Raw genomic sequence first — 72,089 nt, 5'->3', positions numbered from 1 at the left:
TCCTAGCCACCGTGCTTCTTCACCTGCATTGCTTGCTGTTTGGGGTTTTAGGCTGGGTTTCTGTACAGCACTTTGAGATATCAGCTGATGTACGAAGGGCTATATAAAATAAATTTGATTGATTGATTGATCAGAGATGCAGCCAAGAGGCCCATGATCACTCTGGATGAACTGCAGAGATCTACAGCTGAGGTGGGAGACTCTGTCCATAGGACAACAATCAGTCGTATATTGCACAAATCTGGCCTTTATGGAAGAGTGGCAAGAAGAAAGCCATTTCTTAAAGATATCCATAAAAAGTGTCGTTTAAAGTTTGCCACAAGCCACCTGGGAGACACACCAAACATGTGGAAGAAGGTGCTCTGGTCAGATGAAACCAAAATTGAACTTTTTGGCAACAATGCAAAACGTTATGTTTAGCGTAAAAGCAACACAGCTGAACACACCATCCCCACTGTCAAACATGGTGGTGGCAGCATCATGGTTTGGGCCTGCTTTTCTTCAGCAGGGACAGGGAAGATGGTTAAAATTGATGGGAAGATGGATGGAGCCAAATACAGGACCATTCTGGAAGAAAACCTGATGGAGTCTGCAAAAGACCTGAGACTGGGACGGAGATTTGTCTTCCAACAAGACAATGATCCAAAACATAAAGCAAAATCTACAATGGAATGGTCATAAAATAAACATATCCAGGTGTTAGAATGGCCAAGTCAAAGTCCAGACCTGAATCCAATCGAGAATCTGTGGAAAGAACTGAAAACTGCTGTTCACAAATGCTCTCCATCCAACCTCACTGAGCTCGAGCTGTTTTGCAAGGAGGAATGGGAAAAAATGTCAGTCTCTCGATGTGCAAAACTGATAGAGACATACCCCAAGCGACTTACAGCTGTAATCGCAGCAAAAGGTGGCGCTACAAAGTATTAACTTAAGGGGGCTCAGTCATGAGTGAACAGGGGGTACAGGAGGGGGCTGAGCACCACCCCTGAGGGGCCCCCGTGTTGAGGATCAGCATGGCGGATGTGTTGTTACCTACTCTTACCACCTAGGGGCAGCCCGTCAAGAAGTCCAGGATCCAGTTGCAGGGGGAGGCGTTTAATCCCAGGATCCTTAGCTTTGTGATGAGCTTGGAGCTATGGTGTTGAACGCTGAGCTGTAGTTAATGAATAGCATTCTCACATAGGTGTTCCTTTTGTCCAGGTGTGAAAGGGCAGTGTGGAGTGCAATAGAGAATGTATCATCTGTAGATCTGTTGGTGCGGTATGTAAATTGGAGTGGGTCTAGAGTTTCTGGGATAATGGTGTTGATCTGAGCCATGACCAGCCTTCCAAAGCATTTCATGGTTATAGACATGAGTGCTAAATGTAGGTAGTCATTTAGGCAGGTTAGTCTTTGGTATAGCGACTATGGTGGTCTGCTTGAAACATGTTGGTATTACAGACTCAGACAATGAGAGATTGAAAATGTCAGTGAAGACACTTGCCAGTTGGTCAGTGCATGCTCGGAGTACACATCCTGGTAATCCGTCTGGCCCTGTGGACTTGTGAATGTTGACCTGTTTAAAGTTCTTACTCACTGTTGCTGCGGAGAGTGTGATCACACAGTCGTCCGGAACAGCTGATGCTCTCATGCATGTTTCAGTGTTACCTGCCTCGAATAGAGCATAGAAGTTATTTAGCTAGTATTGTAGGCTCATGTCACTGGGCAGCTCTCGGCTGTGCTTAAGTTTTAGTCCAGTATTTACGCTTTGCCTGTTTGATGGTTCGTCGGAGGGCATAGCCATTACTTAGAAATCGCCATTGGATGCTATCTATACCTGTATCCAGAATACGATTATGGACACCAATCCTGTATGCACTCTCTGCCCCAGTAAATGTCTTGTATTGTGCCATCTCTCCAGGCATGGTTTTCTACTTTCGAGCCCTTTTTGTTGGCAGAGTGGTCTCTAGCTCCAGCTCTGTTTCCTCTACCTGTTCCTGTAACTTCCTGGTGGCCCACTGATCAAATGTGTCTACAGCTGCCTTGACTTTTCAAAATCTCTTGCCATTCAGTTCAGCTGCTCCTCTGTAGACACAACCATACGATGTGCAGACAGAATGTCCATTCCACTTGTTTGAAGATATTTTGTGACTGCTGAGGTTACCTGAAAATATTCAGAGGAATATCTGAGCTGTAAGTATTGTTTCATACATCAGCAACCCCTCAATGTATCTTTGTGCCTTGACCTGTACAGTAGTGTTGATGTTTTTCTGATCTTCTATGGTTGAAAGAGTGAGAAGGACATCAACATACAGACCCTCATCTGGATTTCTATAAGCTCCAAAGACCTTCTTTAAGGCACTGTCTTTAGCCCACCAGCGTGTCTCTCCGTGTCTCACCAGCGTCTGTGTCTTGGGTCCTTGCTCTCCTTCTCCGGTACGGAAGAACACAGCTATGTTGTGTCTGCCAAAACAAGGATAGAAATGTGTGCATAGCACCACACATGCACTTTATCTGTGGACTTTACAGAGAGCAGGGAAGAGAAGACTTTACAGTGGCTTGCGAAAGTATTCACCCACCTTGGAATTTTTCCTAATTTGTTGCCTTACAACCTGGAATTAAAATATATTTTTTTGGGTGGGGGTTGTATCATTTGATTTAATAAACAACATGCCTACCACTTTGAAGATACAAACAAGAAATAGAAAACAGAAAACTTGAGCGTGCATAACTATTCACCCCCCAAAGTCAATACTTTTGCAGCAATTACAGCCGCAAGTCTCTTGGGGTATGTCGCTATAAGCTTGGCACATCTAGCCACTGGGTGTACAGCAATCTTTAAGTCATTCCACTGTCGTGTCATCATTAAATTGAAGACTTATTTTATCAAATCAATTCTCTGTAATTATTATTACGTGATTAAACAAATTATGTAAATGTAATTAACTAGGAAGTTGGGGCACCAAGGAACATTTTCAGATTACAAAGTTATCATTTTCCTAATATAACTCTTCAGATATTTTAGTTTCTGATCAATTAGTCTTCTAATTTATGAATGATTCTTTACCTCACGTTAGTCTCATTCCAAACGTCATAAATTGTTGGTTATCTGCATGAACCTAGACTTTACGATGAATCATCCATACACCAATTGTCTTAATCATTTATTTACTAACTATATAATCAGAGAAATGCACAAACAAACAAACAGTAGATATGGTTACAAGGAAATGATAGGGGAGGTTCCCTAGTGGACTAAGCCGTGGCCGTATTGTCTTTCATGAGGTCACAAACATGAAACCAAACGGACCGGGTCGTTGCTGGCTTCTCCACCCACCGTTTACACATGGATATTGTTCCGTTCTCAAGTTCTGTGATATAGAATACGTTCCTTTGTTCTTTCTATGTGTATCTTTCTGCATGGCCAGGAGGAGAGTCTCCTTCAAGAATTTATGACCTGAGATAACAGAACCTGGGTGTTGGAGGGAGAGAGGGGGAAGCCACCCAAAAAGGGCCACGTCATGACACCACAGATTCTCAATTGGATTGAGGTCTGGGCTTTGACTAGGCCATTCCAAGACATTTAAATGTTTCCCCTTAAAACCTCTTATGGATAGGCGAGACGCTAACGTCTCAATTGGCCAATTGCTGGAGGAAATGCAGAGCGCCAGATTCAAATAAAATGCTATAAAATTCAAACTTTCATTAAATCACACATGTAAGATAATCAATTAAAGCTACACTTGTTGTGAATCCAGCCAACATGTCAGATTTTTAAAATGCTTTTCGGCGAAAGCATAAGGAGCTATTATCTGATAGCCTGCACCATCTGCACCAGCAGTAAACAAAGAAGCTAGCATAGCAGGCGCTACACAAAACGCTGAAATAAAATATAAAACATGCATTACCTTTGACGAGCTTCTTTTGTTGGCACTCCAATATGTCCCATAAACATCACAATTGGTCCTTTTGTTCGATTTATTCTGTCCCTATATATCGACAGCTTACAAAAACGCAACCTCACTACAAACTATTTCAAAAGTTGCCTATAAACTTTGCCAAAATATTTCAAACTACTTTTGTAATACAACGTTAGGTATTTTTAAACGTTAATAATCGATCAAATTGTAGACGGGGAAATCTGTATTCAATACAGGAAAGAAAAGAAACCTGCGCTGCTTTTCACATCTTGAGCAACTCACAAAAGTGTCCCCAGTTCCGAGTTGGCCTACTTCTTCATAGCGCAAAGGAATAACCTCAAACGTATTCCAAAGACTGGCGACATCCAGTGGAAGCGGTAGGAACTGAAAATAGGTTCCTATTAAACATCCAATTGCAAAGACAATATAGGGAACAGAGAGGGGGGGGGGGAAATCTAGTTAGTCCTCTGGATTTTGCCTGCTACACAAGTTCTGTTATACTCACAGACATGATTCAAACAGTTTTAGAAACTTCAGAGTGTTTTATATCCAAATAATTAATTCCACCATAATTTGCAAATAAATTAATAAAAAATCATACAATGTGATTTTCTGGATTTTTTTTCTCATTTTGTCTGTCATAGTTGAAGTGTACCTTTGAGGAAAATTACAGGCCTCTCTCATATTTTTAAGTGGGAGAACTTGCACAATTGGTGGCTGACTAAATACTTTTTTGCCCCACTGTAGCATATTCCTTGATGGCCAAAAAGCTACATTTTAGTCTCATCTGACCAGAGTACCTCCTTCCATATGTTTAGGGAGTCTCCCATGTGCCACTTGGTGAGCACCAAACGTGTTTTCTTATTTTTCTCTTGAAGAAATTGCTTTTTTTCTGGCCACTTTTCCGTAAAGCCTAGCTCTGTGGAGTGTACAGCTTTAAGTGGTCCTATGGACAGATTGGCCAATCTCTGCTGTGGAGCTTGGCAGCTCCTTCAGGCTTATCTTTGGTCTCTTTGTTTCCTCTCTGATTAATGCCCTCCTTGTCTGGTCTGTGAGTTTTGGTGGGAGGTTTGTTTTGGTGCCATATTCTTTCAATTTTTTAATAATGGATTATATGGTTCTCTGTGGGATGTTCAAAGTTTCTGATATTTTTTTATAACCCAACCCTGATCTGTACTTCTCTACAACTTTGTCCCTGACCTGTTTGGAGAGCTCCTTGGTCTTCATGGTGCCGCTTGCTTGGTGGTGCCCCTTGCTTAGTGATGTTGCAGACTCTGGGACCTTTCAGAACAGGTGTATATATACTGAGATCAGTTGACATATCATGTGACACTTAAATTGCACACAGGTGGACTTTAACTAATTATGTGACTTCTGAAGGTAATTGGTTGGGGCTGAGGCGGGGTGAATACATATGCACGCACCACTTTTACGTTTATTTAATTTCTTTAAACATTTTTTTTTTTTCATTTCACTTCACCAATTTGGACTATTATGTGTATGTACATTACATGAAATCCAAATCCAAAATCGATTTAAATTGCAGGTTGTAATGCAACAAAATAGGAAAAATGCCAAGAGGGATGAATACTTTTGCAAGGCACTGTATATCTTCATGTTTAAACTTTTGAGTAGTGTCATGTTTACTTCATTAGAAAACTTTGAAAGCTTTCCAAAGCATAATGACTTTGGATCCCTCTCCCCTGTGTCCTCCATGTGTGTTTTTGCCACTCCCTGGGTGGATTGATCCTCTTTAAAATCTGCTCCACTAAATTCTACCGCAGGGCTTGGATTGGGTCCACAACTTAACAAGTTATGGACGGATTGCATTGTGGAGACTGCTTTGTTTGAAGAATCAAATACATTTGGATTTTTGTACTGTTGTACTGTTTTCAAATGAACTAATTTGTATTTGTAGCTATAGGAATATAGTGATTTAATTTTTATGACTCACAAGGGTTGATGCTTGAAGATGTTTTTTAGTGAACTTCTAGTGAATTTCACGGGGAAAAATGTGGAGGAGTTTACCATCACAGGCTTCGACCACCTCTCTCACCAGAAGCTCCTGGGCTTCCTCATCTTCATCACCTATTTCCTTGTGATTCTGGGAAGCGGCACCAACATCTGCATAATTTTGACGGACAGACGGCTGCACACGCCCATGTACCTCCTCATCTGTAACCTGGCCGTGGTGGACATCATGTTCACCTCCAGCACCAGCACCACCATGATCTCTGTCCTGCTGGGCGAGGTCAAAACCATCTCCTACTACTCCTGCATATCACGCATGTACATCTACCACCTGGGTGACATCACAGAGTGTCTGGCCCTGTCCCTGATGGCTTTGGACCGAACCATCGCTATCAGAACCCCTCTTAGGTACCACAGCATACTGACTAACCCACGGCTCTTTCTATTGATCACAGCTACCTGGCTGTTAGGGTTAGGGGTCATGGGGGTATTAACAGCTCAGGCAGACAGCCTTCCATACTGCCAGCCCATTATTAGATATGTGTTCTGTGACTATCCTGCTATGGTCAGAGCCGCCTGTGTCAACCCTGAACCCTATTGGATGTTTCCCACCATCCTGGGTCTGTGGTTGATTGGTGCACAGTTCACATTCATTCTGCTGTCATACGTGAATCTGATCTACACAGTAGTGAGACTGCCTAACAACGAGAGCAGAGTGCAGGTGTTTAATACCTGTATTTGTCACATCATTGTGGTGTCCTGTTACTTTGCCCCCAAGTTAGTTTCTGTGTTGTTGACGAGGATAGGGGTGATGCTGAATCTGACGGAGCGTAATGCTTTACTGATTATGGCCACGCTGTTACCTTCTCTGATCAATCCTACAGTCTACTGTCTGAAGACCAAGGAGATTAGAAAGAGATTGGTTCAGATAATGTATAGAAAAAGAACTGCAGTGATGAAATGAGGCTGAGAAAAGTTTCATTTTTGTGACTTGGATTCAATCAGAAACTGAACTGATGTGTGTTTAAAGATTTTAAAGATAATTTCCAATTCAGCTCACATCAGCAGCGTTTACGTTGCCTTTAAGAGTTGCTTTGTCTTCAAGAAAGATCATTTTGGATTTCTGTTGAATAACCACAGTCCAATAGTTTCAGCTTCTTCTGTTAGCACTTTACATTATTACACCTGTATATTGTCCTGTATCTATTGTATCTAAATGGTTACTATTGTTGTTGCAATGTTGAGAGTTATACCTGCAAGTTAGATTTAATTTGTGCGGTGTACCTTTGCAAATGAAAAATAAACTAGATTTGATTATATGACCACATATATATATATATATATATATATATATATATATATATATATATATATATGTGTATATATATATATGTATATATATATATATATATATATATATATATATATATATATATATTTTTTTTTTAAATGTATTTAACTAAGCAAGTCAGTTAAGAACAAATTCTTATTTACTTTGCCGGCCTACAACGCACAAACCCGGACAACGCTGGGCCAATTGTGCGCCACCCTATGGGACTTCCAATCATGTCCGGATGTGATACAGCCTGGAATCAAACCAGGGACTGTAGTGATGCCTCTTGCAGTGAGATGCAGTGCCTTAGAACACTTTATTTAACTAGGCAATAACCCCTATATATTGTGATAAACATAGGGGGATAAAGCGTTGCCTTTCTCCTAGACTGCAAACTCAGGACCCAATAACAAACACACATTTGTTTTTCTGTCTGATATTTTTATGTGTAAATACAGCCACCTGATACACACCACAATACAGATACAAAACACAACAACAATACGCACCTCAACAATGATACACACCACAACAACGATACACACCACAACAACGATAAACAACACAACACCGATACACACCACAACACCGATACACACCACAACCACCCCGATACACACCACAACAAACACCCAATTGAACAAACACCTAATTGTCTAAACACTGATAAAGATTGGACGAGGATGAAAATTGGACAACGATGAAGCCCTCTCGGAGTACATTTGACTTTTCCTTATTTCACGGCAAAGATTGATCTGGATCTTGTTCTTTCTTATGCCTACTAGGCCAGGATCATAGCCCCAAGCACACCATGAATATATTGTCAATAGTACTAGTGTAGCCATGGTATTCAGTTTAGTCATCAGAACTGCTGTATGTAAGGTCTATCAAGACTTTCATTATGTCATTGTCATATAGAATTTATGTCTGGGTTTTATTCTGAAAGTACCCTCCCATACTCATCTGCGAGTGAGAAGAGTTTCACGTGAGAGATGTGTGAATGACAGAAAGGGAAGTGATGGAGATAACATGTTGTTGTGCAACTAAAGTTGGTGCTGCTGCTAGTTGGGAAGGATTCATCTATAGAAAGGAGCTTGATTGTAACCTGACTCTTTATCAATGAATCCACAGGCCCTCTGCATAAAGTGATATAATAATGAAGTCAAGAAATTATAGCTATAATATGCTACACAGTTTTAGTAGGTCTATCCCCACCAGCGTAGTAGTTCATGTTTATTCCCATTGTGTCATCGTTGTCATGACTTTGGCCTGGGGGATAGGTTTATGACAGTCATAAATACCTCTTTCCCCCTTTTTCCTCTCTCTACCCTACTGATGTTACATTTGCAAAACCCTTGGTTAACATAGATTCTGGGAACATCAGAAGGTGAGGGGAAATTAAGTATATTCTGGTAATCCGACGAACTGAACATATGCGGTGGTACTTAATGAATATGATGTCAGTTCGGTTGTCATCTGAGGCATTGTCATCAATGATAAGATGACAAACTCTACAGTGGAAAGTCTACACATCAGAGTTATCGGATTCAAATGGAATTGTTGTTCAATTTAAATGATTGAATATGAAATTATTTGTGATGGGATGAAATGTGATTTTAGCTTCTAAAATGTGATATTTGGGTTTTCATGAGATAGGGCTCTGCTCAATCAGTGGCCCGCCCCTGTGAAGGGACATGGGCTATACAACTTTTCAAACACGCCCTCCTCTCCCTTCCTATATAAAGCCTTGACGACAATGTAACCTCCTGTTCCGAGGATGACGGTCCTATGTCAGAATGGTTCAGATAATAACTACAGAATGAAGTCAACATCAGCGTGAGCTTTGGTTGCGAATGGTATGAACTTTGAACTCTTATTCACTACAGAAGTGATACCTCCTAGCCGTTGCGTTAGCAACAGCAGCTGCAAACGCAGGTTAGGAAGGAACAGACAGAGTATCCCGTCTATCGCACAACAACGTTACTACAACGTATCCAATTGACAACCAGAGATATTCTTCAAAGGACTCAGTTGAGCAACATGGCCTTCCATCTACCACCAACCTACCGAAGCGCAGCTCAGAGTAAATATTTATTTCATTTTCCTTTTCCAAATGGGCGGTAATTTAGAATGCATAATATACTGTATTTACGATAGCACAGCTTCTTCCCTTTGTTCCTCAGTCTTCCCGCTCTTTCACTTTTGGTAACAAGCTGTCATATCTGGTCTGCCCGCTAGGGACGTTTTCCTTTATGACGTAATTTGTAATCAAGTTATGATTTAATTATGTGTATGTGTAATTCTGTGTGATTAGTTAGGCATTTAGTAAATAAATAATTAAACCCAATTTTGTATTGATGATTCAAATTGTTAGCCAGGGTTCGTGCAGATAACCAAGAATTTACAACTTTCAGATGAGACTGAATTAAGATGATGATTAATATTGACTGCTATTGATGTAAAATATTAAACTAGGTCTTTAAGAGTTTATTCGGAAGATAACAGCTCTATAAATATTATTTTGTGGTGCCCGACTATCTAGTTAATTACATTTACATGATTACCTCAATCAGGTGATATTAATGATGAGAAATAATTTTTTAGAATAGCATGTCATATCACTTAATCCGGCATAGCCAAAGACCCAACATAATTGGTGCCCCCTGTGAGGAATCTAAAATAGAATTACGCTTTCATTTTGATTCAGCCTGTATAAAATTGAAAAACAGATTACATAATATACCAAGTTATTGTCAGCACCCGGGTACGAACAAGGGTCTCCGGTGTGAGAAACAGTCCCTTAGCAAACTGAGCCACGAATAGTCGGCAGAACCCAGAAGATGAGGCAGACACAGCATTACTTGAGACGGTGTTTTAATAAAGTAAAAGGATTTTCATTCATTTTCAGGCACAAAGGAGGGTTTAGCTTGCATGCTAAAGCTAACAAAGGAAAATAGCCATTTTGTTTTCTTGTGCTACGTTGAAATTCCTCCGCCTTGCGGAACGGATGTCCCGCTCCAGATAGTTCCGTTTGATTTCAGCGTGTGAAATTATTGACCGATGACGTGTGCCCAGAATATCCGTTCATGAAGAATTATTCAGGTCACACTCAAGTCATTACTTATGATATCCAGACGGATATCAATGTCTTATCCAATTGAACTAATAAGTGTAAATCTGTCAATTTACATTCTGAAATAGATATTTTAAATAATATCCAAAGTGATGAGTTTTCTAAATTAGACATTGTAAACTTTTTCCAAACTAACCTAGATGAAGCAACTTCTCAGGTTAATTCAAGTTTAATTCCCAAATAGCCTATACAAGTCTGATTTATCAATAAATTGATCAATCAGTAAAATTTAGTTTTTGCAAAACCATTCAGTAATCCAGTACTGACAGAAGCCCAGCCCCAGCGAGAATCCCACGTGGCTTCGGTCTTAGGGAGAAGTGCACCACAGTGTTGAATGTTCCCAACATTTGATCTACTGTTTACACTTATGATATCCAATCAATGAAGATTGTATGGATTATCGTCTCATTCAATTTAACCTCTTGAAACTAGGGGGCACTATTTTCATTTTTGGAAAAATAACGTTCCCAAAGTAAACAGGCTATTTTTCAGGACCAGATAATAGAATATGCATAGAATTGCAAATAATTGACAGCTTAGGATAGAAAACACTAAAATATTGTCTGTGAGTATAACAGAACTGATATTGCAGGCGAAAGCCTGAGAAAAATCCAATCAGGAAGTGACTCTTATTTAGAAACCTCTGCATTCCTATGCGTCCCTATTGAGCAGTGAAAGGGATATCAACCAGATTCCTTTTTCTATGGCTTCCCTAATGTGTCTAGTGTCACAGGATAGTTTCAGGCTTTTATTTTGAAAAATGAGCGTGAGCGACAACATTGCATCAGTGGTCACCTGGTGGCTCTCAGAGTGATGTGTATATAATAGACAAATGCGGCCATTGTTTCTCTCGCTCCACTAAGAAGCCAACTGATCCGGTTGATATATTATCGAACAGATAATAAAAAGCCCAGGGCTTTTATAGACTCTGATACAAAGGTTGCGAAGAAAAAGGTGAAAGGCTTCGTTAAAGCCAAGCGAAACGACCATACCTGGAAACGGTCCTGGAGGACTGCTTAAGTCATGCGCTAATTGATTTGGGTGCAGCAATATCACTCATCTCTCAAACACGGTAAAGTTCCCAAATGTACAAAGAGAAACACATTTTAATTAGCTCAGATAAGTGTGGTGTAACTGTTGCCATATTATAATGTTAACCTCTATGGGATCGGTGTCCCATAGACCAGGACGGTTGTTTTGAACATGCTCTAATGTGACTAGAATGACGTTGTAAGTAACAGCCCACTTTCCAGGACATAGACATGTCTGATATGGGCATAAAGCATTAATTCTTGTTAATCTGCACTGTCCAATTTACAGTAGCTATTACAGTGCAAAAAAGACCAAAAAAGACCATGCTATTGTTTGAGGAGAGTGCACAGCAACAAAAACGTTTATCATGGCAACTGGTTTGATACATTCACCTCTGAAAGAAAATAATGTACTTACATTCAGTAATCTTGCTCTGATTTGTCATCCTGAGTGTCCCAGAGATAAAATCTAGCATAGTTATGTTTTATGCATTTATATTCAAATGTAGGAACTGGGATCTACAGTCAAAAACGTTGCACACACACTACTTCTATCTGTTGGCCAAAATCTAAATTGTGCCTAAACTCCTTTGTGACTTCATGGCCTTTCTCTTGCCTTACAAAGATGATGGATCAAATAATATATAGTAAATGCATGTTTTTTTGTTTGTATTATCTTTTACCAGATCTAATGTTTTACATTTTCCTACATTAATTTCACATTTCCACAAACTTCCATGATTTTCCTTTCAAATGGTATAAAGAATTTGCATATCCTTGCCTCAGGTCCTGAGCTATAGGCACTTAGATTGGGGTATGTAATTTTAGGCAAACATTTTTAAAAAAGGGTCCGACCTTTTAACACATGTGACAGTAGGGTGACTCCCCTAGAGCGTCGCGAACCCAGTTCACCAGCACCAATGATCATTCATACCACTGTTCCAATAAGGCATATCTCTAGGGCATGTGGTTATTAGGCCAATATATTTAGGTCCTGTCCAGAAGAATCCCTAACCCCTCCTCACTAGGCACTCTGAAACAACTTGATAGGTGGATGCAATAGGGTGAACGCACATTGAAGTAAATCCCAGCTTTCAAGAATTTAAGTTTTCTGCCAATATCAGATATGTCTTTGTCCTGGGAAATTCTGTTGTTACTTACAACCTCATGCTAATCGCATTAGCCTACGTTAGCTCAACCGTTCCGCAGGGGACAAACCAATCTAGAAGAAGTTTGGAATGCAGTGAAGTAGAAATAAAAGTAGTTAAAAATATAAATAATAAAGTAAAGTACAAATATCCTCAAAAACGACTTAGGGAGCTGTAACGATCGTCGTTGGAATGAGGTGAGGACCACAGCGCAGCGTGATAAGTGTTCATCATATATTTATTAAACCGAGAACACTAAACAAAATAACAAAGGAGAAACGAAACAGTTCTGAGAGGTGACATACACATAACAGAAAATAATCACCCACAACTCAAAGTTGAAAACCAGGCTACCTAAGTATGGTTCTCAATCAGGGACAACGATTGACAGCTCCCTCTGATTGAGAACCATACCAGGCCAAACACAGAAATCCCAAATCATAGAAAAAAGAACATAGACAACCCACCCAACTCACACCCTGACCATACTAAAACAAAGACATAACAAAAGAACTAAGGTCAGAACGTGACAGGAGCACCGTAAAGTTAAGTACACCACTGTCATAAAGTAAATTCATCAGCTCAACTGGATGAGAGTGTCTGCTAAATTATTCAAATTTCTACAATTATGGTACCTATTTGGTCAACTCTCTTCTCTTTCACTCTCATTTCTCCTCTCTTTCTCTCTACTTTCTCCTATTTCTCTCTCCTCATTCCCCTCTCTTTCCTCATCTTTCTATCAGCTCCCTCCTCTCTCTTATCAGCCTGTGTGGATGGTAGTTCCAGAAAGGTATTGAGATGTGTCCTATGACAACCACACAACAACAACAACAGCAAGGGTATTCATCTTTGACACATCTACTTCACTCAGTCTAGGCATGTCATACACAAGTACGGTGGTCCACAGGGGACACCCTACTACAGATTCACCATGGGGCTGCAGGTATAACAGTGGAGGTGGACTCAGAGCCAGCACCACAAATTGGTCTTCAGTCCAACACACATCACCAGACTACTGAAGAGAGACATTTGGATCAAGTCTGTGGTACGACCAGGTAAGACTTAGTTTCTGCAGTATGTAGTTGTACCATGTTAGACTATACAGTATGAGGGTTCAGCAGGTAAGAGTTATTCTAATGGAGGGAACGTGAAACCAATATCACCTTTCCAGTGCTATTCCCTGGATTATTCATTAGAATTGTTTAACTGTATCTGAGGTAAAAGTCAAATGGATTCTATTTTGTACTTTGTTGTCAGATAAAATAATTGTATTCTTCTTTTTTTGGTTTTAAATATGATAACAAAAAAAAATAGACAAATGAACTTGGATATGTGCCTTTCTATTGATGATGTTTCACCCATTGCAATGTCTCAACAGGCAAATTAAAAAACAGTAATGCATTTATTTTATATTTCCACAGATTATTACGAGCCAGGAGGAATCACTGATAACACCACCAGTCAGGATGAGTTACCTGACCTCTGACCCTAACCAGACAGAGAACACTGACCCCATTATCCGACCCCCTTACTTCTTCATCAGTGGTTTCATCGACATCCCCCACATGGAGTACTATTACATCTTCCTCTGCTTCGTATACATCATCTCTCTGGTTAGTCCATAGCTCAGGTCTACGCTGTTACAAAATAGCTCTGGTCTACGCTGTTAAAAACTAGCTCTGGTCCAGGCTGTTACTAAATAGCTGTGGTCCAGGCTGTTACTAAATAGCTCTGTTACAGTCTGTTACTAACTAGCTCCAGTCTAGGGTGTTACGTACGGCCAGGGCCAGCTAGTTGAGCCTGTAAGTAAACATTTCATTGTAAGGTCTACACATGTTGTATTCAAGGAATGTGACAAATTAACTTTGATTTGATTTTATCCACTTTATTTACAAAAGTTTTCACTTTCCAATTGAAAGCACACATTTTGATTTACTTAAGAAAACCTGATATGGTGCAGTAACATTTCAGCTGGGGGTCACCCATAGTCAACAGGTGAAAAATGAAAAGTGAAAAATGAATTTACCTCTATTTACATTGTGGTTCATGTTTTCTCCTGTGTGCGTGTGTGTGTGTGTGTGTATTGGGTCTAGGTGGGCAACACCTTCGTCATGATGGTTATCTACATGGACAACAGTCTCCACAGGTAATCAGTCCTCTTTTATCTCAGTGGTAATAATACAGCATAATTCTACCTTTATTGGACTGTATTTTTGCAGTTCCAGAACCCAACCAGATGAACCACAACACACACAACACAAGCTGAAGCAGCACAGGGGCTCTGGCTGCTAGTTCACTCCTTTTAGATTCCCCCCATCAGCTCGGGATTTCAACTGTATCCCTGGTTACCGGCCTGCCTCTCAATAAGGCATCTGAATGAAAACCTCCATTAAGTCAGCTGGATGGTCTATAGTTGATTCTGAATGAAAACCACCATTAGGTTCAGCTGGATGGTCTATAGTTGATTCTGAATGAAAACCACCATTAGGTTCAGCTGGATGGTCTATAGTTGATTCTGAATGAAAACCACCATTAGGTCAGCTGGATGGTCTATAGTTGATTCTGAATGAAAACCACCATTAGGTTCAGCTGGATGGTCTATAGTTGATTCTGAATGAAAACCACCATTAGGTCAGCTGGATGGTCTATAGTTGATTCTGAATGAAAACCACCATTAGGTTCAGCTGGATGGTCTATAGTTGATTCTGAATGAAAACCACCATTAGGTTCAGCTGGATGGTCTATAGTTGATTCTGAATGAAAACCACCATTAGGTCAGCTGGATGGTCTATAGTTGATTCTAAATGAAAACCTCCATTAAGTCAGCTGGATGGTCTATAGTTGATTCTGAATGAAAACCACCATTAGGTTCAGCTGGATGGTCTATAGTTGATTCTGAATGAAAACCACCATTAGGTTCAGCTGGATGGTCTATAGTTGATTCTGAATGAAAACCACCATTAGGTCAGCTGGATGGTCTATAGTTGATAACTTACACATTGCTGATGACAGGATAAAGATGTTTAGGATCTCCACTTTTTGTCTACTTCTTCACTGATTGATTGTATTTACCTTCTCTGTAATTGTCTATGTCCTGTGTCTAGTGCACAAACAAACATTTCCCCATGGAGATAATCAAGTCAGGATCTTACCCTTACAGCCCCAAGTACATTGCTGTGTTCAACCTGGCCTTCACAGACGTGTGTGGGAGCACTGCCATGGTCCCCAAGCTACTGGATACGTTCCTGTTCAGCAGACAGCTCATCTCCTACAACCAGTGCCTCACTAGCCTCTTCTTCATCTTCCTCTTCCTCAACATGCAGTCCTTCAACCTCACCATCCTCTCTTACGACAGACTGGTGGCCATCTGCTGCCCACTCAGGTCTCAGATAATACATCAAATCTAATAATTCAAAAAATACAATTCAAAAGGCCTTCATAATTGCCCCTTGTGTGATAATAATGTTTCTGCTTTCACTGACAATTCAACCTGATATATGAATACACTGCATCTAAAATCCCTGATAACAGCTTCTTTCCACTGTCCACACAGGTACCATATGATGGTGACTCACAGGTCCATGTTCCAGCTGACAGGTGCTGCCTGGGCGTTGGCTGTGTTCCTGGTGTTGCTGGCTGTGGGCCTCATCACCCGACTCTCCTTCTGCCGGTAGGTGGCTGAGGAGGTGAACCTGTTGCCAAAAGGTTACCGGTTTCAATCCCGGGCCGGGTGCTGTAAAAATAAATGATCAGTTGATCACAGTAACATGTGGACAATGAAGATGTATTGTATTGTAGGTCTCTGGTGATCAACAGCTACTTCTGTGACCACGGTCCCCTGTTCCGTCTGGCGGCCCCCTGTTCTGATGTGGTCCCTAACATAGTAATATCTTATCTCAACCCCTGTTTAATGCTCTATTTCCCCATGGTCTTCATCATATCATCATACATCTGTATCACACACGCCCTGGTCACCATCACACTGCCCCAGGACAGGTGAGAAGTCATACTGATCAGAGTCAGAGATTTAGCCAGAGATTTAGTTTATATACCTAAACATATAGCTCTGATACTGATTGTTGTGCTGTCTCAGATATACACTACAGGACCAAAAGTATGTGGACACCTGCTCATCAGACATCTCATTCCAAAATCATGGGTATTAATATGGAGTTGGTCCCCCATTTGCTGCTATAACAGCCTCCACTATTCTCGTAAGGCTTTCCACTAGATAAATATAAATATATATTTTGATTATAAATATAAATATATATTTTGATTATAAATATAAATATAATTATATATTTTGATTATAAATATAAATATATATTTTGATTATAAATATATATTTTGATTATAAATATAAATATAAATATATATTTTGATTATAAATATAAATATAAATATATATTTTGATAATAAATATAAATTTTGATTATAAATATAAATATATATTTTGATTATAAATATAAAGATATATTTTGATTATAAATATAAATATAAATATATATTTTGATTATAAATATTAATATATTTTGATTATAAATATAAATATAAATGTATATTTTGATTATAAATATAAATATATATTTTGATTATAAATATAAAGATATATTTTGATTATAAATATAAATATAAATATATATTTTGATTATAAATATTAATATATTTTGATTATAAATATAAATATAAATATATATTTTGATTATAAATATAAATATATTTTGATTCTAAATATAAATATATATTTTGATTATAAATATACATATATTTTGATTATAAATATAAATATATATTTTGATTATAAATATACATATATTTTGATTATAAATATAAATATATATTTTGATTATAAATATAAATATAAATATATATTTTGATTATAAATATAAATATATTTTGATTATAAATATAAATATATATTTTGATTATAAATATACATATATTTGGATTATAAATATAAATATATATTTTGATTATAAATATACATATATTTTGATTATAAATATAAATATATATTTTGATTATAAATATAAATATAAATATATATTTTGATTATAAATATAAATATATATTTTGATTATAAATATAAATATAAATATATATTTTGAATATAAATATAAAGATATATTTTGATTATAAATATAAGTATATATTTTGATTATAAATATAAATATATTTTGATTATAAATATAAATATATATTTTGATTATAAATATACATATATTTTGATTATAAATATAAATATATATTTTGATAATAAATATAAATATATAGCTCTTGTTGTGCTGCCTCAGACCTACACCTTATGACCAAAAGTATGTGGACACACATACTGCTCGTCAGACATCTCATTCCAAAATCATGGCCATTAATTTGGAGTTGGTCCCCCCGTTGCTGTTATAACACTCTCCATCCACTCTTATGTGAAGGCTTTCCGCTAGATGTTGGAACAGTGCTGCAGGGACTTGCTTCCATTCAGCCACAAGAGCATTAGTGAGGTCGGGGACTGATGTGGGGCGATTAGTCATTGAATGCTGTAGAGTTAAGATGTCCCTTTACTGGATCTAAGGGGCCTAGCCCGAACCATTAAAAAACAGCTCCAGGCCACTATTCCTCCTTCACCAAACTTTACAGTTGGCACTATGCATTGGGGCAGGTAGCGTTCTCCTGGCATCTGCTAAACCCAGATTAATCCGTCGGACTGCCGGTTTCCATTGTTCCAATGAGTCCAATGGCGGAAAGCTTTACACCACTCTAGCTGACGCGTGGCATTGCGCATGGTGATCTTTGGCTTGTGTGCGGATACTCCATTGTGTTGAAATCCATTTCATGAAGCTCCTGACAGACAGTTATTGCACTGACGTTGCTTCCAGAGGCAGTTTGAAACTAGGTAGCGTGTGCAACTGAGGACAGACAATTTTTACGCTCTACATGCTTCAGCATTCGTCGGTCCCATTCTGTGACATTGTGTGGCCTACCACTTCGCGGCTGAGTCATTGTTGCTCCTAGTGTCACGTCCTGACCTTAGATATCTCTGTTTTTCTATATATGTTGGTTAGGTCAGGGTGTGACTAGGGTGGGTACTCTAGTTTTTGTATGTCATGGGTTTTTGTATGTCTAGGGGTTTTTGTATGTCTATGTTGGCCTGATATGGTTCCCAATCAAAGACAGCTGTTAATCGTTGTCTCTGATTGGGGATCATATTTAGGTAGCCATTTTCCTAATTTGTGTTGTGGGATCTTGACTATGTTTAGTTGCCTGTCTGCACTAAGTTGTATAGCTTCACATGTCGTTTGTTGGTTTTGTTAAGTGTTTCATTCATTCATTCATTCATTCATTACTACGCTGGGCCTTGGTCTCACTCATACGACGATCGTGACACCTAGACGTTTCCACTTCACATTAACAGCACTTACAGTTCAGCTGGGTGGCTCAAGCAGGTCAGACATGTGATGAACTGACTTGTTGGGGAAGTGGCATCCTATGGCAGTACTATGTTGGAAGTCACTGATCTCCTCAGTAAGGCCATTCTACTGCTGCCACTGCATGTTAATGGAGATTGCATGGCTGTGTGCTCTGTTTTATACACCTGTCAGCAACGTGAGAGGTGAGGCTGAAATAGCTGAATCCACTCATTTGAATGGGTGTCCACATTCTTTTGTATAGACTGTACAGTGTGTGTATGTTAGAGTGATGGACTTGTTATGGTGAGAAAGGCTGGTAAAGATTGAGAATGCCATTGAACTGGATAGGTTATGACTCACTGTACTGACACTTCTCCTCTCCTTCTCTCTCTCTCCCTCTCTCCATCTGCCATTCTCTCTCCCTCTCTCTCTCCTTCTCTCAGAGTCAGAGGCTTGAAGACGTGTACCTCACACCTGATACTCGTAGCCATATTCTACCTGCCTATTAATATAACCTACCTCCTTCACCCAATCATACCAACCAACGCTCGGATATTCAACCTCTCCCTGACTTTGGTGCTGCCGCCCATGCTCAACCCCTTCGTATATGTTCTAAAGACAGAGGAGTTTAAGGAATCGGCCAAGAAGCTGCTTCGTAAAAGAAGAGCACAGAGAGCTGTGGTGCCGATCCAATCAACATGAAGTGTTACTATTTATTTATATCTCTATTTGACTTGTTTTTGATTGAAATGCTGTGTAAGATATACTGTATCTGCCATAGTGAATAATTGTTTCAATTAAATGTAAAATTGTTTTTCTTCTAAATTAAATATTTATATTATTTTGGCAATATTCCTTTAAAGCCATATAGAAAATTACACAATAAAAAATCTGGATAGAACCCTAATACAAATCAAATCTATTTACAAAACCCTTTCTACATCTCAGTTTTACAAAGTGCTCAGCAAGCAGAATTAGAAGCAATACATTAGAACCAGTAAAAACACCCTAGAAGGATTAACACCCTATAAGGAAAAACACCATAGAAGGATGAACACCCTAGAAGGAAAAACACCCTATAAGGATTAACACCCTAGAAGGAAAAACACCCCAGAAGGAAAAACACCCTAGAAGGATTAACACCCTAGAAGGAAAAACACCCTAGAAGGAAAAACACCCTAGAAGGAAAAACACCCTAGAAGGATGAACACCCTAGAAGGATGAACACCCTAGAAGGAAAAACATCCCAGAAGGAAAAACACCCCAGAAGGAAAAACACCCTAGAAGGAAAAACACCCCAGAAGGAAAAACAACCTAGAGAGAAACCAGGCTCGGATGGGAATCCTTGGGTAGTTATTAGGGGGATGCATTCTACTATAATATCTCTTACAGTATAAGGGTTGACCTGTGTGACCTGTTGACACCCAGGGGAGTGTTTGGCCCAGGTGAGTGTCCATCCCTGTTGGCTAGAGAAGCTACCATATAGATAGATACCTGTATGTCAGCCAACCCCTGCATGATGACCTCACCATTGACATCCTATAACCAGGGCCCCCCTAGATTCCTGGAACATGGCTTACGAGCAGTCAGTCCAATTCTCTTACAGTGCTACTCAAAACGCCAGTGATATTTCTACATCAACAGTTTCCATCAAATACTATCATGTGTTTTGGTGTCTGGTCTTTGCCGTGACGGTCATGGCTAACTCCATCATGGCTGTTATCTACCTGGCCAGGAACCTCCACACGGCCAAGTATGTTGTTAGCTCCAGTAATACAAGTATTCTAATGTCACATAACTCTTTGCATAAATGTGGTATAATTTCTTAACAAGCAGCCTGGATATGTTATTTTAGTTAAAGCGCTGGTCCTATGAATCTGTTCACTTTCAACAGTTTTCTCACCGACGTTGTTATAAACTCTGCTATCTTCAATTTAGGGACGTCGTAGTCTTCAACCTGACAGACCTGTGTGTCTCATCCCTAATCTCATAGAGACCTTTCTGTTTGAGAAGCAGTACATCTCCAACCAGGTCTGTCTCAGTAGCATGTTCTTTGTCTATTTCTTCAAGACTCTCCAGTCTGACTCTACACAACATCACACCCACAAGATATGCTAACCTCTCACCATTACAATCAGTGAGCCTATAACCTTCTCAGTCATCATAATTCACGGTTAATTCAGTATTATACATAATCATGGAAGCATCCATTCATGTAGACGGGTTGAGAAACATATTCTATTCTTATTTACAATAAAAGTGTCCCCAAAAAAAGGGTTGTATTAGATTGTGTAGAAATGCAGGAAATTAGCTTTAGATGCCAAAGAATACTGAGGGAGGAAGCCCCAGAGCCCCCACCAGGTTATGTCCCCCCACCTCTAAAGCAAAAGTTTCGCCCCTGGTTTCGGAGGTACTGGAACCTGCACGCCTGGCACAGAAGATCATACCACGCTCAAAGGTGCTTAGGTTACTCGTTCTGCCCATTCTAACGCTCAATCGAATGGAAACTGAATGTCTCAATGTCTGTCTGCCTGCTTTATATAGCAAGCCACGGCCATGACTCACTTGTTTAGGAGCAAACAATTTTAGCGAACGGGATGGTGTTTTAGTGAACAGGGTGGTGTTCCTAAAAGCAATAGGCCAATGAGATTATATGTAATATTCATATACTCACTAAAGACAGAGGAAGACAGAGGAATTCTTGGAGTCTATAAAATGAACACAGCTTGTTCAGGGGCAGAACAATAGATTTTTACCTTGTCAGCTCAGGGATTCAATCTTGCAACCTCTCAGTTACTAGACCAACTCTCTAACCACCAGGCTACCTGCCGCCCCAAATAGGAAGGGATAGGATAGGAAACAACACACACCCATCCACAACCAAAGATGATAAAAAGTAACAGATATGTCTTGTATCAACTTAATACTGAGGGAAACGTCCCTCCTAGTTCAGACAGCAGAGGACTCCATTTCAAAAGCATCTCTTCAGTCCTCCATCTGTTGACATTTGGAACAACACAAATAAATAATCAAAACATTAAAAACGATATAAATATAAATATATATACAAAAATAAGACTCATAAATATCAAAAATAAGACTCATATATATACAAAAGAAGTAACAAAGACAAACAGAAACAAATTGTATTATATAAATACAAATGTTAAAGAGTATCGAATTATTACACTATTACCCTATTGCTAACAAAAAACACACAAATATAACTAAATTGCAAAAATCCTGTATCACACAAATACACAAATAGATAACACACTTATAAAGAAGAGTATTACACTATTGCACTTCAAACAAGAAACACACAAACTAAATTACACAACTAATTGCATTAGTACTGAGCAAAGTTTGAGGTGCTCTATTTGATAGATTCCCCTACCTCGGGCTTCCAGTGACCTAAGGTCAACCTAACCCCGCCCACTCCATATCTCATACTTCTGAGTGGGAGACCTTCCCAGGCAGAGGCCGGCTTAGCTCACAAACTAGAATCAGGACGCCCACTCCGACAAGTTTAATTGACCCACAGTCCCACACGGTGACATGATATCATTGACGTGACGTGCAAATGAGCGATAGAAAACCGATCGCGCATATGTCACCATTCGGGATAATATTTGTATATATATAAATATCTCATTATTTAATTTATTTTAGCAGGCATCACATGCTGCCATGTCGCCTTTGCCTAAATCCGCCAATGGACATGTGCCAGCATGGCACTGACTGGATGGGATCACTCACTCATTACTCTGAAATTGGAATGTTGTCTGACCACTGCCTGAGCCTTCTGGAACAGCTCCTGATATGTTCTCAATGGCCTGAATGTCCTTCTGTTTCACTTCCCTTATGTTGTCATTGGCCTGGATGTCCTTCTGTTTCACTTCCCTTATGTTGTCATTGGCCTGGATGTCCTTCCGTTTCAGTCCCCTTATCTTATCATTGACCTGGACTGAGATGACCAGTGGCTTTTCACAATAGTGAATAAAAGGGGCGAGAAGGGATAACCTTGTCTAGTTCTACATTTTCAGTAGTTTATTTTCAAGTGATTTGCAGTAGACAGCATGCAAGGTAGTAACAAAAGTGCTGACTTGAATTTACCTTGTTCTGTAGCCCTTTGACCCTAAACGTCCTAACTCTCCCAGCCCAAGTTGTCTACCTGTAAACACTCTTCTCAGGTGTATCAACATTATAATTGTCTCTCTGATGACTGCCTATTTGTTAACTCTGTACAGAGTGACATCAGATCCTATGAGAAGGTTGATGTCACAGTGTTGAACATATTACCAACCCACTAACTGTTGGGTGTTTTAGGGACAATGTAGAGAGATGGATAAACAGTCTTTTGGCAAGATTCAGCAAATTTACATTTAGCAGTAATATTTACTTAGCTTGCCTAAACCCATTGCTTTGGCCTGTTGCTTACACATGAGTTAGTCTCTCTCTCACTCGCTCTCTCTCTCTCTCTCTCTCTCTCGCTCTCTCTGGCTCTCTCTCTCCTAATAAGTGTACAGTAACAAGCTGTATGACAGCAAAGCAGTAATCCCACTAGGTCTAGTGTCCCTGTCACTCTCCTCAGACTCAACAAACAGGTGGTCATCAGAGACCTAATTAGAGTGTTGGTAGACCTGGGACCCTGAGTCATCACCTCACCTGTTTACAGGTAGCCATGCAGGTGATGATGGAACTGTTGTTAGCTACACCATGCTTCAGATGAAGTGGGGGCCTATGTCTTTAGGCCACAATGTTAGGCCAAAATGTACAGTTGAAGTCGGAAGTTCACATACACTTAGGTTGGCGTCATTAAAACTAATTTTCAACCACTCCACAATTTTCTTGTTAAACAAACTATAGTTTTGGCAAGTCGGTTAGGACATCAACTTTATGCATGACACAAGTATTTTTTCCAACAATTGTTTACATACAGACTATTTCACTGATAATTCACTGTATCACAATTCCAGTTGGTCACAAGTTAACATACACTAAGTTGACTGTGCCTTTAAACAGCTTGGAAAATTCCAGAAAATGATGTCATGGCTTTAGAAGCTTCTTACAGGCTAATTTATATACTTTGAGTTAATTGGAGGTGTACCTGTGGATGTATTTCAAGGCCTACCTTCAAACTCAGTGCCTCTTTGCTTGACATCATGGAAAAATCAAAAGAAATCAGCCAAGACCTCAGAAAAACAATTGTAGACATCCACAAGTGTGGTTCATCCTTGGGAGCAATTTCCAAACGCCTGAAGGTACCATGTTCATCTGTACAAACAATAGTACGCAAGTATAAACACCATGGGAACACGTAGCCATCATACCGCTCCGGAATGAGATGCGTTCTGTCTCCTAGAGATGAATGTACTTTGCTGCGAAAATTGCAAATCAATCCCAGAACAACATCAAAGGACCTTGTGAAGATGCTGGAGGAAAGAGTTGCAAAAGTATCTATATCCACAGTAAATTGAGTCCTATATCAACATAACCTGAAAGGTCACTCAGCAAGGAAGACGCCACTGATCCAAAACCTCCATAATTAAGACAGACTACTGTTTGCAACTGCACATGGGTACAAAGATCATACTTTTTGTAGAAATGTCCTCTGGTCTGATGAAACAAAAATACAACTGTTTGGCCATAATGACCATCGTTATGTTTCTAGGGTAAAAGTGGGAGGCTTTGCAAGCCGAAGAACACCAACTGTGAAGAACAGGGGAGTCAGCATCATGTTGTGGGGGTGCTGTTCTGCAGGATGGGTCTGGTGCATGTCACAAAATAGATGGCAATATGAGGTAGGAAAATTGTGTGGATATATTGAAGCAACATCTCAAGACATCAGTCAAGAAGTTAAAGCTTGGTCGCAAATGGGTCTTCCAAATGGAAAATTTGTGGGCAGAACTGGAAAAGCGTGTGCGAGCAAGGAGACCTACAAACCTGACTCAGTTACACCACTTCTGTCAGGTGGAATGGGCCAAAATTCACCTTATTTTGGGAAGCTTGTGGAAGGCTACCCAAATCTTTTGACCCAAGTTAAACAATTTAAAGGCAATGCTACCAATTACTAATTGAGCGTATGTAAACTTCTGAGCCACTGGGAATGTGATGAAAGAAACAAAAGCTAAAATAAATCATTCTCTCTAATATTTCAGATTCTTCTTTCAGAAGAATATAAAAGATGTGATCCTAACTGACCTACGACAGGAAATCTTTACTAGGATTAAATGTCAGTAATTGTGAAAAACAGAGGTTAAATGTATTTAGCTAAGGTGTATTTAAACTTTCTGACTTCAACTGTATGTTTTCACTTTTACCACTACCTTGAAATACATTACAATCTGATAGTCATAGTTTCTTCTTGCAGTACGAAGCAGGTGGGGCCATCGAAGTTGTACCTTCTTGTGTGAATTGCCTGTGTATATCTAGAGATAGAGTATACATAGCATATCATCTACTGTATCTTTGTCCACATGGAGCCAGTTGGGATGGATCAGTGGGACTATCAATTCAATGAGGAAGTGGTAATACTGCTCCTTGATGATGTTTATTAACCTTAATAAGACAGGGAAACCATTAGTCTAATGATTAGACCTCTGGACCTGGGGACTGTAGGTGTTGATCCCCAGAGAAAGTGTAGCATAGCATAGCATAGCACAGCATCTACTAATTAAACCTGTGGTCTGAAGGTGTTTACACCCCAGAGATACGATACCACTCACTAAAGGAGATGTATTCATATCTAGGAGTCTAGATCCACAGTACTGCTGGCCTTTTTTCTTAGTGGTAATTCACTGATGGGTATTCAACAGTCATTCCCTGATTAGAGAGGAGAGATGAAAGCCAGTAGTGTTGCAATCTGTGGTTGTCACAATTGTAATCCTCTTCTGACGAAGAGGAGTAGTAGGAAGGATTGGAGGAGCAATGCGCAGCGTGCTAAGTGTCCATTTTAATATATAAAACTGAACACTACAAAAATACAAAATAACAACGTGAATGAACAAACGAAAATCGAAACAGACACAGGAAACAATCACCCACAACTCAAAAGTGAAACCAGGCTACCTAAGTATGGTTCTCAATCAGGGACAACGAATGACAGCTGTCTCTGATTGAGAACCATACCAGGCCTAACACAGACACAGGAAACAATCACCCACAACTCAAAAGTGAAACCAGGCTACCTAAGTATGGTTCTCAATCAGGGACAACGAATGACAGCTGTCTCTGATTGAGAACCATACCAGGCCTAACACAGACACAGGAAACAATCACCCACAACTCAAAAGTGAAACCAGGCTACCTAAGTATGGTTCTCAATCAGGGACAACGATTGACAGCTCCCTCTGATTGAGAACCATACCAGGCCAAACTCAGAAATCCCAAATCATAGAAAAGGGGACGTAGACAACCCACCCAACTCACACCCTGACCATACTAAAACAAAGACATCACAAATGAACTAAGATCAGAACATGACAGTGGTATTATTGGTTGATGACTTTTTGATCAGGGCATTGACTATAAAGTGTGATGGTTTTGTTCAAGTATTCTTATGGCAAACTATATAGGTTTCCAAATAATGATATCTAAGACCAAAACTTAGGCCATGATTCAAAACCAATTGTCTGTCTCCTCCCAGTGGGTCCTGACCTATAATTGGGGAAACAACCCCCCCTCCTTTTCACCACGTGGGTTGGTCACCTAATGTATAAGTGCCGACAGCTTCACAGTGTCGCAGTACACAGCCTAGGGGTTGTAGAGTTCTGTCTACTCAGCTAGTTTCAATAGAGGGATTTGATCGTACGACTTGTGTCACCACTTGTTAGTGTCTTAGTTTAACTATAGAGTTGTTGTGTTTATATATCATCTTTATGTCTGTGTAGGCTGATGCTTGTGTAGGATGTCTTCAGTGAATTTCACTGGGAAGAATGTGGAGGAGTTTACCATCACAGGCTTCGACCACCTCTCTCACCAGAAGCTCCTGGGCTTCCTCATTTTCATCACCTATTTCCTTGTGCTTCTGGGAAGCAGCACCAACATCTGCATCATTTTGACGGACAGACGGCTGCACACGCCCATGTACCTCCTCATCTGTAACCTGGCCGTGGTGGACATCATGTTCACCTCCAGCACCAGCACCACCATGATCTCTGTCCTGCTGGGCGAGGTCAAAACCATCTCTTACTACTCCTGCATATCAAGCATGTCCATCTACCACCTGGGTGACATCGAAGAGTGTCTGGCCCTGTCCCTGATGGCTTTGGACCGAACCATCGCTATCAGCACTCCTCTTAGGTACCACAGCATACTGACTAACCCAAGGCTCTTCCTGTTGATCACAGCTACCTGGCTGATAGGGTTAGGGGTCATGGGGGTAGTAGCAGCTCAGGCAGACAGCCTTCCATACTGCCAGCCCATCATTAGATATATGTTCTGTGACTATCCTGCTATGGTCAGAGCTGCCTGTGTCAACCCTGAACCCTATTGGATGCTTCCCACCATCCTGGGTCTGTGGTTGGTTGGGGCACAGCTCACATTCATTCTGCTGTCATACGTGAATCTGATCTACACAGTACTGAGACTGCCTAACAACGAGAGCAGAGTGCAGGTGTTTAATACCTGTATGTGTCACATCATTGTGGTGTTCTGTTACTACGTTCCCAAGTTAGTCTCTGTGTTGTTGACGAGGATAGGGGTGAGGCTGAATCTGACGGAGCGTAATGCTTTACTGATTATAGCTACGCTGTTACCTTCTCTGATCAACCCAGTAGTCTACTGTCTGAAGACCAAGGAGATTAGAAAGAGATTGGTTCAGATACTGTCTAGGAAAAGAACGGCAGTGATGAAATGAGGTAGTGAAAAGTATTATTTTGTGACTTCAAATCAGTGTGTTTAAAGGTTTTAAAGATAATTTCCAATTCAGCTCACATCAGCAGCGTTTACTTTGCCTTTAAGAGTTGCTTTGTCTTCAAGAAAGATCAGATTGAATTTCTGTTGAATAACCACAATCCAAGGTTTAAATATTTCCAGCTTCTTCTGTCAGCACGTTACATTACACCTGAAAATATCTAAATGGTTTTATTTTATTACACTGAATATTCAACATACTTTTTTTTATTGTTGTTACAATGTCGAGAGATATACATGCAAGTTAGAATTTCAATGTACGTTATAGTGTACATAACGTATGTCCTGTGAAAATCACAAATAAACTTGATTTGATAACCCCTATTTATATATATTTATTTAACTTGAAAAGTCAGTTAAGAAGAGATTATTTTTTTACTATGACGGCCTACATCGGACAAACCCGTGACTTCCAATCATGTCCGGATGTGACACAGCCTGGAATCGAACCAGGGACTGTAGTGACGCCTCTTGCAGTGAGATGCAGTGCCTTAGAGCGCTGTGCCACTTGACCTTATATTGTGATGAACAATATGAATAGTGTTGACTCTCTTCCAGGCAGCTCCTTACTACTGACCGAATATCAAACTTTCTGTCTGTGTATAGATACAACCACCCGACTCACACCACAACGCTGATACGCACCACAACCACCTAAAACACACCTCAACGCTGATACACACCACAACGCTGATACACACCACAACCACCTGAAACACACCACAACGCTGATACGCACCACAACCACCTGAAACACACCACAACCAACCAATACACACCACAACAACAATACACACCAACAACCACCCGATACACACCACAACAAACAGACAATTGAACAAACACCCAATTGTCTAAACACTGATAAAGATTGGACGAGGATGAAAATTGGACAAGGATGAAGCCCTCTCGGAGTACATTTGACTTTTCCTTATTTCACGGCAAAGATTGATCTGGATCTTGTTCTTTCTTATGCCTACTAGGCCAGGACCATAGCCCCAAGCACACCATGAAGAGACTGTCAATAGTACTAGTGGAGCCATGGTATTCAGTTTAGTCATCAGAACTGCTGTATGTAAGGTCTATCAAGACTTTCATTATGTCATTGTCATATAGAATTTATGTCTGGGTTTTATTCTGAAAGTACCCTCCCATACTCATCTGCGAGTGAGAAGAGTTTCACGTGAGAGATGTGTGAATGACAGAGAAGTGAAGTGATGGAGATAACATGTTGTTGTGCAACTGAAGTTGGTGCTGCTGCTAGTTGGGAAGGATTCATCTATAGAAAGGAGCTTGATTGTAACCTGACTCTTTATCAATGAATCCACAGGCCCTCTGCATAAAGTGATATAATAATGAAGTCAAGAAATTATAGCTATACTATGCTACACAGCTTTAGTAGGTCACAATCCCCACCAGCGTAGTAGTTAATGTCTATTCCATTGTGTAATCATCATCACCCATAAGAACCATTAATAATGATTGGTTGCATTCATTGAATCAGGACCTGGTTATTGAGGCCTACGGAGATGCAGTGGAGAAGCTGGAAGACAAGAGGAGACTGGGCATCTGTCCCAAATGGCACCCTATTCCCTTTATAGTGCACTACTTTAGGCCAGGACCCGAAGGTAGTACACTATGTAGGGAATAGGGTACCATTTGGGATGCATCCTGGGAGGTCTGTCTGAGCCACACAGGACCAAAGAGTTTGGTCTCATTTAAAGGATTATTTTACAAAATACATTTAAAGTTACAGAAACAAAGAAATATAAAATATGGGTAATGTTTATATGAGAGAAGACCACTATGTCACTGTGCATTGCTGTTAATGAAATAGCTATATTTATTTTGTGTACACTTTAAAAAGTGTTTATCGACTGTTTGCTCATTAGAGTTGAGCTCACCTCACTCTGGCTAACATTGGCTAGTTGTTGATGTACATAGACAACTGAGGGAGAGAGAGCCTACCTCTTCGTGGTTGTTTGATATTGGACTGTAAAGTTTTCAAATGTAAAATGGGAAACTGCATTTCATTAACTGAGAAAAGTGTGTTTTAACTGCTGCCAAATAATGAATATGGCTGGTCTCAAACCCAGGCCACCAGCACCAATGATCGCTCTAACCACTGTCCCAATAAGGAATATCTCTAGCGTATGTGGTTATTAGGCCAGTATATTTAGGTCCTGTCCAGAAGAATCCCTAACCCCTCCTCACTAGGCACTCTGAAACAACTTGATAGGTGGAAGCAATAGGGTGAACGCACATTGAAGTAAATCCCAGTTCTGTTAAAAGTACAGTGGGGCAAAAAAGTATTTAGTCAGCCACCAATTGTGCAAGTTCTCCCACTTAAAAAGATTGGAGAGGCCTGTAATGTTCATCATAGGTACACTTCAACTATGACAGACAAAATGAGAGACAAAATCCAGAAAATCACATTGTATGATTTTTAATGAATTTATTTGCAAATTATGGTGAAAAATAAGTATTTGGTCACCGACAAACAAGCCAGATTTCTGGCTCTCACAAGACCTGTAACTTCTTCTTTAAGAGGCTCATCTGTCCTCCACTCTTTACCTGTATTAATGGCACCTGTTTGAACTTGTTATCAGTATAAAAGACACCTGTCCACAACCTCAAACAGTCACACTACAAGCTCCACTATGGCCAAGACCAAAGAGCTGTCAAAGGACACCAGAAACAAAATTGTAGACCTGCACCAAAAATCGCAGAACCACACAAGGGGACCTAGTGAATGACCTGCAGAGAGCTGGGACCAAAGTAACAAAGCCTACCATCAGTAACACACTACGCCGCCAGGGACTCAAATCCTGCAGTGCCAGACGTGTCCCCCTGCTTAAGCCAGTACATGTCCAGGCCCATCTGAAGTTTGCTAGAGAGCATTTGGATGATCCAGCAGAAGATTGGGAGAATGTCATATGGTCAGATGAAACCAAAATATAACTTTTTGGTAAAAACTCAACTCGTTGTGTTTGGAGGACAAAGAATGCTGAGTTGCATCCAAAGAACACCATACCTACTGTGAAGCATGGGGGTGGAAACATCATGCTTTGGGGCTGTTTTTCTGCAAAGGGACCAGGACGACTGATCCGTGTAAAGGAAAGAATGAATGGGGCCATGTATCGTGATATTTTGAGTGAAAACCTCCTTCCATCAGCAAGGGCATTGAAGATGAAACGTGGCTGGGTCTTTCAGCATGACAATGATCCCAAACACTCTCCCCAGGCAACGAAGGAGTGGCTTCGTAAGAAGCATTTCAAGGTCCTGGAGTGGCCTAGCCAGTCTCCAGATCTCAACCCCATAGAAAATCTTTGGAGGGAGTTGAAAGTCTGTGTTGCCCAGCAACAGCCCCAAAACATCACTGCTCTAGAGGAGATCTGCATGGAGGAATGGGCCAAAATATCAGTAACAGTGTGTGAAAACCTTGTGAAGACTTACAGAAAACATTTGACCTCTGTCATTGCCAACAAAGGGTATATAACAAAGTATTGAGATAAACAGAAATCTGGCTTGTTTGTCGGTGACCAAATACTTATTTTCCACCATAATTTGCAAATAAATTCATAAAAAATCCTACAATGTGATTTTCTGGATTTTTTTTTCTCATTTTGTCTGTCATAGTTGAATTGTACCTATGATGAAAATTACAGGCCTCTCTCATCTTTTTAACTGGGAGAACTTGCACAATTGGTGGCTGACTAAATACTTTTTTTGCCCCACTGTATAATCAAGAAAATATTTTATTGATCATAGAGATTCGGGAGTATCATTAAAACAGGTTCAGATGCCCCACCAACATTTGCTGAAATAGTATTTTAAATGACACATCTGAGCGATCTTTGTTGCAGGTACATGGTAACAGTTGAATAAGATGAGAAAAAAGAAGAACGCCAAATTAAAAAGCACTTTCTGACAAAGGCCTTGCCGATACGTAAAGCTGAATAAATAGCAGTGATACTATCAAGAGCAGTGATACTATCAAGAGCAGTGATACTATCAAGAGCAGTGATACTATCAAGAGCAGTGATACTATCAAGAGCAGTGATACTATCAAGAGCAGTGATACTATCAAGAGCAGTGATACTATCAAGAGCAGTGTGGGGGTTTCTTCTTCTTTCTGAAATAAGTCAATAAAATCAATCATGAGAGAATAGTCCGAATAACTTAAATGGATGGAGAGAACTTAAATGGAACTTAAATGGAACCAAGAGATTTTGAGTTCATAAACGCACGTGAGGATTTGTTGAATAACAACGACTGATTAATTGAACATGCACAATGTAATCATGTGTGCCAAATATATAAGTTGAAAACACTATCTTAAAAGCACTGTGTGGCTATCCATAACTTTGTCAACAGACAAAGAGCAGTGAATGGATCAGTAGTTCAACAATCAGGGCCTTAATTGGCTCAGCAACAGTAACGAGATATGATGTGTAATGTTATTTTTTTTAATTTTTTACAAAGTATTTGAAACGTTCTCATGAGACTTTTCCAGAATATTCATATCATGTTCTGGGTAAGTTCTATTTGACATTAAGGGATTGGATTCTTGAAAAAATTCCATGCACATCACGGGAACATTCCTATGAAATTGTTAGTTAATGACTGTAATGAGACTCCTAAGGGAACATTCTCTAAAGATGTGGGAACATTTGTTGTTAGCTGGGTTTGGACTGTTGCTTACACAGGAGTTGCTCTCTCTCTCCTTCTATATATCTCCCTCTCTCATCTGCAGAGAGTGTTTCTAAGCTATGTGGACAAGCCGGTCCTCATTAGTTATCTCATTAGACTGACAGTGTACTCATAAGGATACTCATGTGTTCACAGATAGATAGAGGTCTGGTAATCATCCTCTGTAATACTGCAGATAGATAGAGGTCTGGTAATCATCCTCTATAATTCTACAGATAGATAGAGGTCTGGTAATCATCCTCTATAATACTACAGATAGATAGAGGTCTGGTAATCATCCTCTATAATACTACAGATAGATAGAGGTCTGGTAATCATCCTCTATAATACTACAGATCGATATAGGTCTAGTAATCATCCTCTATAATACTACAGATAGTTAGAGGTCTGGTAATCATCCTCTGTGATACTACAGATAGATAGAGGTCTGGTAATCATCCTCTATAATACTACAGATAGATAGAGGTCTAGTAATCATCCTCTATAATACTACAGATAGATAGAGGTCTGGTAATCATCCTCTATAATACTATAGATAGATAGATGTTTTTAAATCATCCTATATGTGTCACGCGGGACTAGGTGTGTGTGCAGGAATCAGACGCAGAGAGAGAGTAACGAGTAAAGTGCTTTACTATTGCACACCAAACTGATAAGCCCAATACAATACAGGGCGCAGGACACTATACCAGACAACACTATACCAGACAACCCAAAACCACAGGGTGTCCAGTATAGAAAATAAAATACACCACGGCCCAATATGTACACACGTAACAAAAGACAATCCCGCACAAAACAAGGGCGGGTCAAACTACTACATATAGGGAAGCTAATTAAACCAAAATACACACAGGTGAAACTAATAAGACAAAACCAACAGACAAACGAAAAAGGGATCGGTAGCGGCTAGTAGGACGGTGACGACGACCGCCGAGCACCGCCCGAACAGGCAGGGGAGCCAACTTCGGCGGAAGTCGTGACAATATGAAACTACAGATAGATAGAGGTCTAGTAATCATCCTCTATAATGCTACAGATATATAGAGTTCTGGTAATCATCCTCTATGATACTACAGATAGATAGAGGTCTGGTAATCATCCTCTATGATACTACAGATAGATAGAGGTCTGGTAATCATCCTCTATAATACTGCAGATAGATAGAGGTCTAGTAATCATCCTCTATAATACTACAGATAGATAGAGGTCTGGTAATCATCCTCTATAATACTACAGATAGATAGAGGTTGGGTAATCATCCTCTATAATACTACAGATAGATAGAGGTCTGGTAATCATCCTCTATAATACTGCAGATAGATAGAGGTCTAGTAATCATCCTCTATAATACTACAGATAGATAGAGGTCTGGTAATCATCCTCTATAATACTACAAATAGATAGAGGTCCATTAATCATCCTCTATAATACTACAGATAGATAGAGGTCTGGTAATCATCCTCTATAATACTACAGATAGATAGAGGTCTAGTAATCATCCTCTATAATACTACAGATAGATAGAGGTTTAGAAATCATCCTCTATGATACTACAGATAGATAGAGGTCTCGTAATCATCCTCTATAATACTACAGATAGATAGAGGTCTGGTAATCATCCTCTATAATACTACAGATAGATAGAGGTCTGGTAATCATCCTCTATAATACTACAGATGGATAGAGGTCTAGTAATCATCCTCTATAATACTACAGATAGATAGAGGTCTGGTTATCATCCTCTATGATACTACAGATAGATAAAGGTCTAGTAATCATCCTCTATAATACTACAGATAGGTAGAGGTCTAGTAATCATCCTCTATAATACTACAGATAGATAGAGGTCTGGTAATCATCCTCTATAATACTACAAATAGATAGAGGTCTGGTAATCATCCTCTATGGTACTACAGATAGATAGAGGTCCATTAATCATCCTCTATAATACTACAGATAGATAGAGGTCTGGTAATCATCCTCTATAATACTACAGATAGATAGAGGTCTAGTAATCATCCTCTATAATACTACAGATAGATAGAGGTTTAGAAATCATCCTCTATGATACTACAGATAGATAGAGGTCTAGTAATCATCCTCTGTGATATTACAGATAGATAGAGGTCTAATTATCATCCTCTATGATACTACAGATAGATAGAGGTCTAGTAATCATCCTCTGTGATATTACAGATAGATAGATGTTTAGAAATCATCCTATATTAAACTACAGATAGATAGAGGTCTGGTAATCATCCTGGAGTAAAAAGTACAATATTTTCTTAAGGAATGTAGTGAAGTAAAAGTCAAAGTAGTCAAAAATATAAATATTAAAGGAAAGTACAGATTCACCCCAAAAAACTACTTAATTAGCACCTTAAAGTAGTTTCACTTAAGTACTTTACACCTCTCATTAGCTCAAATGGATGAGAGTGTCTGCTAAATTATTAAAATTACCACAGTAACCAAAACATAAAAAATGTAACTTTGATGAGATCTGAATGGTCAACTCTCTACTCTTTCGCTCTAATTTATCCTCTCTTTCTCCCTCCTTTCTTTCTCTCCTTCTCTCTGCTTTCTCCTCTTTCTCTCTCCTCCTTCCTCTCTCTTTCCTCATCTTTCTACCAGCTCCCTCCTCTCTCTTCTCAGCCTGTGTGGTTGGTAGTTCCAGAAGGGCATTGAGATGTGTCCTATGACAACCACACAACAACAACAACAACAACAACAACAGCAAGGGTATTCATCTCCGACATGTCTTCTTCACTCAATCTAGGCATGTCATACACAAGTACGGTGGCCCACAGGGGACATCCTATTCCAAATTCACCATGGGGCTGCAGGTATAACAGTGGAGGTGGACTCAGAGCCAGCACCACAAATTGGCCTTCAGTCCAACACACATCACCAGACTACTGAAGAGAGACATTTGGATCCAGTCTGTGGTAAGACGAGGTAAGACTTAGTTTCTGCAGTATGTAGTTGTACCATGTTAGACTATACAGTATGAGGGTTCAACAGGTAAGAGTTATTCTAATGGAGGGAACGTGAAACCAATATCACCTTTCCAGTGCTATTCCTTGGATTATTCATTAGAATTGTTTAACTGTATCTGAGGTAAAAAGTCAAATGGATTCTATTTTGTACTCTGTTGTCAGTTAAATTAATTGTATTCTTAGTTTTTTAAATATAATTACATAAAAAATAGACAATTGAACTTGGATATTTGCCTTTGTATTGATGATGTTTCACCCATTGCAATGTCTCAACAGGTGAATTAAAAAACAGTAATGTATTTATTTTATATTTCCACAGATTATTACGAGCCAGGAGGAATCACTGATAACACCACCAGTCAGGATGAGTAACCTGACCTCTGACCCTAACCAGACAGAGAACACTGACCCCATTATCCGACCCCCTTACTTCTTCATCAGTGGTTTCATCGACATCCCCCACATGGAGTACTATTACATCTTCCTCTGCTTCGTATACATCATCTCTCTGGTTAGTCCATATTGCTTGTCTACGCTGTTACAAACTAGCTCTGGTCTACGCTGTTACAAACTATGTGTGATCCAGGCTGTTACTAACTAGCTCTGGTCCAGTCTGTTACAAACTAGCTGTAGTCCAGGCTGTTACAAACTAGCTCTGGTCCAGGCTGTTACAAACTAGCTCTGGTCCAGGCTGTTACAAACTAGCTTTGGTCCATGCTGTTACAAACTAGCTTAGGTCCAGGTTGTTACAAACTAGCTCTGGTCCAGGGCGCTAATAACTAGCTGACGTCCACAATGATTTGATTTTATCCACTTGATTAACTAGAAAAGGTTTCACTTACCTATCGAAAGCACATCTTTTTTTGAACTTAAGAAAACCTGATATTGTGCAGATTAATTTCAGCTGGGGTCCTAGAGCACCACATATAGTCAACGGCCAAATGAATTTACCTGTATATACATTGTGGGTCATGGTTCCTCCTGTGTGTGTGTGTGTGTGTGTGTGTGTGTGTGTGTGTGTGTGTGTGTGTGTGTGTGTGTGTATTGGGTCTAGGTGGGCAACACCTTCGTCATGATGGTTATCTACATGGACAACAGTCTCCACAGGTAATCAGTCCTCTTTTATCTCAGTGGTAATAATACAGCATAATTCTACCTTTATTGGACTGTATTTTTGCAGTTCCAGAACCCAACCAGATGAACCACAACACACACAACACAAGCTGAAGCAGCACAGGGGCTCTGGCTGCTAGTTCACTCCTTTTAGATTCCCCCCATCAGCTCGGGATTTTAACTGTATCCCTGGTTACCGGCCTGCCTCTCAATAAGGAATCTGAATGAAAACCTCCAATAAGTCAGCTGGATGGTCTATAGTTGATTCTGATTGAAAACCACCATTAGGTTCAGCTGGATGGTCTATAGTTGATTCTGATTGAAAACCACCATTAGGTTCAGCTGGATGGTCTATAGTTGATTCTGAATGAAAACCACCATTAGGTTCAGCTGGATGGTCTATAGTTGATTCTGAATGAAAACTACCATTAGGTTCAGCTGGATGGTCTATAGTTGATTCTGAATGAAAACCACCATTAGGTCAGCTGGATGGTCTATAGTTGATAACTTACACATTACAGATGACAGTGTAAAGTTGTTTAGGATCTGCACTTTTTGTCTACTTCTTTACTGATTGATTGTATTTACCTTCTCTGTAATTGTCTATGTCCTGTGTCTAGTGCACAAACAAACATTTCCCCATGGAGATAATCAAGTCAGGATCTTACCCTTACAGCCCCAAGTACATTGCAGTGTTCAACCTGGTCTTCGCGGACGTGTGTGGGAGCACTGCCATGGTCCCCAAGCTACTGGATACGTTCCTGTTCAGCAGACAGCTCATCTCCTACGACCATTGCCTCACTAGCCTCTTCTTCATCTTCCTCTTCCTCACCATGCAGTCCTTCAACCTCACCATCCTCTCTTACGACAGACTGGTGGCCATCTGCTGCCCACTCAGGTCTCAGATAATACATCAAATCTAATAATTCAAAAAATACAATTCAAAAGGCCTTCATAATTGCCCCTTGTGTGATAATAATGTTTCTGCTTTCACTGACAATTCAACCTGATATATGAATACACTGCATCTAAAATCCCTGATAACAGCTTCTTTCCACTGTCCAAATAGGTACCATATGATAGTGACTCACAGGTCCATGTTCCAGCTGACGGGTGCTGCCTGGGCGTTTGCTGTGTTCATGGTGTTGCTGGCTGTGTGCCTCATCACCCGACTCTCCTTCTGCCGGTAGGTGGCTGAGGAGGTGAACCTGTTGCCGAAAGGTTACCGGTTTGAATCCCGGGCCGGGTGCTGTAAAAATAAATGATCAGTTGATCACCGTAACATGTGGACAATGAAGATGTATTGTATTGTAGGTCTCTGGTGATCAACAGCTACTTCTGTGACCACGGTCCTCTGTTCCGTCTGGCGGCCCCCTGTTCTGATGTGGTCCCTAACATAGTAATATCTTATCTCAACCCCAGTTTAATGCTCTATTTCCCCATGGTCTTCATCATATCATCATACATCTGTATCACACACGCCCTGTTCACCATCACACTGCCCCAGGACAGGTGAGAAGTCATACTGATCAGAGTCAGAGATTTAGCCAGAGATTTAGTTTATATACCTAAACATATAGCTCTGATACTGATTGTTGTGCTGCCTCAGATATACACTACAGGACCAAAAGTATGTGGACACCTGCTCATCAGACATCTCATTCCAAAATCATGGGTATTAATAGGGATCGTCCCCTGTTTTTCATTGTTTGCCTTAAATGACATACCCACATCGAACTGCCTGTAGCTCGGGCCCTGAAGCAACGATATGCATTTTCTTGATACCATTTGAAAGGAAACACATTGAAGTTTGTGGAAATGTGAAAGGAATGTAGTAGAAAATAACACATGTTACGTCTGGTAAAATATTATATAAAGAAAAAACAACCGTTTTTTGGTACCATAATCTTCGAAATGTAAGAGAAAGGGCATAATGACCCAGGACCAATTTAGACTGTACCACTAGATGGCAGCACTGTATGTGCAAAGTTTTAGAGAGATCCAGTGAAAAAGTGCATATTTATTCAAAAAGTTGAATCAAGAAATGTGCCCAAATGTGCCTAATTGGTTTATTTATACATTTTCAAGTTCATAATTGTGCACTCTCCTCAAACAATAGCATTGTATTATTTCACTCTTATAGCTATTGTAAATTGAACATTGCAGTTAGATTAACAATAATTTAAGCATTCTGCCTTTCTGAAATATGTCTGTCTTTTTTTTTCTTCTTTCAACTTCATGCTAATTCCATTAGCCTACATTAGCTCAACCGTCCTGTGGACGGGACACCAATCCTGAATATGGAGTTGGTCTCCCCTTTGCTGCTATAACAGCCTCCACTCTTCTGGGAAGGCATTCTATGGAAATCTAGTTGGGACTTGCTTCCATTTAGCCACAAGAGCATTAGTGATGTTGGCCACTGATGTTGGGCGATTAGGCCTGGCTCGCAGTCGGCGTTCCAATTCATCTTAAAGGTGTTCGATCGGGTTGAGGTCAGTGCTCTGTGCAAGCTAGCCAAGTTCTTCCACACTGATTTCAACAAACCATTTCTGTATGGACCTCGCTCTGTGCACTGAGGCATTGTCATGCTGAAACAGGAAAGGGCCTTCTCCAAACTGTTGCCACAAAGTTGGAAGCACAGAGTCTAGAATGTCATTGCATGTTGTAGTGTAAAGGTTTCCCTTCACTGGAACTAAGAGGCCTCGCTCAAACCATGAAAAACAGCCCCAGACCATTATTCCTCCTCCACCAAACGTTACAGTTGGCACTATGTATTTGAGCAGATAGTGTTCTCCTGGCATCCACCAAACCCAGATTCGTCCTCCGTACTGCCAGATGGTGCTGTTATTCATCACTCCAGTGAAGTGTTTCCACTGCTCCAGAGTCCAGTGTCGGCGAGCTTTACACCACTCCAGCCGACACTTGGCATTGTGCACGGTGATCTTCGGCTTGTGTATGGTTGCTCGGGCCAAGAAAACCCATTTTATGAAGCTCCCGACGCACAGTTATTGTGCTGACGTTGCTTCCAGAGGCAGTTTTAAACTCGGTAGTGAGTGTTGCAACCGAGGACAGACGATTTCTTCGTGCTACGTGCTTCAGCACTCGGTGGTCCCGTTCTGTGAGCTTATGTTGCCTACCACTTCGCGGCTGAGCAGTTGTTGCTCCTAGATGTTTCCACTTCACAGTAACAGCACTTACAGTTGACTGGGGCAGCTCTAGCAGGGCAGAAATGTTATGCTTAGTGTATGACTTGTTGGAAAGATACCATCTTATGACAGTGCCACATTGAAAGTCATTGATCACTCCATTGAGGCCATTCTATTGCCAATGCTTAACAATGGAGATTGAATGGCTGTGTACGCAATTTTATACACCTGTCAGCAATGGGTGTGGCTGAAATAGCCGAATCCACTAAGTTGAAGGGGTGTCCACATACCTTTGTATATACAGTTGAAGTCGGAAGTTTACATACACCTTAATACATTTAAACTTAGTTTTTCACAATTCCTGACTGGGTCAGAAGTTTACATACACTCAATTAGTATTTTGTAGCATTGCATTTAAATGGTTTAATTTGGGTTAAACGTTTCAGGTAGCCTTCCACAAGCTTCCCACAATAAGTTGGGTGAATTTTGGCCCATTCCTCCTGACAGAGCTGGTGTAACTGAGTTAGGTTTGTAGGCCTCCTTGCTCGCACACTCTTTTTAAGTTCTGCCCACAGATTTTCAATTGGTTTGAGGTCAGGGCTTTGTGATGGCCACTCCAATACCTTACATTTGTTGTCCTTAAGCCATTTTGCCCCTCCTGCAGCAAAGCACCCCCACAACAGGATGCTACCACCCCGTGCTTCACTTTTGGAATGGTGTTCTTCGGCTTGCAAGCCTCCCACTTTTTCCTAGAAACATAACAATGGTCATTATAGCCAAACAGTTCCATTTTTGTTTCATCAGACCAGAGGACATTTCTCCAAAAAGTATGATCTTTGTACCCATGTACAGTTGCAAACAGTAGTCTGTTTTAATTCTGGAGGTTTTGGATCAGTGGCTTCTTCCTTGCTGAGTGGCCTTTCAGGTTATGTTGATATAGGACTCGTTTTACTGTGGATATAGATACTTTTGCACCTGTTTCCTCCAGCATCTTCACAAGGTCCTTTGCTGTTGTTCTGGGATTGAATTGCAATTTTCGCAGCAAAGTACATTCATCTCTAGGAGACAGAATGCATCTCCTTCCTGAGCGGTATGATGGCTACGTGTTCCCATGGTGTTTATACTTGCGTACTATTGTTTGTACAGATGAATATGGTACCTTCAGGCATTTGGAAATTGTTCCCAATGATGAACCAGGCTTGTGGAGGTCTACAATTGTTTTTCTGAGGTCTTGGCTGATTTCTTTTGATTTTCCCATGATATCAAGCAAAGAGGCACTGAGTTTGAAGGTAGGCCTTGAAACACATCCACAGGTACACCTCCAATTGACTCAAATTATGTCAATTAGCCTATCAGAAGCTTCTAAAGCCATGACATCATTTTCTTGAATTTTCCAAGCTGTTTAAATGCACAGTCAGCTTAGTGTATGATAATTTCTGACCCACTGGAATTGTGATACAGTGCATTTTAAGTGAAATAATCTGTCTGTAAACAATTGTTGGAAAAATTACTTGTGTCATGCACAAAGTAGATGTCCTAACTGACTTGCCAAAACTATAGTTTGTTAACAAGAAATTTGTGGAGTTGTTGAAAAACAAGTTTTAATGACACCAACCTAAGTGTGTGTAAACTTCCAACTTCAACTGTATAGTGTATGTTGTTGGAGTGATACATGCTGGGAAATATGGAGAATGCGACTGAACTGGATAGATGATGACTTACTGTACTGGCACTTTTATCTTTTATTCTTTAATCTCTCCTCTCTCTCTCACACACACACACTCTCTCCTCTCTCTCTTCTCCTTTTCTCTCCCTCTCTTTCTCCCTCTCTCTCCCTGTCTCTCCTATCTCCTTCACTGTCTTTTCCTCTCACTACCTCTCTCTTTTTTTCCTCTTTTTCCTCTCTCTCTCATTATCTCTCTACCTCTGTCTCTTTCTCCCTCTCTCAGAGTCAGAGCCTTGAAGACGTGTACCTCACACCTGATACTCGTAGCCATATTCTACCTGCCTGTTAATTTTACATACTTCCTTCACTCAATCATACCAACCAACGCCCGGATCATCAACCTCTCCCTGACCTCGGTGCTCCCGCCCATGCTCAACCCCATCATATATGTTCTGAAGACAGAGGAGTTTAAGGAATCGGCCAAGAAGCTGCTTAGTAAAAGAAGAGCCCAGAGAGCTGTAGTGCCGATCCAATCAACATGAAGTGTTCAACTTCATTTATATCTCTATTTGACTTGTTTTTGATTGATATGCTGTGTAAGATATACTGTATCTCCCATAGTGAAAAACTGTTGCTTCACTTTAAATGAAAAATATTTTTTTTCTTCAAAATGAAGTATTTATATTATTGTCTATATGCCTTTAAAGCCATACATAAAAAGTCCAAATAAAAAGGCTGGATAAAACCCAAATTAGAATCAAATCAATATGTAATATTTTGAAAATATTTATTTAACTAGGCATATCAGTTAAGAACAAATAATTATTTTCAATGACAGCCTAGGGACAGTGGGTTAACTGCCTTGTTCAGGGGCAGAACAACAGATTTTTGCCTTGTCAGCTCAGGGATTCGAACTTGCAACATTTCAGTTACTAGTCCAATGCGCTAACCACTAGGCTACCCTACCGCTAATACATCTCACTTTCACAAAGTGCTTAGCAAGCAGAATTAGAAGCAGTAAAACACCCTAGAAGGAAAAACACCGTACACCCTAGAATGAAAACAATCTACACCTTAGAAGGACAAACACCCTAGAAGGAAAAACACCCTAGAAGGAAAAACACCCTAGATGGCATAACACCGTAGAGAGGAACTAGGCTCGGATGGGAAGCCCGGGGTAGTTGTTAGGGGGATGCATTCTACTATAATATCTCTTACAGTATAAGGGTTGACCTGTGTGACCTGTTGACACCCAGGGGAGTGTTTGGCCCAGGTGAGTGTCCATCCCTGTTGGCTAGAGAAGCTAACATATACAGTCGTATGAAAAAGTTTGGGCACCCCTGACAATTTCCATGATTTCCACTTATAAATAATTGGGTGTTTGGATCAGCAATTTCATTTTGATCTATCAAATAATTGATGGACACAGTAATATTTCAGTAGTGAAATGAGGTTTATTGGATTAACAGAAAATGTGCAATATGCATTAAAAAAAAAATTGACAGGTGCATAAAATTTGGGCAATAGAAAAATCACATCAATATTTAGTAGAGCCTCCTTTTGCTAAAATAACAGCCTCTAGACGCTTCCCATAGCCTCTAATGAGTGTCTGGATTCTGGATGAAGGTATTTTGGACCATTCCTCCTTACAAAACATTATCAGTTCAGTTAGGTTTGATGGTTGCCGAGATTGGACAGTCCGCTTCAAATCATCCCACAGATTCTCAATGATATTCAGGTTTGGGGACTGGGATGGCCATTCCAGAACATTGTACTTGTTCCTCTGCATAACTGCCCGGGTAGATTTTGAGCAGTGTTTTGGGTTGTTGTCTTATTGAAATATCCAGCCCCGGCGTAACTTCAACTTTGTTAATGATTCTTCAACATTATTCCCAAGAATCTGCTGATATTGAGTGGAATCCATGCGACCCTCAACTTTAACAAGATTCCCAGTACCGGCACTGGCCACACAGCCCCACAGCATGATGGAACCCCCACCAAATTCTACTGTGGGTAGCAAGTGTTTTTCTTGGAACGCTGTGTTCTTTTGCCGCCTTGCATAATGTCCCTTATTATGACCAAATAACTCAATCTTTGTTTCATCAGTCCACAGCACCTTATTCCAAAATGAAGCTGGCTTGTCCAAATGTGCGTTTGCATTCCTCAAGCGACTCTGTTTGTGGCGTGTGTGCAGAAAAGGCTTCTTCCGCATCACTCTCCCATACAGCTTCTCCTTGTCCAAAGTGCTCTGAATTGTTGAACGATGCACAGTGACACCATCTGCAGCAAGATAATGTTGTAGGTCTTTGGAGGTGGTCTGTGGGCTGTTTTTGACCGTTCTCACCATCCTTCGATTCGATGCACTTGTCTATGAAGTTCAAGGCTTAAAGAGCTCTCCAAACCAATTGTGTGTTCCAATTATTCAGTGCTAAGTAGTTACAGGTATTCAAATCAACAGAATGACAAGGGTGCCCACATTTTTGCATAGCCTATTTTTCACATCTGATTTAATTTCATACAACTTAATATTGCTACACTACAAATCTTTGTCTGGACAATACCCCAGTACTCAGCTTTTATTAGAAAATGAATGGCATGCCACTGTGAACATTTTCTGTGACGACAGAGTTAATTATTATGCAGCCTCAGAGGGGTGCCCACACTTTTTCATATGACTGGAGATAGATACCTGTATGTCAGCCAACCCCTGCATGATGACCTCACCATAGACGTCCTATAACAAGAGCTTGAATTCAGGGTGTATGTGGAGGTATGCCAGACCCTTGTCAAAGAAAATGGCAAAAACATACCTCTTGTTAGCTTAAGATTTTGAAGGGGAAAACATTTACCTGATTATATTAAGCAATCTATGACGATGCTTTTAGACTTCAAATCAAGAATTCAAGTTAATTCAAGGTTCAAAGCATCCTCATTACACCTGACTTGAGACTGGTATTTTATTGTAATTCCATCTTGGTCACAGACCTAAACCTCCCAGGATTCCAATGACCAATTAACAGCTGTTTTTACAAAAGAAAACTACCCAGGGGCTCTTGCCCACGGACTCTCCTAGTTTCCTGGAACATGGCTTACGTGCAGTCAGTCCTAATCTCTTACAGTGCTACATTCAAAACGCCAGTGATATTTCCACATCAACAGTTTCCATCAAATACTATCATGTGTTTAAGTGTCTGGTCTTTGCCGCGACGGTCATGGCTAACTCCATCATGGCTGTTATCTACCTGGCCAGGAACCTCCACACGGCCAAGTATGTTGTTAGCTCCAGTAAGACAAGTATTCTAATATCACATAACTCTTTGCATAAATGCGGCATAATTTCTTAACAAAGGGCCTGGATATGCTATTTTAGCAATAGCGCTGGTCCTATGAATCTGTTCAATTTCAACAGTTTTCTCACCGACGTTGTTATAAACTCTGTTATCTTCAACTTAGGGACGTCGTAGTCTTCAACCTGACAGACCTGTGTGTCTCATCCCTAATCTCATAGAGACCTTTCTGTTTGAGAAGCAGTACATCTCCAACCAGGTCTGTCTCAGTAGCATGTTCTTTGTCTATTTCTTCATGACTCTCCAGTCTGACTCTACACAATATCATACCCCCAAGATATGCTAACCCCGTTTTTTGGGGGGTATGATATTCGTGAGTCTATAACTCATCATAATTCACGGTTAATTCAGTATTATACATAATCATGGTAGCGTCTACATTCATGTAGATGTGTTTGGGAACATATTATATTCTTATTTACAATAAAAGTGACTCCAAAAAAATGGTAATATTAGATTGTGTAGAAATGCAGGAAATAAAAAAAATACTGAGGGAGGAAGCCCCAGAGCCCCCACCAGGTTATGTCCTCCCAATTCTAAAGCCAAAGTTGCCACATGACTCACTGTCTGTAGGAGCGAATCATTTTAGTGAACAGGGTGTTATTTTATTGAACAGGGTGGTGTTCCTATTAAACTGGCCACTGAGTTTATATATAATATTCTTATACCCGCTAAAGACAGAGGAAGACGGAGGAATTCTTGGAGTCTATAAAATGACCACAGCTGTAACTCGATGAGAGGTTGCGGTGGGATTGACTCTTATTATTGATATTGATTATTGTACTGCAATGTTGAGGGAGATAACACACAACCAGTTCACTACACCTTTTATACCGGGTGTAAACTGTGTACATGACGATTTGGAGATCTACACACCTCAGTATGAAAGTAATCAGATAAATAAAATACCTACAAGATGTAACGTTTTCCCACCGTTCCTTCCTAGTCTCTCTCTCACTTTAATGTGACTGAGAGTGTGGCTGTCTTTGATACAGTTCCTTCAGCTCAGTGGATACTGAGGTCATACTGCCAGCCTGTGGCTAATGCCCGTAACAACATGTGGGACTGTACTGGAGGACTTGTGCTGAACTACACAAAAAGGGGGATTTGATTGGTAGAAGTTAAAATAAGACAAAATGTCCAATGACAGGGATCTATTCAGTTGTAATTGTCAAATAAATAAATTCACATCAAATGTGTCCTGCCAATACAGGAAACTGAAGGCACACTCTCTCTCTTGGCAACAACACACACCCATCTGCAACCAATGCTTTACAGATAGTAAGGGGTTTAAAATGTGAATGTTTTGTTCTTTCAAGACAAACACACACACATCACAGGAGGCTGGTGCCACTGTGATTGGGGAGAACGGGATCGTGTTAATGACTGGATCAAAATCAGTGGAATGGTATCAAAAACATCAAATACACCATTCAATTCGCTCTGTTCCAGCCACTATTAAGAGCGGTCATCCCCTCAGCAGCCTTCATAAACAATCACGCACCCCCACAGATAATTGTAAAAGCCCTTATTCCCTTTAACATCTATCCCCCTCTGACACACACACACACACACACACACACACACACACACACACACACACACACACACACACACACACACACACACACACACACACACACACACACACACACACACACACACACACCAGAAATTGAGGATTTAGATGCTGTTGGTATCTTCCACAGACAGTCCAAATTGTTTGATGACAATGCTGTTGATATCTGCTGTTGATATGCTGTTGATATCTGCTGTTGATATCTGCTGTTGATATGCTGTTGATAACTGCTGTTGATACCTTCCATCAGTCCAGATGCAAAAGGAAACAACTAAGGATGGGGCCAAAAGTCTGAGAGTAGATATTACATCTATTGCCTGTGACCAACACCAAGGATACAGAACCAGTGATCTAGAGAAAAGTCTTAGAGAAGGTTTTACATCCACTCATGGGAGGGCATCAGACGCTTCTCTGAGGTGTGCGTGTGGCCTCCACTCATCTCACTTCAGTCTCTCCTTTTACAAGGTAATACAAACTCACCACAATACTTACATTGAAGAAAGAATTCCACTTATGTACAATGACATAATCTACAGACTGGTGGTGCATTAGGAGAGAAGTTGGATCTTATAAGGCCTAAAAAGGCTTAACGCCTCAAAGCACAAATAAATACTTTGCTTTCTGTTTTCTGATAAATGTCACACGCTCTATATACACTACATGATCAAAAGCTCGTCGAACATCTCATTCCAAAATCATGGCCATTAATCTGTAGTTGGTCCACCCCCCTTTGCTGCTGTAACAGCCTCCACTCTTCTGGGAAGGCTTTCGGCTAGATGTTGGAACATTGATGCGAGGACTTACTTCCATTCAGCCACAAGAGCATTAGTGAGGTCGGGCACTGATTGGGCGATTATTAATACGCTATAAATGGTAAAAATAAAAATAAAAAGTAAAAGTCCAGGCATATAATTAAAACAATCTATAGCGCATTAATCAACTAAATTAACTCAATAGGTTTGGTGCTACTGTCTGTGCACACAGGTTTCCGTAGGCTACAGCGCGTGTCAAACTCATTCCACGACGGACGGACGAAACAAGTGTTTTTTCGCTTTTCTCTTTTACTTGACTGATGAGTTAGTAAAGAACTCACCGTGCCTGGTCTTCACTGAAAGAAAGAAACAACACCCCACAGACACTAGGTCCTCCATGGAATGAGTGTGATACCGCTGGGCTACAGCCTCGGCTTGGGTCCACAAATTTCACTCCAGCAAATTAAGAAGCCATAGGCCAAGAATAAAAATGTAGAATAACGACACAGCTATTTATATTTCACTATGGAAAAGAGGCCGAAATTCCTGTCATGTTGACAGTTTGCTGAAATCAAGGTCAGAATACAGCATATCTCTAGACACACTTGTGACGCACCTCAATTTCTGCATCTCCACCTTAAAAGAATATCTTGCTCACACGTGTTTCCCTTAAAACTTCTTGGTGACAGGGGGGCAGTATTGAGTAGCTTGGATGAATAAGATGCCCAGAGTAAACTGCCTGCTACTCTGTCCCAGATGCTAATATATGCATATTATTAGTAGTACTGGATAGAAAACACTCTGAAGTTTCTAAAACTGTTTGAATGATGTCTGAGTATAACAGAACTCATATGGCAGGTGAAAACCTGAGAAAAATCCAACCAGGAAGTGGGAAATCTGAGGCTTGTAGTTTTTTAAAACTTAGCCCCTATTGTAGATACAGTGGGATATTGGTTATGTTGCACTTCCTAAGGCTTCCACCAGATGTCAACAGTCTTTAGAACTTTGTTTGAGGATTTTACTGTGAAGTGGGACCGAATGAGAGAGGAATTAGCCAGGTGTCTGGCAGATTGCCACAGGCCCTGAGGCGCAGTCACGAGAGTTAGCTCTTGTTCCATTGCTTTTCTACAGATATAGGAATTCTCTGGTTGGAACATTATTGAACATTTATGTTAAAAACATCCTAAAGGTTGTTTCTATATTTAGTTTGACAAGTTTCTACGGGCCGTAACGGAACTTTTTGAACTTTTCGTCCAACATTTGGCTGGACCTGAAAGGGCTTTTGGATTTGTTTACCAAACAACCCTAACAAAATAAGCTATTTGGACATAAATTATGGATATCATTGAACAAAACAAACATTTATTGTGGAACTGCAATTCCTGGGAGTGCATTCTGATGAAGATCATCAAAGGTAAGTTAATATTTATAATGCTATTTCTGACTAATGTCGACCATCCAATATGGTGGATATCTTTTTGGCTGCCTTGTTGTCTGAAAGCTGTACTCAGATTATTGCACGGTTTGCTGTTTCCGTAAAGTTTTTTTGAAATCTGACACAGCGGTTGCATTGAGGAGAAGTATATCTCTAATTCCATGTATAACAGTTGTATTTTTATCAACATTTATAATGAGTATTTCTGTAAATAGATGTGGCTTTCTGCACAATCACTGCATGTTTTAGAACTACTGAACGTAACGCACCAATGTAACATTCATTTTTTTTATATAAATATGCACTATCGAACAAAACATATATGTATTGTGTAACATGAAGTCCTATGAGTGTCATCTGATGAAGATCATCAAAGGTTAGTTATTAATTCTACCTCTATTTGTGCTTTTTGTGACTCCTCTCTTTAGCTGGAAAAATGGCTGTGTTTTTCTGTGAGTTGGTGGTGACTTAACATAATCGTTTGTGGGGCTTTCGCTGTAAAGCATTTTTTTAAATCAGACACTGTGGCTGGATTAACGAGAACTTTATATTTAAATTGGTGTAAAATACTTGTATGCTTGAGGAATTTGAGTTATGAGATTTCTGTTGTTTTGAAATTGGCGCCCTGCACTTTCACTGGCTGTTGGTGAGGTGGGATGCTACCAGAGAGGTTAAGAATCTTTCCCTGCCTGCTTAATTTCATGGTCAGAATACGTGGAGAGAAAGGTACATAAAAAAGGAAGCTCAATTTATGTATCTTGGGTCTGAATTCCTCCCTACTTAAAGATGGGGAGTTATGTGAAAGCTGTACAAGAAAGCAAGGTTAGCTGTTGCTAAGAGATGAGAGGTTGGGAAGGAGGTTGGGTGCTACGATTGTGGATTTTACGATCTTTGACGGAAAGCAATGGGATAAATACAATTTTTTCAAGATAAAAATGTGGCTGATTGAATAGTTTCCTTCACCTTGCTCAGAGAAAACTGAGGTCATACTGCCACCTTGTGCATAGCGTCTGTAACAACATGTGGGACTGTACTGAAAGCCCTGCATTGAACTACACAAAAAGGGGGAATTTGATTGATCAACATCAACCAGTCTTTGCTCTTCTAAGTAGACTCTGTGTCCCATACTTAGCCTGCCTCATCAGCTGTTTCTTCATGGCTTTCTGGAAGGTCATCATACAGTTCTTGAAGGTCTGGACCTGTCTCTGACACTTCCTTCAGTCCTGGTAGTCGGCCCTGCCCCCCTGGACGGCATAGTGCTGCTCCATACAGCCTGCCCTGCTGATCATCTGGTCTACTGGGTCCTCCTCATCCTGGTCGTCGCTGGGGCCGTACACTTTTATAGAGTTTTATTTTGTTTACAAATGTTTCTGTCACAAAGTGCTTTACAAAACCTAACCCTAAACTCAGGACTCCACAAACTGGCTTCAGGTTAGACCTTAAATCCATCTTCAGTAGTGGTCTGGGATTGCATCATAGAATAAGCACTTGGCCAGGAGCAGAAGATGAAGATTAATATGGTGTTTTAACCTTTAATCCAATGACGTGGTGAATTGTTTTGTTATTGTCACGTTGAATTCACGTTTGTTGACAACTCAACTAAATGTAAATCAAAACTAGACATTGAAATGACGTTGGTGCCCAGTGGGATGTATTAAAGTCACCAATCTCTTTATTTAACACCTGATTAACCCTTAGTGTGGAGATCCCGCTAGCGGGATCAAATTCGACAACATCCGGTGAAATCGGAGCACGCCAAATTCAAAATACAAAATCGTAATATTAAACATTCATGAAAATACAAGTGTCATACATGATTCTTTAGCTTAGAATCTTGGTAATCGAATTGCGTTGTCGGATTTCTAAAAGGCTTTACGGCGAAAGCATAGCATTTGATTGTCTGAGGACAGCGCCTCACGTTAGCATATTTTCCAAACCAGCACAGGCGTCATGAAATAACAAATAGCGAAAAAATAAATCACTTACTTTTGAAGATCTTCCTCTGTTTGCAATCCCAAGGGTCCAAGCTACACAATGAATGGTCGTTTTGTTCTATAAAGTTCTTCTTTATATCCCAAAACACCATTTAGTTGGCACCATTGAATTCAATAATCCAGTCCTTCCAGTCCTTCAACATGCATTCCAAAAAGTTATCAACAAAGTTCGTCCAAACGAGTAAAACAATGTTTTTTATTAATCTCAGACCATGAGAAACAAGATTGAACTCATTGGCCTGAATGCCAAGCGTCACATCTAGAAGAAACCTGGTACCATCTGAATGTCCTTGTCCTTGAACCTGATCGAACATCTCTGGAGATACCTGAAAATAGCTGTGCAGCAACGCTCCCCATCCAACCTGACAGAGCTTGAGAGGATCTGCAGAGAAGAGTAGGAAAAAGTCCCCAAATACAGTTGTGTCAAGTATGTAGCGTCATACCCAAGAAGACTTGAAGCTGTAATCGCTGCCAAGTTGTCCTTTCGTCCAACCACTTCGTCCTTTGACATTTTGTGCTTTACTTTTTTAGTTACCTCGGGTACTGGTCTCCCAAAGGGTGCTATGAGTGTCTGGACTCCGCTGGGTGTGTGAGAGCAATGTAATTCTGAAGTACCACTACAGGAACTGGGAACCCTGCTGTCAACTTCTGAAAAAAATGCAGTACACACAAGGTAGTCCACTGGAGGAGGGACATCTGCAACACTTAACCTGTTTAGGTAAAATAATGGTGATATTTGTTCTATTTGAGTTCAAGTTCACTGTATGCATATTGACTAAAGCAGTGTTTCCCAACCCTGGTCCTAGAGTACCCCCAACAGTACAGATTTACAGTATATTGTAAAACTAGAGAAGCACAACTGACTCAACTTGTCAACTAATCATCAAGTCCTCAATGAGTTGAATGAGGTGTGTTTGTCAAGGGCTACAACAAAACAGTGTTGGGGGTACTGGAGGACCAGGATTGGGAAACTGTGTACTGTTGGGGAAATTGGAGGACCAGTGTTGAGAAACTGTGTACTGTTGGGGGTACTGGAGGACCAGAGTTGGGAAACTGTGTAGTGTTGTGGGAACTGGAGGACTAGGGATGGGAAACTGTGTGGTGTTGGGGGTACTGGAGGACTATGGATGGGAAACTGTGTGGTGTTGGGGGTACTGGAAGACCAGGGTTGGTAAACTGTGTAGTGTTGGGGGTAGTTGAGGACCAGGGTTGTGAAACTGTGTAGTGTTGTGGGAACTGGAGGACCAGGGTTGGGAAACTGTGTAGTGTTGGGGGGTACTGGAAGACCAGGGTTGGGAAACTGTGTAGTGTTGGGAGTACTGGAGGACTAGGGTTGGGAAACTGTGTGGTGTTGGGGGTACTGGAGGACCAGGGCTGGAAAACTTTATAGTGTTGGGGGTACTGGAGGACTAGGGATGGGAAACTGTGTAGTGTTAAGGGTACTGGAGGACTAGGGATGGGAAACGGTGTAGTGTTGGGGGTACTGGAGGACTAGGGATGGGAAACTGTGTAGTGTTGAGGGTACTGGAGGACCAGGGTTGGGAAACTGTGTAGTGTGGGGGGAACTGGAGGACTAGGGATGGGAAACTGTGTGGTGTTGGGGGTACTTGAGGACCAGGGCTGGAAAACTTTATAGTGTTGGGGGCACTGGAGGAACAGGGTTGGAAAATGTTGTACTGTTGGGGGTACTGGAGGACCAGGGTTGGAAAATGTTGTACTGTTGGGGGTACTGGAGGACCAGGGTTGGGAAACACTGGACTAATGCACTCAACGTTGTTCTTGGTTGTGCTGAATGAATCTGCCTCCTCTTTCCTCTCTCTCTGCCTCCTCTTTCCGCTCTCTCTCTCTGCCTCCTCTTTCCTCTCTCTGCCTCCTCTTTTCTCTCTCTCTCTGCCTCCTCTTTCCTCTCTCTCTGCCTCCTCTTTCCTCTCTCTCTGTCTCCTCTTTCCTCTCTATCGCTCTCTGCCTCCTCTCTCGCTCTCTGCCTCCTCTTTCCTCTCTATCTGCCTCCTCTTTCCTCTCTCTCGCTCTCTGCCTCCTCTTTCCTCTCTCTCGCTCTCTGCCTCCTCTTTCCTCTCTCTCGCTCTCTGCCTCCTCTTTCCTCTCTCTCTACCTCCTATTTCCTCTCTCTCTGCCTCCTCTTTCCTCTCTCTCTCTCTGCCTTCTCTTTCCTCTCTCTCTCTCTGCCTCCTCTTTCCTCTCTCTCTACCTCCTCTTTCCTCTCTCTCTGCCTCCTCTTTCCTCTCTCTCTGCCTCCTCTTTCCTCTCTCTCTACCTCCTATTCCCTCTCTCTCTGCCTCCACTTTCCTCTCTCTCTGAACCCTCTCTTCATCTGTCTGCCCCCTCTATTTCTCTGCCCACTCTCTCTCTGCCACTTATTTCATCTCTCTCTCTCTCTCTCTCTCTCTCTCTCTCTCTCGGACACCTATTTCCTCTCTCTCTCTCTGCTTCCTTTTCCCACTTTCTCTATATCTCTGCCTCCTCTTTGGTCTCTCTCATATCTATCTGCGTCATCTGAGTCATATAATGTTCTGACTAAGGAATGGATAAGCAGCTGTCGTTCACAGCCTCATATTCATACCAGAGCCTGGTACAGAAGCTCTGATTAGAAATAATGTCAGAAATGGACTGAAACTGAAAAGAAAATGTGTTTTATTGATACTGTGTTGTTGTTGTTCTGTAATCTGATTCTTAATTTATGTTCTTATATCATAAACACACATTTTTAATGTTTGATTCTTTGTACTAAATATATGTTTTGTATTAGAAGTAGTGCATACATCAGACCCTGTCAATCAACCAAACAGTGTAACATATGTTTATGAAGATGATTTTCAAAAGATTGATCAAATGAAGATCCTACATCTGCATTTAGAGGGAGCATCCATCCTTACAATCCCTCTATTACAATGTATGTATTACAGTGTAAATATCTGTAATAATTGTGTTTGTAATGTTATTTAATGTCCAAATATCATCCTCTATCTAGTTGTGTAACTTTTATGGTGTCAAGAAGATCTTCCTTTGGTTTATGACACATAACCTTTCTATTTTTTTATTTTTTACTTCATTTATTTCTCTCATTAAAATATAGGTATAGGATTCTGCTGACGTCAGTGTTTCAGTCTATGATCAAAACTGTCAGAGGAAGAGTGAGTAACGCTGCTGATTCAATGAGGCGAGAAAGACAACCTGCCAATCATGGGTGAGGGAGAGGCATGGTTTCCTGGGGCACCTGCCAATCAGAGACTAGAAGATGATAGTTAGCTGCCAATCAGAAGGCTGGAGAGGTCACAGGCAGGAAGTGAAGGTCAGAGATAAACTCAGATCAGCAAGTAAGAAGGACAAGTAGAAGTAAGAAAAAATGATAGAGAGGAATTCTCATATGTTCTGTTTGTGTGTGTGTTACAGAAAGGTCCATTCAAGTTGAGAAAGGCAGTGTGAAAGTGAAAGCAACCTGGAGAGGTGGAGAGAGAGAAAGAGCGAGAGAGAGAGAAAGAGAGAGGAGCGAGGAGAGTATGCAAGATGGGAGGGATTCAGTGTGTGTGTGCAGGGCCTAGGCATAAGAGACATAAGCATCTGCTTAGGGCCCCACGGATGCTAGGTGGCCCCTGCCCCCCCCAAAAAATAATTACATTCAGGGGCAACTTACTGTTGAGAGTAGCAACAGTAGAATTGCAATTTTGATATGTGTTACTGACTACCACTACTGCTGACTACTATGGGCCCTGGACAAAAGTAATATGGTTTCATTTGGGACTAACACATACAGATGTCGAGACAGTTAGGGGCGGCAGTTAACCTCGAGGTTACAGCGTTAGACCAGTAACTGAAAGGCTGCTCCTCAGGCTTTGAGGAAGGCACTTAAACCTAGTTGCTCCAGAGTTGATGTACAATGATGACCACCCGGCTGTGATCCAACTCCCTGCGAGTATCTTGGGTGGAGTAGGGGATATGCAAAAAAATATATATATTTTCTATTACACATTTTTGTGTAACAGGACAAATATAAGAACCCACACAATTATTATTGTAAAGAATCAAAAGGTTTTGATGGTACAGGGCATTCCCACTCGGCACAAAATGGTTGAATCAATGTTGTTTCCATGTCATTTCAATGACATTACACTGAACCAACGTGGAATAGACGTTGAATTGACATCTGTGCCCAGTGGGTAATGTGTGGTCTTTGGGGGTTATAAGACTAATGTCACTCACCCAATGGGGCAAAGCTGTACTTGGGTCTTTTAGTCACACTATGTAATGACTATAGTCATTGGGGGTGAGGACCATATGATCACTTAGGTTGGGTGTTGTGGTGGGGGTCAGGGTGTGGGTCTGGGTGTTGTAGTGGGGGTCTGGGTGTGGGGGTCTAGGTGTTGTGTGTGGAGGTCTGTGTGTTGTGATGGTGGTCTGGGTGTTGTGGTGGGGGTCTGGGTGTTGGGGTCTGGGTGTGGGGGTCTGGGTGTGGGGGTCTGGGTGTGGGGTCTGGGTGTTGTGGTGAGGGTCTGGGTGTTGTGGTGGGGTATAGAGGGCAGGGGGTGACAGGGGTATACTGGGGTGATCTATGAGGGGGGGGGGGGTATATGCCTCGTTCTCCTTTCTTACCCCCTAAATGCTGGCTTAGTTTCCATCCCTGAGGGAGGTTACCATTGTTTTTGAAGCACTTGGTAATCACACACCCCCACAGATAATTGTAAAAGCCCCTCTGCCCTTTAACATCAAGCTCCCTCTGACACACACACACACACACACGCACACACACACACACCTGCGTTGCTCTTCTACAGCCACACACAGTTCACTCACTCATAAGTTCTCTCACTCATATGTTCTCTTTATCTCTCCATCTCTCATTCCTTACCTCATTGTTTATCTTCAGATGTATACGTTACCAGAAGCAGACTCAGGGATGATTAAGCCTGGAGATCCCTTCAATCTCCGCAGAGGTATTTAAATCTGCTTTCAGTTTCTTTGCACCCCATGTATGGGATGATCTGCAGAGTTCCTTGCAACTGGATGTTGTGGTGTCTCTAGGGCAGTTCAACTGGATGTTGTGGTGTCTCTAGGGCAGTTCAACTGGATGTTGTGGTGTCTCTAGGGCAGTTCAACTGGATGTTATGGTGTCTCTAGGGCAGTTCAACTGGATGTTGTGTTGTCTCTAGGGCAGTTCAACTGGATGTTCTGGTGTCTCTAGGGCAGTTCAACTGGATGTTCTGGTGTCTCTAGGGCAGTTCAACTGGATGTTGTGGTGTCTCTAGGGCAGTTCAACTGGATGTTCTGGTGTCTCTAGGGCAGTTCAACTGGATGTTCTGGTGTCTCTAGGGCAGTTCAACTGGATGTTCTGGTGTCTCTAGGGCAGTTCAACTGGATGTTCTGGTGTCTCTAGGGCAGTTCAACTGGATGTTATGGTGTCTCTAGGGCAGTTCAACTGGATGTTGTGGTGTCTCTAGGGCAGTTCAACTGGATGTTGTGGTGTCTCTAGGGCAGTTCAACTGGATGTTCTGGTGTCTCTACGGCAGTTCAACTGGATGTTCTGGTGTCTCTAGGGCAGTTCAACTGGATGTTCTGGTGTCTCTAGGGCAGTTCAACTGGATGTTCTGGTGTCTCTAGGGCAGTTCAACTGGATGTTCTGGTGTCTCTAGGGCAGTTCAACTGGATGTTCTGGTGTCTCTAGGGCAGTTCAACTGGATGTTCTGGTGTCTCTAGGGCAGTTCAAGCTGTTGATTAAGAACTGTTTTGCAGAGGTTTACTTGAATGGCTTGTAAAATCTTGTTCATATCATGTTGTGTTTTGTAACAGTTTTCTTCCTGGGAAGGAGAGGAGGACCAAAATGCAGCGTGGTTATTGTTAAGCATCTTTAATAAAGACGAAAACGTAAACACCATACAAATACAAAAAAAGAAAACGTGGCAAAACCGAAACAGTCCTAACTGGTGCAGAGAACACAGGAAACAACCACCCACAAAATACCCAAAGAATATGGCTGCCTAAATATAGTTCCCAATCAGAGACAACGATAAACACCTGCCTCTGATTGAGAACCACTCCAGGCAACCATAGACTTACCTAGAACACTAAACTGAACACAACCCCATTAATCTACAAAACCCCTAGATAAGACAACACACATAAATCACCCATGTCACACCCTGGCCTAACCAAAATAATAAAGAAAACACAGAATACTAAGGCCAGGGCGTGACAGTACCCACCCCACTCCCGACCGCACAACTAAACCCATAGGGGAGGGTCTGGGTAGGCGTCTGTCCACGGTGGTGGCTCTGGCGCGGGACGTGGACCCCATTCCAACATAGTCTTAGTCCGCTTTCTTCGCGTCCTTTGAGTGGCGACCCTTGCCGCCGACCTTGGCCTAGTAACCCTAACAAAGGGCCCATCTGGACTGAGGGGTGCCTCATTATTGAGGAAGCTCAGGACCGAGGGGTAGCTCAGCCCTGAGAGGTAGCTCAGGACTAAGAGATAGCTCAGGCAGGTTGACGGCTCTGGCGGATCTTGGCTGACTGGCGGCTCTGGCGGATCCTGGCTGACTGGCGGCTCTGGCTGATCCTGGCTGACTGGCGGCTCTGCCGGATCCAGGCTGACTGGCGGCTCTGGCGGATCCAGGCTGATTGGCGGCTGACTGACGACTGTGTAAATTGTGTATATTGTATAAATTGTGTATATTGTGTAAATGTAAATTGTGTAGATTGTATAAATTGTGTGTATTGTGTAAATTGTGTATATGCAGGGCTCCCTTGTGAAATAAGCCTTGGTCTCAATGGGACTCCCTGTGAAAATAAAGGTTAAATTAAAATATCTCCTTTCCTCTTTGAATGACACTTGATGTGTGATGGAGAGGGTGTTGGTGGGATGTTAAAACAAAGCCCTCATCTCTCTCCCTCTCCCCCTTTATCTCTCTGCCCCCTTCTATTTCACTCGTTCTCGCTCTCTCTGTCTCTCTACTTCTTTCTCCCTCTCTCTTTTTATCAGACAGAGACAAACCTTGATATATGAGTCCCAAGCTCAGTCATTTTCAGCAAAGTACAAAAATGGATTTCACCTTTTATGGAGGCTAGTTTAGAAAAAAAGATGGTGTTCAGAATACAACACGGGTTCTTTTTTTAATTACATTTTTACCCCCTTTTTCTCCCCAATTTCGTGGTATCCAATTGTTTTAGTAGCTACTATCTTGTCTCATCGCTACAACTCCCGTACGGGCTCGGGAGAGACGAAGGTTGAAAGTCACGCGTCCTCCGATACACAACCCAACCAAGCCGCACTGCTTCTTAACACAGCGCATCCAACCCGGAAGCCAGCCGCACCAATGTGTTGGAGGAAACACTGTGCACCTGGCAACCTTGGTTAGCGCGCACTGCGCCTGGCCCGCCACAGGAGTCGCTGGTGCGCAATGAGACAAGGACATCACTACCGGCCAAACCCACAAAACGGGTTCTTGAGTAGGGTTTGTGGAGGCAAAGTTTGAGCATGCTATATCAGTACCACAGCTAATTCTCAAAACAAGAGAAAACGTTTTGAAAGTGAGTAAAACAGAAAGGTACCCCCCTGACAAAATACTACAGTTTACTATAGAATAGTAATATAATTCTGTAGTAAACTGTAGAATACTATACTACACACTTCAATATCCTTCTTTACTACAGTATCATCTGCCAAAAAAGCATTGTAATAAAGTAATTTTAAGGGCTCCGGAGCGGCGCAGTAGTCTAAGGCACTGCTTCTCAGTGCAAGAGGTCTCACTGCAGTCCCTGGTTCGAATCCAGGCTGCATCACATCCTGCTGTGATTGGAAGTCCCACAGAGCGGTGCACAATTGGCTGGGGTAGCCTGTTATTGTACATAAGAATTTGTTCTAAAGTGTCTTGCTAAAATAAAAAAAATCCATCAAAACACTTTTTTAACGACAGTAAACACTACAGTATTTAATTACTGTGGCATATGGGTCTTTCTCTCATAAGGGTCAAGTAATATTAGGGTTCGGCATGCATGCATCCAATCTATTTAGTCACAAAATGGCCACATTATTCTCAAATATTTTAAAATGTAATAATATTTGAATATCAATGCATTGGCAAGGCCTAAAAAAATGCATTATTCCTAAAGTGGTATGTGTGCTATTTTTATAACACTTTTTGCATGCCCATTGGCCCCATTACTTATACAAAGACCCATATAGCCTGACCATTCCACACCACCTTATTGCAATTTCTGCCACATACATGTCAAGACAATATTGTGTTCCCTACAGGTTATAGAAAAGAGCAGAAGCAAAGAACTATCTATTCAGATGAATTACGTGTATAAACCATGGATGATTGACATGGAGCGCTATATTGAAGCCACTGTGCTGCCATCTTGGTACGCCTCAATTGTAAAAATATATTCTGGAAGCTATAGAGATCCATTTATTAACGTCTACATTTGTTGTTGACAAGTTTATTATATTACAGAAACCATAATGCATACTGTTAAATTAGCCTATATTATGTGAGCTAAACATAAAATGAAAAAATATCTAAAAACATTTTCATGAATTTTTTTTTTTTAGTGAGTACTACTGTTACTGTTACTGTTACCCACTACACAAAAATAACAATTTAAAACTTAAATACATTCACTCCTATGGAGGACGGCCCCTTCTGGGGAGTGACAATATGGCCGACTTGTGGTTTCAAAGCCTCTCAATGGCTAATACATAGAATCAGCAATCCAGGGTTTATATACATCACTGGTTCAGACCCCCAGTCCAACCTACAGACAGGTTATGGAACGTTTACTCTTTTAGTATTTCTTAATAAAAAGCACTACAGTAAATGCTACAGTATAGTACAGTCCACAAAAACACTCCAGTAAATACTACAGTAAACTACAATCTGCAAAAACACTACAGTGAATACTACAGTATTCTGTAGTAATGCCCTGGGGCATTAGGATATTTTCTTATACCAGAGGAAAGGGTGCCTCCTACTGGCCCTCCAACACCACCTCCAGCAGCATCTGGTCTCCCATCCAGGGACCAACCAGGACCAACCCTGATTGGCTTCAGAAGCAAGCCAGCAGTGGCATGCATTATCTACCTCACTTGCTTTGGCAATGTTAACAAATGTTTCCCATGCCAATAAATCCCCTTGAATTGAATTGAGAGAGAGAGATAGAAAAATACAGAGAGAGAGAGAGACAGAAAGAGAGAGAGCAAGAGAGAGCGAGGAGGAGAAAGAGAGAGAGAGCGAGAGAGCAAGAGAGAGAGCAAGAGAGAGAGGAAGAGAGCGAGAGAGAGGAAGAGAGCGAGAGAGAGGAAGAGAGCGAGAGAGAGAGAGAGAGAGAGAGAGAGAGAGAGAGAGAGTGGCTAAATGTGTCCCAGGTGTATGTGTGTGAGACTGACAGGGCGCTGCAGTACAGTAGTGGAGCAAGGTGAGGGTCAGTGAAACAGGCAGACCCACCGGCTATCAATCACCTAAAAACACTTCTCACCTTGCTAAACCACAGACACTTGTACACACAAACACACGCACACACACACAGCGCAGAGCTAACAGTACAGTGACTGTGCAACTTTAGCCTTGAATGAGAGTTTGATATAATACAGTATATTTTTATGTAGAGAGTCCGCAATAGTGAGACATAAAAGAGCTTGTTAGACATGGGTAAAAGCATAGTGAGGGTCAGAGGCAGATCTTATATACACTGCTCAAAAAAATAAAGGGAACACTTAAACAACACAATTTGCCAGAGAACACCAAGATTGGCAAATTCGCCACTGGCGCCCTGTGCTCTTCACAGATGAAAGCAGGTTCACACTGAGCACATGTGACAGACGTGACAGAGTCTGGAGACGCCGTGGAGAACGTTCTGCTGCCTGCAACATCCTCCAGCATGACCGGTTTGGCGGTGGGTCAGTCATGGTGTGGGGTGGCATTTTTTGGGGGGCCTCCATGTGCTCGCAAGAGGTAGCCTGACTGCCATTAGGTACCGAGATGAGATCCTCAGACACCTTGTGAGACCATATGCTGGTGCGGTTGGCCCTGGATTTCTCCAAATGCAAGACAATGGTAGACCTCATGTAGCTGGAGTGTGTCAGCAGTTCCTGCAAGAGGAAGGCATTGATGCTATGGACTGGCCCGCCCGTTCCCCAGACCTGAATCCAATTGAGCATATCTGGGACATCATGTCTCGCTCCATCCACCAACGCCACGTTGCACCACAGACTGTCCAGGAGTTGGCGGATGCTTTAGTCCAGGTCTGGGAGGAGATCCCTCAGGAGACCGCCACCTCTTCAGGAGCATGCCCAGGCGTTGTAGGGAGGGTATACAGGCACGTCGAGGCCACACACACTACTGAGCCTCATTTTGACTTGTTTTAAGGACATTACATCAAAGTTGGATCAGCCTGTAGTGTGGTTTTCCACTTTAATTTTGAGTGTGACTCCAAATCCAGACCTCCATGGGTTGATACATTTGATTTCCATTGATAGTTTTTTTGTGATTTTGTTGTCAGCACATTCCACTATGTAAAGAAAAAAGTATTTCATAAGAATATTTCATTCATTCAGATCTAGGATGTGTTATTTCAGTGTTCCCTTTATTTTTTTGAGCAATGTAGCACATGACAATTAAAACTTACCTGGTTACGTTGGTGTTGATCTCACCTGGTTATGTTGGTGTTGATCTCACCTGGTTACGTTGGTGTTGATCTCACCTGGTTACGTTGGTGTTGATCTCACCTGGTTACGTTGGTGTTGATCTCACCTGGTTACGTTGGTGTTGATCTCACCTGGTTACGTTGCTGTTGATCTCACCTGGTTACATTGGTGTTGATCTCACCTGGTTACGCTGGTGTTGATCTCACCTGGTTACGTTGGTGTTGATCTCGCCTGGTTACGTTGGTGTTGATCTCACCTGGTTACGTTGGTGTTGATCTCGCCTGGTTACGTTGGTGTTGATCTTGCCTGGTTACGTTGGTGTTGATCTTGCCTGGGTACGTTGGTGTTGATCTTTGTAACTACACACCTGTATTTATGCGAACCCCACCCTCTGGGGGGGTCGGTTACAGCATCTGGTTGTCGGAGGAAATGGAAAGAGAGCTTTTGGACTTTAACAAAGCGGTGACGATTGGTTCAACGGTGACGTAAAGAGAACCTCCACCGACAGTTTATTTTTCTTCTTGTCAGGACCAGAAGAGAAATCTACACTGCTCAGCTCAGGTGACAGATAGTCAACAAACATTCATGCGAATATGCTGCAGTTAAATTCCCATGTGCCGAATAAAGTATACCAACTCACGCTCTGACCATACTAAATAAAGGCAAAACAAAGGAAATACAGGTCAGAACGTGACACATAATGAGGTTATTATTGCCCAAAGTGTAAGATTATTTTTATTTGTCAAACGGCAGCCAAGCATCGATCATCAGGTCATCAGAATAAGACCGTGTATAATTATTGAAAGGAGCGTCAAGCGCATCACCGTGCGTTTTCTGAAGCCTAAAAAAACGGCATGTTTTCCCATGATGTCATGACATTAGTTATTACTGGCATAAAAGGTTGGATGGAAACCTGGTTAATGTCGAGGCATTTTGAGGATGCTGGAATTATATTTTGGAGGAATGTGCGCAGGCCTACAGAAGACCTTTGCCTAATCAGATTGAAACATTGTGACTGGTTCTGTTCATGTCATATATAAAAGGTAACACATTTTAAAAGTTAAATGATACATATTTAGTCTATATTGAGGCATTAGTTTCTAGGTGCTAGGAATAGCCGCTCGGAATAGAGAGGAGGCAGAGCGTGTGTTAAGTTTCCTGGCCTTTCTGCCTGCCAGGAAGGAGCATACAGAGCTTTCGGGAAAGTAACCCCTTGACTTTCTCCACATTTTGTTACGTTACAGCCTTAATCTAAAATGTATTAAATCATTTTTTCCCCCTCATTAATCTACACGCAATACCCCATAATGACAAAGCCAAAACTGGTTTAGAGACATTTTTGCTAATTTATGATAATAAAAGACTGAAATATAACATTTACATGTTATATTGTAACATGTATTCAGACCCTTTAACCAGTACAACCCTCCATACGAGCTTCAATGCCATACAACTCTCCTTCCGTGGCCTCCAACTGCTCTTAAATACGAGTACAACTAAATGCATGCTCTTCAACCAATCGCTGCCTGCACCTGCCCGCCTGTCCAAAATCACTACTCTGGACAGTTCTGACTTATGTGGTCAACTACAAATACCTAGGTGTCTGGTTAGACTGTAAACTCTCCTTCCAGACTCACATCAAACATCTCCAATCCAAAGTTAAATCTAGAATTGGCTTCCTATTTCGCAAGAAAGCATCCTTCACTCATGCTGCCAAACATACCCTTGTAAAACTGATCATCCTACCGCTCATCGACTTCGGCGATGTCATTTACAAAATAGCCTCCAACACCCTACTCAATAAATTGGATGCAGTCTATCACAGTGCCATCCGTTTTGTCACCAAAGCTCCATATACTACCCACCACTGCGACCTGTACGCTCTCGTTGGCTGGCCCTCGCTTCATTACTCGTCGCCAAACCCACGGGCTCCAGGTCATGACCCTGCTAGGTAAAGTCCCCCCTTATCTCAGCTCGCTGGTCAACATAGCAGCACCCACCTGTAGCACGCGCTCCAGCAGGTATATCTCTCTGGTCACCCCCAAAACCAATTCTTCCTTTGGCCGCCTCTCCTTCCAGTTCTCTGCTGCCAATGACTGGAACGAACTACAAAAATCTCTGAAACTGGAAACACTTATCTCCCTCACTAGCTTTAAGCACCATCTGTCAGAGCAGCTCACAGATTACTGCACCTGTACATAGCCCATCTATAATTTAGCCCAAACAACTACCTCTCCCCTTACTGTATTCATTTATTTATTTATTTTGCTCCTTCGCACCCCATTATTTCTATCTCTACTTTGCACATTCTTCCACTGCAAATCGACCATTCCGGTGTTTTTCTTGCTATATTGTATTTACTTCACCACCTTGGCCTTTTTTTGCCTTTACCTCCCTTATCTCACCTCATTTGCTCACATTGTATATATACTTATTTTTCTACTGTATTATTGACTGTATGTTTGTTTTACTCCATGTGTAACTCTGTGTTGCTGTATGTGTCGAACTACTTTGCTTTATCTTGGCCAGGTCGCAATTGTAAATGAGAACTTGTTCTCAACTTACCTACCTGGTTAAATAAAGGTGAAATATATATATATATTTTTTAAACATTGTAATAGGGTATGTGGGACGCTAGCGTCCCATCTGGCAAACATCCAGTGAGGTTGCAGAGAGCCAAATTCAATTACAGAAATGCTCATTATAAAAATTCAGAAAATAAAACATAGGTTTAAAGATTAACTTCCTGTTAATCCAACCACGGTGTCAGATTTATAAAATGCTTTTCGGCGAAAGCATACCTAGCCCAGAACATACCTAGTCTAGAACATAGCCCAGTTGACAAGTTATTACAAACAGTAACCAGCCAAGCAGAAGCGTTACAAAACTCAGAAATAGAGATCAAATGAATCCCTTACCTTTGATGATCTTCTTATGGTGGCACTCAGAAGACATTAATTTACTCAATAAATGTTCCTTTTGTTCGATAAAGTCTCTTTATATCCAAAAACCTCAGTTTTGTTCACGCGTTTTCTTCAGTAATCCACAGGCTCAAACGCAGTCAAAACAGGCAGACAAAAAAATCCAAATTGTATCCGTAAAGTTCTTAGGAACATGTCGAACGATGTTTATATTCAATCCTCAGGTTGTTTTTAGCCTAAATGATCTATAATATTTCAACTGGACAATAACGTTGTCAATATAAACGGTAAACAAGAAATGCACTCTCTCGGGATACCGCATGAAAAAGCTCAGTGACACGTAAGGGTCCACTCATTCAGACTGGTCTTACTCCCTCATTTATAAGAATACAAGCCTGAAACAACTTCTAAAGACTGTTGACATCTAGTGGAAGTCATAGGAACTGCAAATTGAGTCCTAAGTCAATGGATACTGTAATGGCCTTGAATAGAAAACTACAAAACCAACAAACAAAAATGAATGGATCTTTCTCAGGTTTTCACTTGCCAAATCAGTTCTGTTATACTCACAGACACTTTTTTTAACAGTTTCGGAAACTTTAGAGTGTTTTCTATCCAAATCTACCAGTTATATGCATATCATATCTTCCGGGCCCGAGTAGCAGGAGGTTTAATTTGGGCATGCTTTTCATCCAAAATTCTAAATGCTGCCCCCTACTTAAAGCACCTTTGGCAGCGATTACAGCCTTGAGTCTTCTTGGGTAAAATGCTACAAGCTTGACACACCTGTATTTGGGGAGTTTCTTCTCTGCAGATCCTCTCAAGCTCTGTCAGGTTGGATGGGGAGCGATGCTGTACACAGCTATTTTCACGTCTCTCCAGAGATGTTCCATCGGGTTCATGTCCGGGCTCTGGCTGGGCCACTCAAGTACATGTCCCGAAGCCACTCTTGCGGAGTCTTGGCTGTGTGCTTAGAGTTTTTGTCTTGTTGGAAAGTGAACCTTCGCCCAAGTCTGAGGACCTAAGCACTCTGGAGCAGGTTTCCATCAAGGATCTCTCTGTATTTTGCTCTGTTCATCTTTGCCTTGATATTGACTAGTCTCTCGGTCCCTGCCGCTGAAAAACATCCCCACAGCATGATGCTGCCACCACCATGCTTCACCGTAGGGATGGTGCCAAGTTTCCTCCAGATGTGACGCTTGGCATTCAGGCCAAAGAGTTCTATCTTATTTTCATCAGACCAGAGAATCTTGTTTCTCATGGTCTGAGAGTCTTTAGTTGTCTTTTTGCAAAATCCAAGCGGGCTGTCATGTGCCTTTTACTGAGGAGTGGCTTCCGTCTGGCCACTCTACCATAAAGGCCTGATTGATGGAGTGCTGCAGTGAATGTTGCCCTTCTGGAAGGTTCTACCATCTCCACAGAGGAACTATAGAGCTCTGTCAGAGTGACCATCAAGTTCCTGGTCACCTCCATGACCAAGGCCCTTCTCCCCGATTGCTCAGTTTGGCTGGGGTGGTCAGCTCTAGGAGGGGTCTTGGTGATTCCAAACGTTTTCCATTTAAGAATGATGAAGGCCATTGTGTTCTTGGGGACCTTCAATGCTGCAGACATGTTTTGGTACCCTTCCCCAGATCTGTTTCTTGTCACAATGCTTTCTCTGAGCTCGACGGACAATTCATTTGACCTCATGGCTTGGTTTTGCTCTGACATGCACTATATACAGAGCATTCGGAAAGTTTTCAGACCCCTTGACTTTTTCCACATTTTGTTTCGTTACAGCCTTATTCTAAAATGTATTAAATCATTTTATTTTGCTGTTACAGTTGACATTACATGTCTGAGCAAAAACCAAGTTTTCTTTGCCATTACATATAGTATCATTCAATACACGGACAGGGCAGATATCTCTGAAACACATCATCAGCAAAAAGATGATAGTATATATACTGTATATAGACTATATGATATTATATAAACTGTATATACACTCTATGATATTATATATACTGTATATATAGTATATATAGTATATTACATTTTTAATAGTGGTTATACACTATATTATATTATACATACTGTATATATAATATATTATGTTATATATACAGTATATACATATATGTTATCACATATACTGTATATACACTACATGATACTATATATACTGTATATACACTATGTGATATTTAATATACACTATATGATATTAGATATACTGGTAATACACTATATGATATTATATATACTGGTTAAAATTATATATGCTGTTTATAGACTATATGATATTACATATATTGTATATACACTATGATATTATATATATATATATATCTACATTATCATATAGTGTATATACCATATATATATATATATGGTATATACACTATATGATAATGTAGATACTGTATATACACTATATGATATTATATATACTGGTTATACACTATATGATATTATATATACTGTATATACATTATATGATATTATATATACTGTTATGCACTATATGATATTATATATACTGTATATACATTATATGATATTATATATACTCTTATACACTATATGGTATTATATATACTGGTTATACACTATATGATAATATATATATACTCTATATACAATATATGTTATTATATCTACTGCATTATATTATCATACAATAAAGAATATTCAGACAACCTTATAATGATGTGGGATTAGTTTAGATCTGTTTACTTTAGTTTTGTTTAGTTCAGTTACGTTAAGTTTAGTTAAGTTTAGTTCCGCTTAGTTCAGATTAGTTCCATTTAGTTTAGTTCAGTTCTGTTTAGTTCAGTTCTGATCAGTTGAGTTACGTTTCGTTTAGTTTAGTTGTTTAGTTTAGTTTAGTTCCGTTTAGCTTAGTAGACACTTTGAATTAATTAGCAAGACAGGTGCATAAACGACATCATCAAGGTTTGATGTCACAAAGATGTCAGACGTGTTTCCATCGTGATCCACTACTTCTTCCTACACAATATCTATTGTCATATTTCCAGCATGCACAGCTCCCAATCTCTGCCTCTGATCTGCCATTCTAAATCACTCTCTTCCCAGGACGGGATCTTTGATGAGGCAGTGATCTGTGTCTGTCTGGGACTGGCCTATGGACCCTGGTGAAAAGTAGTGCACTATATAGGGAATAGGGCACCATTTGGGATGCAGGTGGGCCGTGCTAAAAACTTTACATCTGTCATGTCTACAAGCCGACAGGTCACAGCTAAGAATAGGTCTCGTCTCATCCCTCGCCTCGCCTCATCCCTCGCCTGATAAAAATAATGACCTTCCCCTTTTTAATTCGCTGTCCTGAAATAAATGTAGTTAATCTCTTCCCCCCCTCTCTCTCTATCTATCCATCTCTTCCTCCTCTCGCTGTCTGTCCATCCATCTGTAATGTAGAGTAGATTGATAAAGGACAAGGATGTCTTGGCTAACTCCCGGAGGAAATATATTTTCTCTCTCTCTCTCTCTCTCTCTCTCTCTCTCTCTCTCTCTCTCTCTCTCTCTCTCATATTATATCCCCTAATGAAAACACTTGCCAACTCTGTGGGCACCTCAGTATTTCTGCTCTCTGCTCAAACCTCTCCTCTTCTGTGTCTTTCTCTTCACCCCGACACATCATCCATAACCTTCTGTGTGCAGAGAGTCCACCGGCCCGGCTGGCCATCCATCTCCACAAGGTTGAGCTGCCCACGGCAGAGAGCAGCAGCTGCTAGCCCAGAGAGGCTCACCCTGTGTAGGGAGGAGAATGAGGAAGGGCTTAATGATGGATACTGGAGGAAGATGGAGGATTCAAATGGCACCCTATTCCCTATATCCTGCATTACTTTTTGACCAGGGTCCATCGGCCTTTAGTTTCGGATATCCCTGACCGGTCTAGTGGAGAATGTAAACTTCTCTCTGAGATTTTGATAAAAATGGAGGGAAAAAAATTCCAGGGAGGCTCCTCAACTCTCCCAACAAATCACAAGTCTTGGTAGGCGGGGCTTCAAATGCGGATGGGAATTGTGCTCATGTTTAGCTAGGGTTACATGCTGCTACGGCAGTGATACTGCAGTGATACTGCAGTGACGTTACCGGTGATGCATTTCCGACTCGTCTTCTCTGTCCTAAATGACGCCGGAACATGAACAGATGTTTTAGCTTGAGCATTGATACATTGCCGGAAGCGAACTGTTTAGAGAGACTAATCGGACTCTGGTCAACACTGTATAGAGAATAGGACACCATATGGGACGCAAACATAAATATGTTGTCTCAGCTCAGAGAGTTTTAGTAATAAACCGTCAAAAAGAGAATATTAGAATCACCTTTGGTTAGGCACAAATTATCATTCTCATTGGACAAATTGAGATGCGTTCATTCACCCCACCATCATTCACCCCAAAACATTCTCTCTTGATTTAGAAATAATGGATAAGAGTTGGCTGTTGACCAGAGTTGGCTGTTGAGTTGGCTGTTGACCAGAGTTGGCTGTTGAGTTGGCTGTTGACCAGAGTTGGCTGTTGACCAGAGTTGGCTGTTGAGTTGGCTTTTGACCAGAGTTTGCTGTTGAGCTGTTGAGCGGGCTGTTGACCAGAGTTGGCTGTTGACCAGAGTGGGCTGTTGAGTTGGATGTTGACCAGAGTTGGCTGTTGAGTTGGCTGTTGAGTTGACTATGGAGTGTGCTGTTGAGTTGACTATTGAGTGTGCTGTTGAGTTGACTATGGAGTGTGCTGTTGAGTTGACTATGGAGTGTGCTGTTGAGTTGACTATTGAGTTGGCTGTTCAAATAAATCAAATCCAATCAAAATGTATTTGTCACATTCACATGGTTAGCAGATGTTAATGCGAGAGTAGCAAAATGCTTGTGCTTCTAGTTCCGACCATGCAGTAATATCTAACAAGTAATCTAACCTAACAATTTCACAACAACTACCTTATACACACAAGTGTAGAGGAATGAATAAGAATATGTACATAAAAAGATATGATTGAGCGATGGCCGAACGGCAAGATGCAGTAGATGGTATGGAGTACAGTGTATACATATTAGATGAGTAATGTAGGGTATGTAAACATTATATAAAGTGGCATTAGATGTTGAGTTGGCTGTTGAGTTGACTATTGAGTTGACTGTTGAGTTGACTGTTGAGTTGACTGTTGAGTTGACTATTGAGTTGGCTGTTGAGTTGACTATTGAGTTGGCTGTTGACCAGAGATGGTCACCTACTCTTTCTCTCCTGGGTCACTGCCACCACCTCTCTCTCTCAATTAAATTAAATTCAAGGGGCTTTATTGGCATGGGAAACATGTGTTATCATTGCCAAAGCAAGTGAAGTAGATAATATACAAAAGTGAAATAAAGAATAAAATGAACAGTAAACATTACACTAACAGAAGTTCCAAAGAATAAAGACATTACAAATGTCATATTATGTACAGTGGGGAAAAAAGTATTTAGTCAGCCACCAATTGTGCAAGTTCTCCCACTTAAAAAGATGAGAGAGGCCTGTAATTTTCATCATAGGTACACCTCAACTATGCCAGACAAAATGAGGAAATACAATCCAGAAAATAACATTGTAGGATTTTTAATGAATTTATTTGCAAATGATGGTGGAAAATAAGTATTTGGTCACTACAAACAAGCAAGATTTCTGGCTCTCACAGACCTATCACTTCTTCGTTAAGAGGCTCCTCTGTCCTCCACTCATTACCTGTATTAATGGCACCTGTTTGAACTTGCGCGTTAGAATTCAACTCAATGTAACTGAAGAATCCATAGACTCTAACTGTGTATTTCTCCAAAGCTCAGTTATCCTGAGTCTGCACAACACTGCCAGGACCTAGGATCAAGGGAGACACTCACGTTTTTAAATACTATATCTCTTGACACGTTGATGAAAACAGTCTTAGCCTCTAAACCTTCAAGCTTCATATTGGACCCTATTCCAACTAAACTACTGAAAGAGCTGCTTCCTGTGCTTGGCCCTCCAATGTTGAACATAATAAATGGCTCCCTATCCACTCAGTAAAAGTGGCAGTAATAAAGCCTCTCTTGAAAAAGCCAAACCTTGACCCAGAAAATATAAAAAACTATTGGCCTATATCGAATCTCCCATTCCTCTCCAAGATTTTTGAAAAGCTGTTGCACAGCAACTCACTGCCTTCCTGAAGACAAACAATGTCTACGAAATGCTTCAGTCTGGTTCTAGACCCCATCATAGCACTGAGACTGCAGTCATGAAGGTGGTAAATGACATTTTAATGGTGTCAGACAGAGGCTCTGCATCTGTCCTCGTGCTCCTGGACCTTTGTACTGCTTTTGATACAATCAATCACTACATTCTTTTGGGGAGATTGGAAACCCAAATTGGTCTACACGGACAAGTTCTGGCCTGGTTTAGATCTTATTTGTCGGAAAGGTATCAGTTTGTCTCTGTGGATGGTTTGTCCTCTGACAAATCAATTGTAATTTTCAGTGTTGCTCAAGGTTCCGTTTTAGGACCACTATTGTTTCCACTATATATTTTTCCTCTTGGTGATGTCATTCGGAAACATAATGCTAACTTTCACTACAATGTGTACGATCCACAGCTGTACATTTCCCTCCCTGGAAGCCTGTGTTTCAGACATAAGGAAGTGAATGGCGTCAAATGTTTTGCTTTTAAACTCGGACAGAACATAGATGCTAGTTCTAGGTCCCAAGAAAGAAAGAAAACTTCTGTTGGATCTGACAATTAATCTTGATGGTTGAACAGTCATCTCAAATAAAACTGTGTAGGACCAAGGCGTTACTCTGGACCCTGATCTCTCTTTTGATGAAAATATAAAAAATATTTAAAGGACAGCTTTTTTCCATCTGCATATTACTCTAGTGCTAGCCTCTCTACACTGGCTTCCTATGAAGTTAACCTCCTGTGAAGTTAAGTCTAGGGCTGATTTTAAGGTTTTACTGCTAACCTACAAAGCATTACATGGGCAGGCTCCTGCCTATCTTTCTGATTTGGTCCTGCCGTACATACCTACACGTACGCTATGGTCACAAGACGCAGGGCTCCTTACTGTCCCTAGAATTTCTAAGCCATCAGCTGGAGGCAGGGCTTTCTCCTATAGAGCTCCAATTTTTATAGAATGATCTGCCCTTCCATGTGATAGAAGCAGACTTGGTCTCGACCTTTAAGGCTTTATTGAAGACTCATCTCTTCAGTAGGTCCTATGATTGAGTGTAGTCTGACCCAGGAGTGTGAAGGTGAACGGAAAGGCACTGTAGTGACGAACCGCCCTTGCTGTCTCTGTCTGCCCGGTTCCCCTCTTTCCACTGTGATTCTCTTTCTCTAACCCTATTACGGGGGCTGAGTCGCTGGCTTACTGGTGCTCTTCCATGCCATCCCTAGGAGGGGTGCGTCACTTGAGTGGGTTGAGTCAGTGACGTGATCTTCCTGTACGGTGTGGCGCCCCCCTCGGGTTCGTGCCGTGGGGGAGATCTTTGTGGGCTATGCTCTGACTTGTCTCAGGGTAGTACATTGGTGGTTGAAGATATCCCTCCAGTCGTGTGGGGGCTGTGCTTTGGCAAAGTGGGTGGGGTTATATACTGCCTGTTTGGCCCTGTATGGGGGTATCGGCAGACAGGAACACAGTGTCTCCTGACACCTCCTGTCTCAGGCTCCAGTATTTATGCTGCAGTAGTTTATATGTCGGGTGGCTAGGGTCAGTCTGTTATATCAGAGTATTTCTCCTGTCTTATCCAGTGTCCTGTGTAGATTTAAGCATGCTCCCTCTAATTCTCCAACTTTATTTTTCTCATGTTCTCTTTCTCCTTCTCTCTCTTTCTCTCTCTCTTTCTCTCTGAGGACCTAAGCCCTAGAACCATGCCTCAGGACTATCTGGCCTGATGACTCCTTGCTGTCCCGAGTCCACCTGGTCG

At 41.0% G+C, this 72,089-nt stretch overlaps 4 protein-coding genes across 4 annotated transcripts; all 4 read left to right on the top strand.

Annotated features, from left to right (window-relative positions):
• The first annotated feature begins 5,871 nt into the window (after nucleotides 1-5,871).
• Nucleotides 5,872-7,062, top strand: LOC110509428 (olfactory receptor 10G4-like). The gene has a single exon (XM_021590319.2). The coding sequence runs from the start codon at nucleotides 5,872-5,874 to the stop codon at nucleotides 6,832-6,834; it is 963 nt and encodes a 320-aa protein (XP_021445994.1). The 3' UTR covers nucleotides 6,835-7,062.
• A 6,241-nt stretch (nucleotides 7,063-13,303) lies between these two features.
• On the top strand, nucleotides 13,304-19,752 carry LOC110509427 (olfactory receptor 1F1-like). The gene is made up of 7 exons (XM_021590318.2): nucleotides 13,304-13,570; nucleotides 13,937-14,128; nucleotides 14,609-14,661; nucleotides 15,676-15,897; nucleotides 16,069-16,185; nucleotides 16,314-16,511; nucleotides 19,366-19,752. Exons 2-7 carry the CDS (start codon nucleotides 13,982-13,984, stop codon nucleotides 19,622-19,624), a joined length of 996 nt encoding a protein of 331 aa, XP_021445993.2. The 5' UTR covers nucleotides 13,304-13,570; nucleotides 13,937-13,981; the 3' UTR covers nucleotides 19,625-19,752.
• Nucleotides 19,753-26,831: 7,079 nt separating this feature from the next.
• On the top strand, nucleotides 26,832-27,782 carry LOC110510113 (olfactory receptor 10G4-like). Its single transcript, XM_021591452.2, has one exon. The coding sequence runs from the start codon at nucleotides 26,832-26,834 to the stop codon at nucleotides 27,780-27,782; it is 951 nt and encodes a 316-aa protein (XP_021447127.2).
• Nucleotides 27,783-35,880: 8,098 nt separating this feature from the next.
• LOC110510115 (olfactory receptor 10A2-like) lies at nucleotides 35,881-42,118 on the top strand. Its single transcript, XM_036967920.1, has 6 exons — nucleotides 35,881-36,061; nucleotides 36,605-36,657; nucleotides 37,340-37,561; nucleotides 37,733-37,849; nucleotides 37,978-38,175; nucleotides 41,759-42,118. The coding sequence occupies exons 1-6, from the start codon at nucleotides 35,915-35,917 to the stop codon at nucleotides 42,015-42,017; spliced, it is 996 nt and encodes a 331-aa protein (XP_036823815.1). The 5' UTR covers nucleotides 35,881-35,914; the 3' UTR covers nucleotides 42,018-42,118.
• Nucleotides 42,119-72,089: the final 29,971 nt, after the last annotated feature.

Source organism: Oncorhynchus mykiss, chromosome Y (genome assembly GCF_013265735.2).
Source record: "Oncorhynchus mykiss isolate Arlee chromosome Y, USDA_OmykA_1.1, whole genome shotgun sequence".
Lineage (NCBI taxonomy): Eukaryota > Metazoa > Chordata > Actinopteri > Salmoniformes > Salmonidae > Oncorhynchus > Oncorhynchus mykiss.
The sequence above is the reverse complement of the archived record's forward strand: the minus strand, read 5'-3'. Positions and strand labels throughout refer to the sequence as shown.

What these genes read in the sequence shown, in the direction of transcription:
- LOC110509427 (XM_021590318.2), top strand. Translation starts at nt 13,982, where the DNA reads ATGAGTTACCTGACCTCTGACCCTAACCAGACAGAGAACACTGACCCC. An exon ending in ATGGACAACAGTCTCCACAG is followed by an intron (nt 14,662 to 15,675) that starts GTAATCAGTCCT and finishes TTACCCTTACAG; the next exon opens with CCCCAAGTACATTGCTGTGT. An exon ending in GCCATCTGCTGCCCACTCAG is followed by an intron (nt 15,898 to 16,068) that starts GTCTCAGATAAT and finishes CTGTCCACACAG; the next exon opens with GTACCATATGATGGTGACTC.
- LOC110510113 (XM_021591452.2), top strand. Translation starts at nt 26,832, where the DNA reads ATGTCTTCAGTGAATTTCACTGGGAAGAATGTGGAGGAGTTTACCATC.
- LOC110510115 (XM_036967920.1), top strand. Translation starts at nt 35,915, where the DNA reads ATGAGTAACCTGACCTCTGACCCTAACCAGACAGAGAACACTGACCCC. An exon ending in ACCCGACTCTCCTTCTGCCG is followed by an intron (nt 37,850 to 37,977) that starts GTAGGTGGCTGA and finishes ATTGTATTGTAG; the next exon opens with GTCTCTGGTGATCAACAGCT. An exon ending in ATCACACTGCCCCAGGACAG is followed by an intron (nt 38,176 to 41,758) that starts GTGAGAAGTCAT and finishes TCCCTCTCTCAG; the next exon opens with AGTCAGAGCCTTGAAGACGT.
- LOC110509428 (XM_021590319.2), top strand. Translation starts at nt 5,872, where the DNA reads ATGTTTTTTAGTGAACTTCTAGTGAATTTCACGGGGAAAAATGTGGAG.